We start from the raw sequence: 72089 nt of genomic DNA on the forward strand, positions 1-72089 counted from the left end.
GGCTTTTTAAAATTTCCAAATTTTGGTTTCAAGATGGCAAGGTTCAAAATCACACCACCAAAGTAAACTGTGGTTTAAGGACAAGAAGATTATTGTCCTTGAATTACCCAAAGACGCACCCTTAATCCAAACTTATCTGGTGTAACTTTAAAAGGATTCTGTACACTTTCGTTCTCGTTCCGACCAAGTTTAAATAACAATTAACATATGTCTAGCCCTTTCTGTGCAAATTAAATAAAGATGCAACCAAATGACTTTAATACAACCAAAAGATGCTACCATCTGCTTTGACTCTGCATGTTCTCCTATTCACCCCATCTGTATTACAAATAAAATAAATATCCAAACCAGTGTGTCTTAGTGGGTTTTATATCATTCATCTGAATACATACAGTAATGATGTGCTTTCAAATACATTATGTCACTGATGCTCTTGAATACATATTGATATTTGTGTCGATTGGGGCGTGTGATTTGCTGAATCACATGGGCATGGATTCTATTGATGTTACTTACAGATACACTATACAGAGCCATTAAACATACTGTTACACTTTATTTTAAGGTGTCTGCGTTAGTGTAATTATACATTTAAGTACTGAGTAATAATAATGAACTACATGTACTTACAAGTGTTAGGGTTTGGTTTAGGGTTAGTTGCATGTAATTATGCATAATTTATAGTAATTACTACAGTAACTACTACATGTAACGTGTGTAACAAGGACACTAAAATAAAGTGTTACCAAACATAAGCAAAATAAATATTTAGACAGAACATTTCATAGTAACTTTTAATATGCTAACACTTTATTTCTTTAGATTATCAGCATGTTAAGCAGTGTCTACACAGTGCCCTCTATGGGTAAAACCAGAACAAGTACCTGTTCTGCTCAAATAAATGAATTAATTTAATTCCTTTATATAAACACAAGCTCTTTTTGTTCTCTACAAGAAAAATGTCATTTTTCAGTGGAGCTCAACAAAAGATCTCACTGGAAGCATTCGGAAACATGATTTTGCCTCACAGGCTGCGGCTGTATTTGTCTGTTGGATCACTTTTTAGAATCTCAGTCCAAGTCCCCAAACAAGCCTATTAAAGTTTTACTAAAAGCTAATTCATTAAATGAAATCTGTTTTTTCTCCAGGATGACATTTATCAATGAATACCTACTGTTATTGTGCCAAAGCACGAGTGTTTACCATTTTAACAGATTTTGCAGCCCCAAAAAGTTCCACAGCGAGAAACATTTTACCCGATTACACTTATCACTTGAGGGTCAAGTTAGCGAGGATAAGGGCAGAACATAAAGAGAAGGAGACTTTAAGTGGCTGGCAACCATAGTAACAGAGTAAAGTGCCTGACTTGGAGCGCCGTGGGAGAGAAGGCCGTGACCCATCTCTGTGTCGGGGAACATGGGGAATGAGTATTTTTTTGTGTGTGTGTGTGTGTGTGTGTGAGAAAGAGGTCAGGGTGATTTCGAAGGGAAATGAAACTACGTCTAAATCTCCCATCTTTCTACTGGGGCGCCATCCTTGAGTCTTCCAGTTGTCTGAATTAGATTTTCTCAGCAGCTTGTACTCATGGGAACATGGAAGCCCTAGTATTACCCCCTGCCACTTCCTACTGCCCGCCACAAGGGAGTAAACATCAGCTCAAATTTTCATTCACCCATGTACTCCAGGATAGGGTTTTTTTTTTCTTCCTGCAGGTTTCGAAATATGTCAGGACTGCCAAGGACAGGTATCTGTGACCGCTGAAGACATGAGTGACTGGCACACCTGTGAAAACAAAACATATTTTCATGTTTACACACGTATTTATAAGATCGAACATAAAGTAGGCATCATTCACAATGCATGTGAACCTGTAATATTAGAAGACTGTAAATATTATCGTGGAACGGTTTGTGTAACCTCTGCATTACATTCATAAACCGGTTGGATTCTACATTAGCAGAATATGCCTTTAAAACAAGTTTTGAAACTAATTTTGAAACAAAAGTTCTTGAAACAATGTTCATTGTTAGTTAATGCATTAACTAACTTTAAAGTGACAGTTCAACCAAAAATGTAAAAAACAAGATATTTTGAAGAACGTTGGTAACCAAACAGTTTAACTTCCATAGAATGGCGGGGGAAGTCAGTGCTGCCCAACTGTTTGGTTACTGACATTCTTCAAAATATGTTATTTTTTGTTCAACGGAAGAAATAAATTCATACAGGTTTGGAACAACTTGAGGGTGAGTCATTGGATGACAGAAGTTGTTTTTTTTTTGGGGGGGGGGGGGGGGGGGTACGTGTTATGACTTAATTTCCATAATGCCTAAAGTTGCTACCTAAAGAAAGACTAGCTATGGTTAACATGCATCATCATGAAGAGTCACAGCCTTCCTTTTAGTGATTCAACCCTGAACAAAATGAATTGGAAGACGTATGATGAAATATAGGACATTCTGAGATTTTAATACAACTTAAATGCTTTCGTGTTAAGTCAAACCTATTTTTGCACTAGGCTATATGAAGATGAATATCCCACACAAGGGCATTATGCATATATTTCCCATTACCACCTTCAAAAAAGTGAGTCAAGCCCTTCTTGGAGCATCATAACGTACGTAACCAATGCCTGGCCAATCAGCACTCTCTCTCTGTGTGAGCCGACTCTCTCAAGATCTGGAGCAGAAGCACTGAAAGACAGAGCGAGCGCTAAATGACAAGACCTTCCCGTACTGCGCGATAACATTCACACCGATATGAAACAAGAAAAGCCAAAACAATTGCGGAAATAAGACGAGGAAAGACGGAAACGTGTGCTGCACTTGAACCAGGGATTGCCATTATTGGATCACTTTATACCGGCCGGCACATGTATGTCTTGCTGTTGATGATAATCATACGCACAGAAGCCGTTCTCTGGTCCTAGTCGCGCGTGCAGAGTGGAGGTTGCGCTTGGAAGTATAAAACTTTTTTGTTTGTTTTGTTTTGCATCTGACGTTTTGGATTTAGATTCATTAAAAGTCGACTTCCCGTGATACTGTGGATTTTAAAAGCGAAATACGCGGAGGACCAATATAGTGTGGATTTCCCCCAATTTCTTTTGTTATTCTCTTATTTTACTCTTATTATTTATATTATTATAATTTCTGAAGAGCGGGGACGTTCAATAAATTAAGTTTAGCGGATTCGACGCAGGTGCTTCGGTCCTGAAGGGCAGAATGGAATTGTTATTTTGACCCACGATATCACACGGTTCATTCATATTCCACAGCTTCGCTTTTAATATTTTTGAGAGCCAAAGACTGTTCAGTGACGCTCATCGCAACACACCACTGGAATTACAATCATGAACTTTGTTGTTTATTCGATACAATTATTTTTTGCAGCTCTCCTTCAACTGTCTGCTGTAAAGGTAAGGGCTATGCAATTTGGTGGGTTTGAAATGAGAGATAATATAGAGGAATTAAACCATTCCTTTTTTTTATTAATGTGTGGTCAGTTTACACGCGCGAGGACTGAATGCATCTGCCCAGTGCCATTACACCCTTTATACACTAGGTTACCCGAAGTTTCACGTGGAATGTCCTGCTTAAAAGTTAGTTTCTCCAAACGAATAGCTATCTGTCATGTCAGGAATAGCCTATTTATCAGCAATGTGGCAGCCCGTCTTCTTCTTGTCCTCAGAGGTACAGGGATTTAATCTCAGTTAAGGCAAATAATTTGCTTAATAAATGCAAATTTCACTTATGCGAGACATTAGATAGGCCTATATTACGTGCTGTAACGCGTCACACGGGAGGTTAAATGGTTATCATTTTCTGTTCTTGTTAAATCATTCTGATTTCTTATTGGTAATACTATGAATTCAGTCAAAACATTGGCTTTATGCATTTTATTAGTGATCGCGATACCTTAATTAATGTAACCAACTGCTCTCTTGTCGAGAATAAGGACCATATATTACCTGAGCTCCTTCGTTTCTTTGTCTCCCGCCTTATTAATTCATTTATTTGAATAGAGATTCAGCAGAGCACGTAGCCTATATTTGGTGTCGTGGAACATTTGTATGAGATCAATTACCGTTGTTAGTTTGTTTATTTGTTGGTTAGTTGTCTAAATGTTTGGTGCAGAGTATGAAAAATGTATGCTTAGATATGAAGCAGATGGTCTGTGAGGCAAACCGGAGAGATTCTCACGCAACACCGAGAGCTGTTGCGCCAGTCCACCACCTGCAGTCACGCGACCAACCAGCAACCGATCGCGAGCGAGCGAGACGAATCTGTAGGCGGGAAAATAGAACAGTCTGACTCTGAATTGTAGTAGGAGAATCACTGGCTCTCTGAAGCCTCTGAATGACAAGTTGACTCTCTTACTAAGATGGAAGAAGATGATATTAGCTTTAAAAAGATTCGAAAAGACTATACAAAATGTAAAACATTCTAAAAGTCGAAAGCATTCAAACTCCCTTACTAGATTTTGAAAGCGCTGGTGGTTCTCAAGGGTCCAGGACCCACTAGGGGGGCTCAGCAAATTTCCAATGGGACCTCAATGACTTAAAATTATTTGAAATAAGTCTACCTTAATCCAGCTTTATTAAAATTCTGAAAAGGGTCTGGTGTGGGTATGTTTGTGCATTACATTGGTGGTAAACCTGAAGGTACTATATGTGTTCTTTAAGGCTCGATAATGCATAAAATACCAATACCTTTGAAGGCACTGACCCACTGACAAGCTGTTTTAGCCTACCCCAAAAAGTTAGATTTTTACAGATTTGTTTCTGACATTGCACATAAACTGACATCATATTTCTTGCTGTTAATTTGTCCCCTCAGCAGAGATTAACGTTACTGTAAAACACACAGTAGGCTATATAAACGAATGGAATTGGAAATGAACTGCTGTTTATTATCTATTGAGACTGCAAGTTTGTGTTAATTAAAAGCTGAAAAACAAGCTGCTTTGCCATCATTGCAGCAGTTCCAGAGGAAATGTCTTAGTCTAAATGGCGGTGCCTTCGATTATTTTCTTGGCCAGTGGGAGGCCAAAAGGTTGAGAAACCACTGCAAACTCCTTACTAATATAATAAGCAACTAATTTGTCTAGATTCTGGCCATGTATAGCATAATTAAAGAGATTTTGGTTACCCAAAACTCAAGGAAATGTTCCCTTTTGAGAGTTTCCTTAGCATTATTATTGGTTTGTTTCAGTGACGTACAAAAATAAGTCACATTATAACTTGTTCTGTGTTATCTGTCACTAACTGTCACTTCTCTGTCCTGATAGGCTGCCCACATACCCAAAGGGGGAAAGGGGGAAGGGGGAAAGAGCGAAAATGATGGTAAGTCCCTTTATATGTGCAGTGTACATAAATGTTGACGTGAAGCATGTATGATATGAAAAATGTATTTGAAATCGGGCTAAGGGTGTAGCACCACCTGGAGGACGTATATGTAATGACAATTACAATGCAAAATTTAAACCACAAATGGTTTTATCCCAGTTCTGAGGCTTGAGAGGCAGATAATAGGCCTTTAGATACTGTACGTTTGTGGTTCTCCTCTGTTACGAAATACTCTTTCTCCTCCAACAATTTAATGTCACACTCTGACTGAACTTACATAAATATTTGCTTGGACACAGGATTACGACATATTTCCCACCCTCATTAGGTTGTGCTGAGGATCGTCAAAGTGAATAATTATTCTACCCGCAAGCAACCTTGTGTGGAGTCATTGACCATGGCTGTGTTTGTTTATTAACAAAAACGCTGCATGATTTACCCTTGAATTGTCCTCAAGGTCACAATTATTTGTTAGCAGTGGACCTGGTTGTTTGTATAGTGTCCCTGTTACGTTTCTGAGGGAATGTGTATTGTTATTTTTACATCATTCCCCATCTGCTTCCATTCACAATCACTTTCCCACAACTTAGATCTCCTATGACTTAGCTTAGCATTAAATTAACATATTAAAATATTAAATCAGTTTGTAAACAGAGACATTACCTCAGTCTAACTGACCACATGCAACTTTGCACTTGATGCAAACATCATAGCCATAAATGAAGAAGTGTCATGATAGGGGCATTAGGTGAAATGTGGCTTGTACAGTACCACCAACAAATTTCTAGCAATTATTAACTTAATCAGCGTCATAAATACAGTTGTGTTTGGTTTCTTGCATTCATGGGTGGCATGGAGCGCTCACGCAGGGTGGGCTTCTATTAGAGGTCAGGTGTCTGCAGTAAAGCCTGGCGCCACACTGCCTGAGGTCATAATTTTCCCTAGCAGTTTGCAGGTCATGAGACGCTGGGGTCAGAATGAATGATGGGAAGCCAGCTCAGAGAGGTGCACAGATTGGGCTGGAGTAGGGTGGACGTGCAAGTGGGGCACATGTGCTGGTGTGTGTGGGCCTCAACATGTGTGACATGTCTTTTTTTGCCCACTTGGGAAAGTAAAGTCCCCAATGAGCAGAACAGGCCTGTGTGAAGGTGTGGGGCAATGCGTCTGACTTTAATGGTTGTAGTGGTTTCGTATGTCGTTCCAAACCTGTATTCTGTTATTTTGAAGGTGGAACATAAAAGGGGAAGAATCTTCAGGCTTCTCTTTTCATATTTACCATGACTGTTGGCTATAAAAAGGACAGAAAAAAACACAAATAAAATGACTTATGTGCTATATTTCCCCCTGTGAAAAAGAAGTGCGCTTTAGCATGCTTTATAAAAAGGGGACTTTTTACGGATAAAATCTACTTAAAATCTACCTAAAATATACTCAAGTGCAAACTGAATGTAATGTTACAATTAAATTTATTGCATTATATTAGATGCAATTAGCTGAACTTTAGAGTGCTTTTTTTACCCACATAAATGGTACATATTTATATGTAATATCATAACTATTCATAACTATTGTCTTTGAAATATGGTAAAAGTGTACTGACAAGAATTTATGGTAAACGAAAATAAACTTGATGTCATTTTTACTTGTATGTCTTGTATTTAAATATATTTGTAATTACACATTTGTACTAATGAAGTGGCAATTTAGTACATTTAAAATAAATTAACTTTAATTGTAATAATGAATAACACACTAAAATTAGAACTATTATCCAGAAACTTTACTTGTGCTTTAGTATGTTAGTCAACACATCAAATTAAGTGGACTTATTCAAAGCATGACAAGACAAGATCATTAAAACATAATGAATTAATTTAAAAACGGTTAAAAGTGTACTTAATTAAAATTTTATTAAAGTACACTTAAGTATCCTTTTATTTCAATAATATTATTATACTTTTAAGATTTGAAGAACACCATATCCAGTACAATTAAGGGCACTTATTTTTCACAAGGGTCAAGTCTTCTGAAGTTGTAGAATAGGTTTGTGTGAGGAACAAACTCAGTCATGGTCGTTATGGACTTAAAATAACGTCATTAAATTGAAAAGAGCCTCAAGATTCTTCAAAAATCCTCTTTTTGTGTTTCACAGACAAAATAACAGCATACAGGTTTCAGAATGATATAAAGGTAAGTAAATAATGAGAGAAATTTCCTTTTTGTGTGAACTATCCCTTTAATTTGACAAAAAAAAAAAAGTGAATAGTGTGAGAATGGTATGATACTGACTGAACATTTTGACTTTGCTTGCTCTGTAGTGATTCCCTTCTTGGAAGTGTATAAGAAGAGCGCGTGCAAGACACGAGAGCTGCTGGTAGACATCATTCAGGAGTATCCCGACGAGATCGAGCACACATACATCCCGTCCTGTGTGGTTCTCATGCGCTGTGCCGGCTGCTGCAACGACGAAGCGCTCGAGTGTGTCCCTACAGAGACCCGCAACGTCACCATGGAGGTGAGACTGGTTCAATCCAGTGTGTGCAATCCTTCACCCTGCTTCCTATGAAATCATACTTGCCCAACATGGGACAGTGAGGCGGTGTTAACTGGCATGTCAGCTATGTTGTTTACCACTGCACACTGTGTTTACGCCCCGTTTATGTGGTTGAAGTTGCTCTTGGCCACGGTCAAGGCCTGGCCTTGCCATTTATTCAACAGTGTGTAAGAGTAAGGAAAATAAAAAAATTCCTGTTAACTTGAATATTTCAAGCTGTGATTCTACATCATGAGTTTTCTCATTGAAACATAATACATTACAATCACATTGTATGTAATGCACGAATGTTCACACACGAAGTGCTTAATGCGCTTTTTTTGTATATTCGTCTAGGTACTGCGAATCAGACAACGTGTGTCGGAGCATAAATTTCAAATGAGTTTTACAGAACACACCAAGTGTGATTGCAGGTATGTAAAGGAACAGTTCTTTCTAAAAGGGAAATTATTATCAAAGTTTACTGACTTATTGTTCGCTGTGCTGTTATTTTTTTTTCTGTGGGAACATGAAAATGACTAAAAGCTCCATAAAAGTTGACTGGATTACTATATTCTAAGTCCCTATGCCGGAGTTTTATAATTAAAGGTGCATATTGGGCATCAATTACATCAAAGTTCTCAAGTCTCCAAATGTCATTGGCATCAAACCTGTTGCTACATATAATGGGACTTTTTTATATTTATTTGGAAATAGATTATAATCAAAGATTCTTCTAAAATTTGTGTTCCACAGAAAGCATAACAGCACAGATCAAGGATGAGTAAATAGTGACTGAATATTCATTTTTAACAAACTATTCCTTTAAACCATAAAATGTGAATTAAACCTCTGTTGCATCTGTCTTTTTTTAGGCCAAAGGCAGAAGTCAAAGCAAAGAAAGAAAAGTAAGTTTGTTTATTATCATTATTATTATTTTTCTATGTCACAGTCATGGGTGATTTCAAGAGAAGAGATGTTTCTGAAACAGTTAAGATTCATGTGTTGACCGTGTGGATGGTTCTACATGTAGATGGTGCAGGGCATTTCTAAATACACAGATAAAAACTGCAACGACTGTGTTGATTGACTGGCGATGAGAAGCAGCCAGCTGGACACTGTGCTAGCGGCTAACACTTAGCAGCCAGGCTAATCTCAGCCATCTCTAGCTGTTCGCCTGGGTTGACCAATAAAATTGAGAGCATAAGATACTTTTAGCAATGTATTCCAGAAGGAACTAGTCGTTCAGAAAAATGTGACTAGTCAGTGGATCAGAGTTTATATTATGTGAATGACTTATATTAAGTGCAGCTTGAGCAGTCTTTGCTGTCTGTATGTGAGTGGAGAGACTGTCCTGGACAGCTGAGATGATGTGGGTGTGCATATATCCATCACTGCCAGATTCATGCTGCTTGCATTGTCATAAATGATGCATCCCATTTGCTTATTGTTCTATCAATAATTTTAGGGTGGTTGACAGGAACTTTGCCTTGTATGCTAACACTCTAAATTAACTCAGATGTCCACAGCGCCAGTGCAGTTCACTTTGTAAACACACAGCACTCAGAGTTTAATTTATTTTCACTTATATGTAATTCCTAATATAAAGTTCCAGGAATTCCAGCTCACAACGTTTCAAAGTCATCTTGCCACTGTTTTTAAACAAAAAGTGTTCATACGTGGCCACTTCTGCAGTGCCATCAATCCTCTGTAGCTCACCCAGAATATCCTTAAAACTTTACATGCAGACCAAAGGTTATCATTGTCAAAAAAAAAAAAATATATATATATATATATATATACTGTATATACTGTATATTAAAAACCAAGCTTATTTTATTTCAGCTAATTATCAATTAAGGCAATATTTCTTTTTCGTTTAGTTTAAAGTGAAACACTAAAATAACTCAAAATAAATAAACCAAAACTTAAAAGTATAAATAAATAAATAAACAAATAAAACAAAAAATTATAATGAAAACAGAAAATATAAAAAATAAAATCCTACATTTCAAATGTCAAAACATTAACAAAAACTATAATGGTATATCAATGATACTAATATATCATTGTCTACTTTAAACCATTAGCGTGCCCTCTGCTTTGTATTATAAAGAAATGAATGAATATATTTTGAAAAAATTACAAATAGTAATTTGTAAAAGTAATTAACAGACATAATTGTGAGCGTGTAATAATTGCCACATGAATGGTGGATTTAAAAGCCTGGTATTATCAAAGAATTTAGATATGCAAAGACTGTGCACTCATATTACTCATGTATAAGAGAAAGTGCAATGTGCAATATGGAATAAGTCCCGCCTTCTAAAAAAAAATAATAATAAATCGCTAATTGGTAAAGTCGTTTTGAGACGCGCGCTTATGACTGCCCATGCGTATTGGCTCGTCCAGTCAAGGCATAAGAAACAGCAATTATGGCACAGTTCATGACAGATTCTGTTGCTGATTTGAAATATGTTATTTAAATTTGAGTTCGGCATGCAGTATTTTGGATTCCCCATTCATTTAGATAGGCCTTGGTCTTGGATGCCCGACAGCTACCCGGAGGCGTTGCAAATATGGCCGCCGAGTGAGCGTAGTTTACTTGCAAGGGACTTTGGTATTTTTTCATAACAATGCTTAATTGCTTGCTACTTTCGTATATTGTGAACATTCAATATAATGACTTATATTCAGTGCGTAAAAATCCCTACAACCACAGCTCGTCGTGACTCCCACAGCACGCCTTGACACACCCTCAACCCTGTTCCCCACAACAAAACTAGTAAAGTGAATCTCTTGACTGTTCTCACACCCAAACAGTGAAATCAACTTCCACTGAATGGTACAACAGTCGAATCCCTCCTAATCCTCAGGACAAACTCGAGACTCGCTGATTTCAACAAGAAATTCGTCATGACACAACACCCTAAACCAAACCTGCTTTTCCTTTCTTTTGTGTTAGACATCTTTTTATAGCAAATATATCTCTATTTCTGGCAGATAATTATTTATAATTTAATGATTGCCATCTGCTGAACATGGCAGCCTGTCTCACAAAGAAAAAAAGTAATTGCATTAGCATACCCACGCTGAATCTGTGCCATCAGAAAGCTTTGCAGATCCTCATGGAAAAGCAGTGCCCACCATTCACAAATTTCCACAAAATCTCCTGCCCTTTGCATGTTTGTTTCTGAAATATTTTTTGGTAATATGTTTTCAGCTACAAATAAGAGTGCAAAAAAAAAAAAAAATTTTGGACTCACTGGAGACGATTCATGTGTGAAAATGATTCTTCTTGCTCCTCACAACCATTCTTTCACAATTGAAGTCTGATGAATCTTGACTTTGTCATCCTGGAATATGGCTACGATGTGTCTTCCTACATGGTGGTTTAAGAAATAAAAAGCTACACACTCCATCAGTTAGGGTTAGAAGAACTGTTGCCAAACATATAACATGCCAGAAACATAATAATCACTGCAATAATGATCCAATCATAGACTCTTAAGTATTTGCCTATTTAAATCCAAGTTTCAAAGCAGCTTCACAGTAATACACAGGAGAGGAACATAATTAATGATGCAAACTTCAAATATGAGACAAATTCATATTCTGCTGTAAAGCAGTGCTAAAAAGACAAAAGTGTCATTATTCAGCTCAAGTCAGTTCAACAACAGTGTCAAAAACTTGATTCAGCTACAAAACAGGAGAGAACAGTGTCGTTATTCATCTAAATTCAGTTCAAGTTTTGTTCTCATCTGATAATGTCAGTGCATTAAATCAGTAATATTGCTGAATATGAAGGGGCATTTCACAATGCCGGCTGCACTGCTTTCTCCTCCTTTCTGGCACCGAAAATAATAGCCGCTTGACTAATCGTACAGCTCTGGGTATCCCTGTAAAGCTATGATCAGCTGTTCCTCCATCATGTTGTTACAGAAAGGGTGAAGCTGATTGGTTGGTTCTTGTCACATGACGTGCAGTGCGGCATTCGGAAAAGTTGGGATTTTTTCATCACTCTGCGGCGTAGACGTGCCTGGATAAAACGAGCACGTCGCTCTCTATTGTAAGCGTGAAATAACGTAAAATAACGGACTTAAAAGACGTGATATGCGAACTAAGTGTTGTAAAATAAAGCCATGATTGGTTGATTGATTTTGGGAACAGGAATGTGACCACAATAGACAGTCCGTTATTCCCCTAGTAATATGCTTTAAAATGTGACTGGTGCAATCTAATTTTAGAGCAAGAACAATTCGTTTTGAGTGTGGAGCTTGTCATGTGTCCTCCAGGCCGCTCTGAGGGTTTTACAGCCCATAGTAAAAACCTAATTTGTTCCGTATATATCTCTAAAGACCTCTGACCTGAGACCTGATAACAGACTCTTTTATAGGATGGTTTCAGTTTTTCTTTTGGGGTGAGGTTTTGCTCTTTATGGCAGCTGTAAGATGGTGGCTGTGAAGACCACCCGCTACTCTCACACCACAGTTGCTCAAGGCTGACCCTGGCCTGCTTCCACATACTAATCATAGTAGCAAGTGTCTGTCGTTAACCCAATTTTATTTTTAGCCTTTTAAATAGTAGGTGATCCTGAGACAGAGGCTATTGTTGGTTACTGTGAGCTGTTTCACAAACCTCATTTAGTACTACTGTGTCTTAACCTGTGTGTTTGAGTATACATAGAGCCCGAAAGTATCTGAAGCCACAAAAGCCAGTCCATTGTGTTACATAACAGAAATATGAAATCAAATGGCAGTCATTTTAGGGAAAAATAGCAAAAGAAGGCTTTTTACCCAAGCAACACATTTACATGTATGCATTTAGCAGATGCTTTGATCCAAAGAAACTTACAAAATCAGAACAAAAGCAATTTGCCAATGAGCCAACAATATTCACAATATACAATGTCTTATTAAGTCAAGTTACCTTCACAATAGAAATTGTTTCAAAGCAGCTTCATAATAATGACCAGGAAAGTAGCAGAATTAATGTTGACTTAACTAAAAAAAAAAAAAAAAAAAAAAAAACTTAAAATTATTAAGTAAATAATGTGGAATTGTCAAGTTCACATAACTTATTTTTGTTCAATTAACCATTACGTTTATTCACTTAATTTTAAGGCAACAGGTTTACTCAATTTTTTTAAGTAATTGAACAGAACACTTTTTACAGTATGAGACAAATTAAAATTCTGCTTTAAAGCAGCTCTAGCAGGACACTAGTGTTGTTAATCAGCACAAATCAGTACAGTAACGATTCAGTTCAGTTCAAGAACGGTTCAAAAGTTCATTCATTATGAAACAGCTTTAGTTCAGCTATAAAGCAGAAGCCATTTTTGTTTAAAATATCAAGTGTCATTTAAAAATGGCTCAGAAAGTAAAGGTAGTGTTGATAAAAACTCTTGCAGCATTTGATTTTGCACTTAATTACACTTTCAGGTCAAGGAACGCGCCCCGTTTAATTGGATGTGCGGCGGCTTTGTGTATTTCTGCACCTTGCTAGGTTAATGTGAGCGTACAGAGATGGATCAGGTTAGCTGAGAAGGCTAAATGAAATCCGTTGAATGGGGCTAAATGCTGACGCTGTCTCTCAGCACGTAGGCAAGCGGGGGGCGGGGAGTCCAGCGACTTTGGGTTCTGATTCACAAGCTCAAGTTCAGCTCCTTGTACTTCGATCCTAACCTCTAAGCTCCTCAAACACACACACACACACACACACACACACACACACACACACACACACACACACACACACACACACACACACACACACACACACACACACACACGTGATACGGCTCAAACTATTCAGCTGCTTATATGGACTATAGCGTCTGTCGTTGATTCCTCATGAGGGCTGTCCTTGACACGCTGCTTCTCGCTTTAATTGGTAGTGATTAGGGTTGTCACAATAGCAACATTTCAGTAGTCAATACTAACACCAGTCCAGTTTCACAACTGATAGTATCAATTCTGAAACCACAGCAAAAATGAATAATGAATATATATACTACTTTATTTAAAATGTCAACATAAATATACAAATTAGGTTCAAAACAGTGGCATATAGCCTTTACACTACTGTTCAAAAGTTTGGGGACTGTAAGATTTTATGTTTTTGAAAGAAGACTTTTCTGTTCACCAAGGCTGTATTTATTTGATTACAAATACAGAAAAAAAGTAATATTGTGAAGTACTATTGCAATTTAAAAGAACTATCTATTGTAATATATTTTAAAATATAATTTACAATCAAAAGCAGAATTTTCTGCATCTTCAGTGTCACATGATCAATCAATTTAATGCATCCGTGCTGACTAAAATTATTAATTTCTTAAACCAAAAAAAAAACCTAAAACCAAAAAAAAAAACTAATTTTGAACTTTAGTGTGAGTAAACATAAAAAAAAAAATCAATTTAACAGAAATAAAATAAAAGTACCTGTACTTTTGACATCTCTAGTGCTGATAGATCTTTCTCAGCATGACTGTTCGAAACTTCATTTAGATGTCCTATTCTTGCGTTATTTTCCTTTTTTGCAGAAAACCCAGAGTGGGGAGGGTTAAAAGCCGAAAGAGAGCGAGAGAGGGAGATATGGGCGATCTCAACGCCTCGGCTCACCTGTGCTCAAGCAGTATTTTGCTCTCAGTCATTGGCTTTATTTCAGGGCAGTTTGTTTGCACTTTGTAATCTCACTCAGTCTGCATTTATTTGTACTCATATTCACACTGTTGGCCCAAGGCCCGCAAAGAGGAAAGCAGCCAAAGGTAAATAAACAGTGGTCGCATGGCTGTCTCTGTCATTATCATACTAATGTGCTGCCACAGCTGGGATGTGATCCCTCACCTGTATTCCAGCCCCCTTGATGTTTCTGACAACAGAAGCTTGAATCTCTTGGAGATGGGCTCTTGTCTGCACTACACTAAAACAAGTTAAAGAGTTAGTTCACCCAAATGCAAATTCTGTCATTAATTACTCACCGTCATGTTGTTCAAAATCCGCAAGACTTTTGTTGATGATGAATGAATATCTTTTTAATGAAATCTGAGAGCTTTCTGTCCCTCCATGGACAGTCTATGCAACTACCACAAATAGAGATCGTAAAACTAATTAATATGAATTTAATTGAAGAATGAACCTCATTGGTTCTTGCAGAAGCTCAAACGTGCTGCGTAACACGAGAATGAACCTCATTGGTTCTTGCTGAAGCTCAAACGTGCTGCGTAACACGAGAATGAACCTCATTGGTACTTGCTGAAGCTCAAACGTGCTGCGTAACACAAGAATGAACCTCATTGGTTCTTGCTGAAGCTCAAATGTGCCGCGTAACACAAGAATGAACCTCATTGGTTCTTGAAGAAGCTCAAACGTGCTGCGTAACACAAGAATGAACCTCATTGGTTCTTGCTGAAGCTCAAACGTGCTGCGTAACACAAGAATGAACCTCATTGGTTCTTGCTGAAGCTCAAATGTGCCGCGTAACACAAGAATGAACCTCATTGGTTCTTGCTGAAGCTCAAACGTGCTGCGTAACACGAGAATGAACCTCATTGGTTCTTGCTGAAGCTCAAACGTGCTGCGTAACACAAGAATGAACCTCATTGGTTCTTGCTGAAGCTCAAACGTGCTGCGTAACACGAGAATGAACCTCATTGGTTCTTGCTGAAGCTCAAACGTGCTGCGTAACACGAGAATGAACCTCATTGGTTCTTGCTGAAGCTCAAACGTGCTGCGTAACACAAGAATGAACCTCATTGGTTCTTGCTGAAGCTCAAACGTGCTGCGTAACACAAGAATGAACCTCATTGGTTCTTGCTGAAGCTCAAACGTGCCGCGTAACACAAGAATGAACCTCATTGGTTCTTGAAGAAGCTCAAACGTGCTGCGTAACACGAGAATGAACCTCATTGGTTCTTGAAGAAGCTCAAACGTGCTGCGTAACACAAGAATGAACCTCATTGGTTCTTGCTGAAGCTCAAACGTGCTGCGTAACACGAGAATGAACCTCATTGGTTCTTGCTGAAGCTCAAACGTGCTGCGTAACACAAGAATGAACCTCATTGGTTCTTGCTGAAGCTCAAACGTGCCGCGTAACACAAGAATGAACCTCATTGGTTCTTGAAGAAGCTCAAACGTGCTGCGTAACACAAGAATGAACCTCATTGGTTCTTGAAGAAGCTCAAACGTGCCGCGTAACACGAGAATGAACCTCATTGGTTCTTGCTGAAGCTCAAACGTGCTGTGTAACACGAGAATGAACCTCATTGGTTCTTGAAGAAGCTCAAACGTGCTGCGTAACACGAGAATGAACCTCATTGGTTCTTGAAAAAGCTCAAACGTGCTGCGACCCGAGTTTAATTCCCAGCTCGAAGTCCTTTGCAATTCCCCTTCCCCTCTCGCTCCACCTCACGCTTTCCAGTAAAAATCTCTACTGTCCCTATCCAAAAAAGGGCAAAAACATAACTTTAAGAGGAAATTTGAACTAAACCACTCAATTCATATTGATTAGTTTTACGATCTCTTTATCTCTTTTTTGGGTGAACTAAAACCTGTTTTGTTCAGTTTAAGCAAGTAACACTTCTCATAGAAAAAATATTAAAATAAATATTTTTGTTTACATAGTATTTTCACTTGACACCAGAGTGTTGATGTGCTTTACTGACTGCAGAAACTATTGTGGCTTTTATTGGGTTTTTTTAATAACAGAAAATATGATGCACAATATGAAAAGACATCACAATAAATATAAATGATTTTACAATTGTTTTTATTTGTAGTAAGTAAGCTAAATAAAACACTGACAAAAAGTTTAGTTTTATCTTAAGTGAAAAATATGCTGTCATATAGCTAATTTGACTTTTGTTTATGGTGAAATTAAGTTGCGAAAAGCCTGAAAATGATTATATTGGCCTACATTTTTGGCCTATGTTTGAAGAAAATATATTAATTAAGTATGGTATGGTCTTTATCATGAAATTTACTTTGTACGGATGTTTTTTGGAAAATAAATATTTTGATTAATATTACAACAAAATGTATGGTTTGAACCAAACCAAAATATAATTTTAGAAAAGTATATATTTTTTAAACTGTTATGCAATTAAATTTGATCAATTTTAGATACTGTGTTTGTGCATGAAACCATTTTAGAAATGATTCAACATCATACTGCTATAGTGTGGCACTTGACCAAGCCATTTTTGCAAACATTGCTTTTGCGTCATACTGCTTTCAGCTGTGTATGTGAAAGTGTGTGTGTGTGTGTGTGTGTGTGTGTGAATGCAGCTGTCTCTGTCAGTCCAATAACTGTTCCTAGCTGAATTCAATGTTGCCACTAATCACCATGTCTCATGTGTGATGGATGGATGAATGAATGGATGAATTCACACACAATCTCAGCTTTCCTTCTGCCATTAATGCTAACCATCTTAACTGAGCAAAAATCGAACAAACAAACAAAAAACAAAATTTTCAAAGTTCATGCAGTCTGATCCGGTGGAGGTTGTGTGTGATGGCGAGGTGCATGAGTGTGTGTGTGCGTCACTCCAGCGCTGTGTCCAGATCACTAGTGCTTAGATGTCTCTCTGTCTCTCCTTTCTGCTTCCCTTGCAGCCACTGTGAGCCTTGCTCAGAGAGAAGAAAGCGCTTGTATGTGCAGGACCCCCTCACCTGTAAATGCTCCTGCAAATTCACACAATTGCAATGCAAGTCCAGACAACTTGAGTTAAACGAAAGAACTTGCAGGTTTGTTTATGAACTGTCACGACGTGCAACATGCATCTTCTCATCCAGTCCCATCTGAAGCTCTTTCTCTTTGCATGCTTATAGCGCTTGTTGCATTTTCCCTCTTATATGTGCATGTTTAGGGTGACGTATCGTATGTGTGTGTGTGTGTGGTTTATTGCTGTGAGATTCAACCTTTGATGTCAGAATCTAGTGCATTACTGCCTCGCACTAATAACGACATCATGTTTTCTGGTGTCAACACTTGGCATTGAGCATAGAAATGATTAATGGACTGAATTCGCTGACATTAACAAGATATTCTGTCAACAAGCAATATGACTTTGTGTTTTTGAGTAAACAGGCAGGGATGGTGCATATGTGTGTGTGTTTGTAAAGTGCACTTCACACATCCTGCTCTCATTGATTCATTCTATCATGTCAGTTACTGCCATTTTTTGTTCATAATGAGTCAGAAGTTAATTTGGCAAGAGCACGTGCCATTAGCTCTTCAAGTTTCAGATGCAGATATGAGATCATGTTAAATTGTACAGTATATGTGAATATAAACGTGTCCATGCTGTTTGCTTCTCATCAACTGCCCCACTAATTTGAACTGTGTGATCTTCTGAGGCCTTTCCTGGCATTCTGTATATGTTGTACACATTTTATTGTTATATTTAGTGGAGATCACTGCATACTTTGATCCTGTGGTCGTTCCACCCAAACCAAATTTTATCCAAAAGTCTTCATTCAAAAGTCTAACCTCTGAACATTTTTACATAACGACATAATCCCATACTACCATACGTAGTCCTGGTATGCAACAGAGCACACTCTGCAAGAAATACAGTGTCACACAATACATTGATCAGACTGCCAGCGATGCAAAATAACTGTATTTAGCTTAAAGATGATAACATGATACACACTCTGAATAAAACAAGATAGACTTCAAATCTTAAAAGTATGCTTACTTGCAGATAATATAATATAAAGTAAATAAAAGGCCACTTAGGTGTACTTAAAGAGAGTACACTATCAAATTAAAAGTATTAAAGATGACTGTTTTGATAATCTTTTGTTGTGCTGTGATGTGTTGATTAAGTGTCCGAAAACACTACATTTCACACTTAAGTATTTTCTTATAGTGTAATATTTCGTAAGGCCATCTGTCATGCTCATGCAGTATTCATTCTATTGTGAACAAAGTATAGTAGGTGAACAAGCTTAGCTCTGACTAGTTGTGGGTTGGTCAAGTGACAGGCCTTGACATAATATTGGCATAGCTTCCCCTGTGCAGATCTCTAACCAATCCACTGTTCTCTTTCAGATGTGAAAAACCAAGATGATGAGCGGCACGCTGGGCAGAACATTGAATGAAGGAATTTTTTTTACAGCACAGCACTTTTTAAACCCGAGGATGCATTCCCTGGACGAACTGCAAACACTACCCTGAACGAAAGACAAAGAATGAAATGAGGGCAGGAGATATCATCCTAATGTATATTTTTAAGATATTAATATATGAATATATAGAATATATATTATATATATTAAATGACAACGTGTGTCGCTGCTATCACCTGAATTAGTACAAACAAGTAAACGAAGACGCTGCTTGGCGTGTGAATGGGATAAATTGCAGTGTCGCTGCACCTGGGCCTGTGATTGGACAGAACACAGTGAGGTAATGCTTCACTGGATCATCCGGCTGTGGATTCACATCTAAAGACTCGGATCGAATGTCCAAGACTTCACTGAGAGGTGCAAACGATAACCTCCACCCCTTTATATGAACAGTTACAGACTGTCAGTCAAAGGAGAGGAAGTGACATAGTAAAGACTCTTTCCAGACTGTTTGGAACAGTGGGTCCAGGCACGGGATACGAATGCGGAACTATCTATTTCTGTGATGTCACTCTTACTAGGGTGAAGTCTTAGTCAAAAAGACACCTGTACTGACTAACATCCGATAGGACTTGGTGTGATAATACTAAAGGGATATTACATGTATGTATATATGGAAATAATAAAAAAAGGATAAATGTGACAAAACTTTTACCAAGGAATGGAGTCATTCAGTTCACAGCAGTCGTAAAAGACAACTTAAATATTTAAGGTTCATAACATTTTCCAAAGAGAATATTGCACACAACTTTAGGAACTGTTCATTACCACACAATATCTGTATATACATATCTAATATCCCTTTATGTAGTTCACTTCATCTAATTTATAATGTTAGAATATTTTCAGTATTCTGTGTATTTAATTTGATCTATTTATATGCAGTGTTATTGTTGATATTGTTTTGCTTTGTTTCCTATCGACATTGTCATCAATCTGAAAAACTGTGGACGGCTTTTATAGAATGAAAGACAAATGAAAAGAGAGACAAACACTTCAACATTCCTGAAAGCGCCTTTTTTTTTGTTTATTTCAACATTTTTGTATCAGCGATCAGTTTGGTGGAGATACGAGACCTGCGGACGAGAACACTAAACATTCTCTTTGTGTGAAAGTGCCAGAAATGTGTTTTTTTTTTTCTTTTTTTCTTTGTTTGTTTTCCATGTACAGCCACATTTTCAGTATATTTTCACAGTAATATATTTATTGGTGCTGTTAAATATTAACATCCTTTTGTGTTTTTAGTATAACTATTAAACATATTTATTTTCAAATGATATTGTTTTTTATTAAAGCAAAAATGGATTTCTGTTTGATGAGTGTTTTTGTCAGTCCACAATTTGCAGTTGCATGCACTGACATTATGTCCAAATGTTGAAGACTAGTTGCTGTTAAGCAATAAAGAATGCCTACTATCAGATATTCCAAAAAAGCTATTATAAAACAACTTCTCTAAAAATTTGCTTCTCTTTTCCATTCAAAAATAGTGAATGGTTATTTATGCTGGACCAAAGGAAAAAAGCACAAAATCATATGTACACTATTCCAGGTCTTCTGAACCCATATAGCTTTCTATGAGAAAAAAGGTCAAAATTTAATTAATTATGTTTGCTCCATTTTTTTTATCAGGGTATTTGATCATAACAGCTTAAATACATATATAAATGGACATGAAATATTGATTTGCTTTGAAATGATTTTATTAACTTGCCTCACCTGACAACTGTAGCGAGTATTGTGTAAACATGGAGTACACAGGAGAATAAACCACACATTAAATCATGTATGAAAACAGACAACTAAACTGAACACAACAGGGAGTATAAATACCAGGCGAACATAATGACAGACAGGTGAAAACCATATGTAATCATAGAATATACAATCAGTAACCAAGGAAACCAAAACTAAACAGAGAGGGGAAACAGGAACTAACGAAAACAGGAAGTCCATATAGGAGTCCAAAACTGTGACAGTAGTCTCCCCCTACTGGAAGGCAAGTCCTCGTGCCATAACAGAATGTCCAACTGAGGAGGGAGGGGGCCTAAGAGGGGGACAAGAGGCTGGCGGAGAATATGACACAGGAGGAGATGATAACTGGAGGGACCAGGGCGTTGATGATGAGGGGAGGAGCCAGGGAGGAGACGAGAGGAGAAGGAGACAGGTTGGAACCCAGATTACTGCCAAGACGAAGTCCCACGGCAGAGTCGAGATGTAGCCGATGGAAGTGAAGACCCAGGCGAAGCCTAAGAGCCAATGAGACCACGAGACAACGGTGGACGAGTGTCTGAGGTGGAGACCGAGGCAGAGCTGGAGGAATAGCAGAGCCTGATGGAGCTAAAGGGGTGGAGGGACGAGCCAGGTGATCCTCTTGCCAAGGCGGAACTGAAGGCCAGTATCCTGCTCCGCCTTGGCAAGGGGATCCCCATGACTCCTGACCTGAGGCAGATCCATACAGCAGAGTGGAGTCAATAGAGGGGGAGCCGAGGGACTGAAGGGAAACACCGGAGGCGGGGCCAAAAGACTGTCTGTCTTTAGAAGAGAAAGTAGGATAGAGAGGCTGGGTGGGATCTTCAGAGTCACCAGAAACTTAGAGCTGGACGGGACAAACGGAGACACAGGAGACTTTGAGTTGTGCGGTGATCAGCAGAGATGAAGGAGACTTCAAGCTGGGTGGGACCACGAGAAAGGGAGACTCTTTCATCCCCTCATACTCCACGAGGGCACCCAGTGGCACAGATTATGTTGCCGGTTCACGCAGCTGGTCAGACTCTGCATTGGGCTCATGCACCTTGGTGATGAATGGCTCAGGTGGGGTCTCTGGCACTGGCATCGCGGCAGGCTCAGTCTCCATCATATCATCTGTAAGCGGTGTGAGAGGTCACTAGCTGGGCTCTGGGTATGGAGAGGGAGTGGTAATGTCTTCCCCCAAGGGGCAGGTAGTGTTGGGAGATCCACATCTCACCAGCACCCCCTCTGCAAAGATCCCTCGAGGACCATCCAAGGACAAGCGTGCCTTGGACCACTCGTTGAGGCTGGTCCAAGGTAATGTGTGAAGCACGCCAGATCGAGAAATTTCCTTGTGTGGTCCTCCAGGGAACGGTCCTCCTGCTCGAGGCAGGGAAGCGGGAGAAGTCAGTTCTTCTGTAACATGTAGTGTGGTAAACAACACACACAAAGAAGTAATACTTTAATTATACTGTAAATATAGGCGATCGTTAGGAGTACACAGGAGAATAAACCACACATTAAATCTTACACAAGAACAGACATGAACTGAACATAACAAGGAGTATAAATACCAGGTGAACATATCTGTCAGACAGATAAAAATCATGCATATCCATAGGAACAGGATACAATCAGTAGGAAACCAAAACTAAACAAAGCAGGCAAACAGGAACTAAAAGAAACAAAACAGAAAATTATATTCCATAACAGTGACAAAAAAATGGTCTGCAAAGTTTATGTGAGACTAAACAGAATTCAAAAACACTCTTGTGACCAACAAAAGTGTACGATTCTTATATGTTTTGATATGATAATCTTCACAAATAAGCACAACCTTTATGAATATTGAAGCCTAAATACAGTTGCCAGAAGAAAAAAGCTGAATGTAGGCTATAAATAAACTACACAACCGTCTGATGACTTCAACGCAAGCACCATTAATCTTCCAAAGATTCTTTCTTCTTTATTAAAAAAAGTCCCCAAAAGTTAGTTAGAATAGTTTGCAAGAGTGTGATTATAAACTGTAAGAGTGACTAGTAAGTAGATGAGTTTACTTGTTCAGTGTGATGACATTTTCCTTTTCCAAGAAAAATAAAAACTTTAAAAAAAATCACGAAGGTGTATTATGTCACATTCACGTTAGTTTGGACTCGTTATGTTTTGTCATAACCTGCTTACGTCACTCATTTGTTGTCACAGACACTAATCACGTTCAGCTGTGCACTCATCAGTCACCATCATTAACACCTGCATATATGTTCAGTTCTGTTTCAGTCCAGGTTCGGGTAGTCTATATATGTTCATGTGTGTTGCTATCCGTTTGCCTTCCTGTTGGATCTTAAGAGAATACACCTTTTGAATTGAATCGTATATGTCTTCCTCATCTGTCTGCCAGCAACCTCCCGTCACATATTACTGATGTATTTTATGTAAAATAATAAAATGTGAAAATATCTTGAGCTTGTATTCATCATAGAACTTATTTTAGGCAACATAACTTATTTCAGGTAAACCAAAACCCATTGACTTCAGGACCATGGAAACAGAAATTCAAAAATGCACTTAAACTTATTTTTTTTATTTTTTTTTATATATAAAATCTTTAATGCTCATTATTGTGACTATTTATGCATCAGTTATACTCATCTTGGACTGGGCTATTACATATTTATACAATAATAAGAATAATAATAGGAATTTGTCTTCAATAATGTAGACAAAAGGAAAATGAAATCTATAGAAACAGGGTTTCTGTATTGTCCTGTATTGAGCACCAAATTACTGGTTCAAACATTGTTTTGCAACAGCCCTAAAATGAAACTGAGAGTAAAGTTGCACTTCCTTATAAGATCATAAGAGTTACAGGAACAATTTACTTATGAATCACCCTTATTAAGGTTACTGATATAGATTACAGCACTTTTTACAGTACTTTTTACAGTACAATTACTTTTTGATCTGAAATCCTGACAGGGATTATAAGCAGTGTTTTATTTTCCTCTACCTTTGGTTATGTCAAATGAATGTGAGAACCTTCAGAAGGAGATATAAATAAACGTACACCTTCAGAAAGCTCTCAGATCTTCTTATGTTTGACTTGTAAATTAACAGTTTACTATAAAGTATTTTTTGTATTAATTTAATCTCCTTAGAGTTGTTCCAAACATCTCAGGCTTATGTACGTAACTCTGGTTCCCAGAGAAGGTAACGAGATGCTGCATCAATTGCTGACACAATGGGGACACGGAACCTGGTGTGTAACTTCATGCCAAAACCTTTGGCCGACGCAGTGGATGACGTCCCACTGAGCGCCCAAGCATATAAATAGGGCTCCTGCAAGATGTCATCAGATTCAAATTTTCTGAAGGAAGACGCACAGGCATGCCTGAAGCATGGTAATGTAACACAGCGTCTGGTTCCCTTCTCGGGGAACCGAGGTTGCATACGTAAACCTAAGACGTTCCATTTTCAAGGGAACTCGATGCTGCATCAGTTGCTGATGCTCTTAACTAGCTCAGTACTACAGGTGTAAGTAAAGAGTCTTAAGCTTCATGCTAAACAGTCTCTGAAATGGGGACTCTTATTTTAGACCAGTCTGAGCCACAACTTCAGGACAACTCAAGAGCAGAGCTAACAGGGGAGACTATAGACATAGCCTCAGATAAGTCCAAAGCACCACATCCATCAGCCAACCACGTTAAGATGAAATACAGAGTTGCTTGAAGCAACCTTACATATGATCCCAGGCCTGAACACAAGCCTAGGAGAGCAACATAGTGAAGGGAGCTTGCAAAGACAGAATTCCCAACTTTCAAACTAATGATTTCTTCTGGGGAGGCAACAGAAAATGAGTCGTCAATTGCGATACAAACCCTTCCAACTGTCAAGCCCTGCTCCCACCTTCGAGTAGTCTGTTAGGATGAGGGCCAATCCATACACAAGTAGCATAATCCTACTTCATTCCTCAAAATTGACAGAAAGGGAGGATGGCAAGGGAGAGAGTGGAGGTCCCACTCAATCTCAGCTACCAATAGAGCTGTGCGATTAATCATAATTGATATTTTGAACTCAATTCTGGCTTCCAACGATTATGAAAACAAGATAATCGAGGTAAAACGATTATTATGACGCTGCCGCATTCCGTCCAGCACACCTTCCTTTTGTTCACAGCGGTGCACTTTCGTTCCTCCCTAAAAGCCCACACTTAACATCCAAATCAGTGAGTGTTGTAACATGCAGTCTACTGTTGCTAAACTGCAGGACGTGCTTGATATTAAACAGTGTTATTAAAAGCATATTAAGTCGCGAAAGAGATACTGTTCCCTAGGCGGCCTCCTGTGTGTGCGCTCTCAGACGAGGTCGGAACGCGCATAAGCAAAGTTGTGGGCTTCAGATACACGCCTAAACGGTCAAAAAGCCTACTCACAATTATGAGTATATAAAAATGCCGTTTTAGTAAGTATCCTCGTAGTTTTAATAAGGATCAGTCTATATTTAATGTATACAGCAGTGTTATTTCAAATTTGATTACTTTATTCAACTTTATTTGTAGGCTATTACTTAGCTGAATACCACTATTAGTAGTCTTCCTGAAGAACTTAAAGGAGCTGTATGTAAGAAATCTATTTCAATTAATCATAAAATGGCCCTGATATGTCACTAGACATTAAGAAATCATGTTCATTTCAAATACTTATATCACTGACAACAGTAGTACGGCTAGGATATTGTCATTTAAAAAGTGGACTTGCAGCCCTCAACTGATGTTGATGTTGTCATTTTGTGTTTTGGCCTGACGCGCCTCCCTCCACCTATCGACCAATCACGAAGTCAGTAAGTGTTTCGGGATCCGGGTTGCCAGCTTTGCTCTAACCTACCCCAACTCTAGTCGGATAAAAATGTCTAACGTTACTAAATCAAAAAGACCTCATTATAATTCAGAAATTCGCCGTGACAAAGTCCGAAATAAAACCAGAATTTGTATTGGAGATGCTTTTGAAAGATGGAGACGGCTGAAAACGAAGAAGAATTTGAACATAGACGCCAACGTTGCTAATTTTCTCCTGGACAGGTAAGATTCTTCTATGCTTGGCTAACTTGTACTTGATGTCAATGGACATTTCATATATTCATGACAGTCGAACAAAGTTATGCATGTTCGTGCAAAGTAATGTAACGTTAGCTCACGTGGACGTATGCTAACATTAGCAATGCATTATAGGAGCCCGTTTCTCTGTCATTATGCTGAGACGCTGATGAAAACATTAGCACGCCCATTATGGCAATTTGAAACGTAATTGAGACAGAAGCCTAACTTTACCTCAGAAAAAATGATTCGTCATTCGTTCTTCACGTATATCGTGGACTAAGTTACACATGCTGCAAGTTGACCTGTATTTCACATCACATATTTTAGCGTTATGGACGTGTGCTGCAGGGTATTAAAAAAATACAGCTGGCCACTTTCACTTCATGAATAGCTGTATCTTTGATATTGGTTACACACATAGATATCATATATGATATCTATGGTTACACATAGTGACATAGGCTTGTGCTTGTACATTAATGACAGATTAACGTTACAAGTTAGACTAACAGCTACCGTTCTGTCTGTCACATACGAGCATAAGTTACATCTTTACGATTATACTGTCACATACGAGCATACATCTTTACGATTATACTGTCACATACGAGCATACATCTTTACGATTATATAGGCTACGAGCAGCATACATCTTTACGATTATATTTAACTAATGACAATTAGTACATTTTTTAAATACATAATTACTTATCAAAATATCTATAGCATAAACATAATTAACAGAAAAAAACTTTCTGTGTACATCTCGTCGTCACTTGCCATTGGAAACTCTCATTGAATCAGCCGTTTCTGCTGAATCCTGCAGCTTATCTGGCAACCTCAAGTCAGGGGGTAGGGGGAAGAGATACACCGTTCTACAGTATTTTAAAGTGATTGCAGTACCAGTTTTGGCCACAATCCTACATACGGTTACTTTAAAGCACTGTTTATTTCATTTGTATTATTTTTTCTGTTTTTTTTTTTTCTCGGTTTTGTTTGTAATTTAATTTCTTTGTTCTTATTGTATTGCTGACTGTTAACTTGTCTTCTGTAACTGTTTTGGGGACTTTTACTTGCATTAATTAACCTAGTATTAGTTTTTGCTGAAATATGGATAATTTAGAAATGTCACTGACATTTAAAAGGCAGACATTAAGCCTCAGAGCCACACCTACCATTTATGTAATCAGCTTGGACCACTGATTGTTCGAAGGCATTTACCAGCAGGAGTGAACCTTTCTGCTTTGGCAAGTTGTTTCAAACTCCTGAAACAAGCTCCAAAATAACTTATTTTATATATACTTTGAGTATATCAAGGCCTTTATTGTCTTTTTTATGTTCTTTTTGTAGTTTGGCATTCTAATTAATACAAATTGTATTGCATTGAAAAGAGCAGTTTGGGCATTCTGCATAAAGGCACGGTAGGTGATTTGTTCCAGAAGCATTTTTTGTTAAGTCTCTTCACACCCTGATAGCAATCACTAAGTTAAGTGGTCTAGATGTATTCATATGTATATATCTCGTCTGTGGAAGGCATAGGACCATAATATGTTTGTCCAAACATTGCATTCAGTTCGAATGTTTCCATGCATACGCTGACAGGCAGGACGTTAGACAGACGTCAGTCACCGAGCACTCCAACTGAAAGAGCAGCCATTAACCAAAACAACAAGCTTATGCTGCGTTCACGCCATAACTACCGTAATTAGGAAGAGATGGAAACCTGTGATGTTCTACTTGGAGAGGTCCGTGACTCGAATTTATGCATTGTCGAAATGAATCTGCAGCAGTCAGATGGTACAGGTCAGTGCTTTTTAAGTTCTTTATGTTCATTATCATTGTAATGTTATGTGCTTTGAGACATGAGGTAGTTTAACGCCGTCTCTCGTGATGCTTTTTGTTTGCTCCCTGCTGTACGCGTTCATGTGTTTTGAAGGATGCATGGCTTTGTAGAGCACTCTGAAGGGATGGTTGAATCTTATGCTTTCAGAGCTAGCTCGCTATTGCTAGCCTCTACGGAAATTACCAACCCTACCTTTAACATCTCATTCTGTGTTCCACTGGGGGAAAAAAAGGGGTCATAATGACATGATGGTAAGTACATTTTCATTTATTCCTCTGTGGTTTTGCAGTCAAACATGATTTAGAAACATTTCCTTTGCCCATTGACCTATGATCCAGAGGCATCGCTGCTGTTGTTACCTCTTTCTTTGAACATCTCTGCCCAGGTACATTAAGTGTGGCCACTGACTCAGCAAATAACACACTAAAACCCAGTGGAACCGCACTGTACTTTGTACAGACAGACAAAGGTTTGCTCTTTAGTAAGCACTGCATAGTTGCAACGTTTAGTTGTAACAGTCAGGTCTCTGGAGGCAGCGAGCTCCTGATGGGTAAGAGATTAAATGCTCCCTAAACGGCCCTTGTGTAAACCTGTCTGTTGTAACCATGAACCTTACACCCCATGCAATGTCTAAAACAGAAGCCAGCAATATTAAATCTGTTTTGTAACCAATTATTTTTCAACTAGATGTTGAATGTGTACCGAGTGAGTTAAAAGGTGTCGCTTTAAGAGTCCCTCCGAGCTTTTCCAGTTTGCACATTGTCACCAGAGCAACGTGCCTGCGATCAGGTATTCTGCTGTGGAAACTGGCCTCACAAGAATCCAGTGTACGTCATCCAGTCACCTGCTCTTCAACTGACTGCAAGTGTAGCTCAGCAGTCCTCTAGAGTCACCGTGAGTGTGTGTGTGTGAGAGAGAGAGAGAGAGAGAGAGAGAGAGAGAGAGAGAGAGAGAGAGAGAGAGAGAGAGAGAGAGAGAGAGAGAGAGAGAGAGAGAGAGAGAGAGAGAGAGAGAGAGAGAGAGAGAGAGAGAGAGAGAGAGAGAGAAACTGTTCTCTCATGTTGCTAGACAAGGACTGACCTATATTTAGCTACCCAGGAAATATAACAAGTCATCTGATCTAAAGCAGAACACAGACACAGAAAGGGAGAGGTGTATCTTTCTTTATATCTCGCTCATTCACAGTCTTTTTTTTTTCATTAGAGAGGAAAATGTACTTCAGCATAATTCGTCCATAATTAATTACATTAGCCATTTTACAAAACGGCTGCCATTTCTGTGTCCGTTACCGTTACCATCATATTTTTACAGTAAAATGACATATTGCATTGATAAAAAACTTTTTTTGCTTTAATATTTTTCTTAGATTTTTGCTTTAATGTTTTCTGTTTGCCAGTGATTTTAAAACATCAACCCTCTTACTATTAGTTTGAATACAGTTAAGTTAGTAGTTACAGTTAGTAGTTACAACTACTAAAGTAAAAAAAAAGTCTCATACTCACCAAGGCTGCATTTATTTGATCAAAATACAGTAAACTGTAATATTGTTAAATATTATTAAAATTTAAAATAACTGTTTTGTATTGTAATGTATTTTAAAATAAAATGTATTCATGTGATCAAAGCTGAATTTTATTTAATTAGTTTTTTTTTGAATCTTACTACATTAACTTTAAAAATTCCTTGATCAACCTGTTCAGGCAACAGTGTTCAAGTGAGTTTAAATTTCCTTGACAAAGATATGTAAGGTAAAAAACATACAAAAAAAGCATTACAAAAAAATTATAATTCACCGGCTGATTCAATGAATGAAGAACTAACACAGAGTGTTAATAATAATACAAAGCATTTTTCCCTCCTTCACCTTTTGTCAGACTTTGGAGTGGATTGAGTAACTGTAGCTTGTGATACTGTAAATGCTTGAGTAATTGTTGGAGCGTAAAGTCAGTGGTTAAGCAAACAATGCTGGTGTCAAATTTTCCTGTCTGGAGGGCAGTTCAAACCAGCACTGACTGGAGATGATGGACTGAATCCAGATCATATATCAGCGGCTGACAATACACTGAAACTTAACAGTGTTAAGTTAACACTCTTCCCTCTACATATCTGACAAGCCTTATGAGAACTTCTCCACATCTTTATAATAATAATAATACTGTTTTATTTATTCCTTCATTTATTTAATCATTTAATAAAGACATTTTTTAAAATAGTTTAAATTTATATTCAGACCCAGTGGCATTTCCTTCGGGGAGGCATGGGAGGCAGTGCCTACTCAAAAAATTTGATGAGAAAATAATCCATATTACAAAAATAAAACAACCCAATTTACGCAAATATTACAAAATGTATCATTAAAAAGTATGTAAGTCACTTGTTTTTCGAAATTAACACTGTTCACAGCGACACTCGCAGGTAAAGTTACAGCAGGAGTCCGCGTCTCTCTTGCCTCCCCTGAGCCCACTGACAGACCCCCTAAAGAGTGCAGTGAGTTTGGTGGGGGGTAATTGAATATGAATGGGGGAAAAGATAAGGACAAATATTTTCTGTTGGACGCCCTGTTATCGCCTCATGGTCTCTTCGGTGAAGCAGTCAACACCGTTGTAGACAGGTTTCAGGAGGCGAAAAAGCAAGCGGAGGCGTTCAAGCGGTATCTCCCTCACCGTCAACAGGCCTCTGGGGCTGCTGGGCGTGAGCAGCCCCAGCCGTTAAGCTCCTCATACAGAGCGCAACAGAAGGAGAGTGTCGCCTCGGTTTTTGGGGTGGGGCGCGGGACGACACTCTCAACCGAAGTCTTCTAAGCAGCAGACTGATCTGAGGAACGTTCTGCTGGCGAAGAAGTCTTCGAGGTCCTGACCTCGAAAAACCGAGGCGACACTCTCCTTCTGTTGCGCTCTGTATGAGGAGCTTAACGGCTGGGGCTGCTCACGCCCAGCAGCCCCAGAGGCCTGTTGACGGTGAGGGAGATACCGCTTGAACGCCTCCGCTTGCTTTTTCGCCTCCTGAAACCTGTCTACAACGGTGTTGACTGCTTCACCGAAGAGACCATGAGGCGATAACAGGGCGTCCAACAGAAAATATTTGTCCTTATCTTTTCCCCCATTCATATTCAATTACCCCCCACCAAACTCACTGCACTCTTTAGGGGGTCTGTCAGTGGGCTCAGGGGAGGCAAGAGAGACGCGGACTCCTGCTGTAACTTTACCTGCGAGTGTCGCTGTGAACAGTGTTAATTTCGAAAATCCACACGACTGCATATGAACAGAACGGGCCTCAGAAGAGTGGTCACTGGCCGCTAATGTCCAGAGTTATTCACCTTCACCGACAACTTTTTGTCCATATTTATGGCGGAGCAAGCAACAAAACAAACTACAGCGGAGCAACCTGCATTTGAGGACAGAAGGGCTCAAAAATGCGCACTTTGTGAGATGTTTTTAATCACTAGTGCAGAGGACTTTGTGGAAAATTTTATCTGCTCCAAATGTAACCAGATCAAAGAATTACAAGAGAAACTTATCGACGCGCATATGAAACTCCGGCGAATGACTGAGCTAAACGCCGTTTTAAATGAGGCTTCAAAAATACAAGATACTTTTAACTCTACTGTATTAATTGGATCCGCTGGCATGGGTGTACAAACCTCGGCACTTCTCGCATCAACTCTCCCGGTTCAAGAGGGTACATCGACAGAGGAACTTTTACCATCACTGATCCCCAACGCTGCTGCCCCGGTTGTGAGAAGCTCAACTGATTCCTGCTCAACACCATGCTCAAAGGAATATAAATGGAAACAGGTGGTTGGCGGAGGAAAACGGAGAATATGTGGAACGCGGCCATCTCGCGAACTGAAGCTGGCAAATCGGTTTGAGGCGTTGATTCATGATTCACCCCCTGTTCATGACCAGGTTTCTATTACTCTGCCTCCTACATCTCCTCCACTTTCACTGCCTTCGCCTGTCTCTACTGTGGTGATTGGTGATTCTATCATCCGGGGACTCTCACTCAATTCCCACGGAAGTAAAGCAGCAGTCCACTGTTTTCCCGGAGCTAAGGTACTGGACATAAACACAAAACTCTCTGATGTGCTTGGAAAACATGCAAATGTAAACACAGTGATAGTGCACATTGGTAGCAATGACACTTCATGTCGGGAAACTGAGACTTTAAAGGAACATTTTAAAACGCTGCTAATCTCTCTTACTGATACTGGTAAAAATATAGCTATCTCAGGACCACTGCCTGCCTATAAAAGGGGTATTGAAAAATTTAGTCGTCTGCTTTCCTTGAACTCATGGTTAAAAATTATGTGTGAAAAATTCAATGTCACTTTTATAGATAATTTTGACTTGTTTTGGGGCCGTCCAGCGCTTTTTAGGTGGGATGGCCTGCACCCAAATCACAGAGGCTCCCACATGCTTGCACATCATATTGAGCAACATATTTTAACATGACTACCTATCAAATGTACCTCTGTTGATTTTATAAAACCCATTATATCAGTTCGTCACACTACTGTTAAGAAAAACACAGTAGGAATAAATATGAACAATTTACTGAAAATTCCCACTTCCAACATATTATCACTTATGGAAACAAAACAAACAGAAATTAACATGGCTCTTTTTAATGTAAGGGCATTAACTAACAAATCATTTTGTATTAATGACCTCATTAGTGATTCTAATTTGGACTGTCTATTTCTTACTGAGACATGGCTTGGTACAGATGCACCGGCCACACTGATTGAGACCTGTCCTCCTGGCTTTACTTATTCATTTTCAACTAGAAATGGAAAAAGAGGCGGAGGGACTGCAGCAATCTACAGAGAAACCCTAAAGGGAAGGGACATAGACCTGGGTACATTTACTACCTTTGAATACAATGCTATTCTTTTAAAATTTCAACCATGTCTTCTTGCAGTGACACTATACAGATCTCCAAAATCACCTATATCTACTTTTATTAAGGATTTCTCTGATATGCTATCTGTTATTCATATGAATTATGACAACTGTGTTTTAACTGGGGATTTTAATATACATGTTGATAATCTGTCAGATATCAGATCAAATGAATTCTTGGAACTGCTAGAATGCATGTCGTTTAAACAGCATGTAAACATACCAACCCACAAACATGGTCACACATTGGATTTAGTCATATCATATGGTCTAAATATCAATATAACTTCTGTTGTTGATTTGGCATTATCCGATCATTTTTGTGTTTTCTTTAATAGTACTCAACTTTCTGTGCCTTACACAACTGAACGTTTTGTTAAAAAACGTTTTATTACCTCGGAAGTAGCAAAAAATTTCACAATGCTTTATACGACTTATGAAAGGAATACTTTACCATCGTCCTGTGATGTCTTAGTTGATGAGTTTAATAATAAATTGAGAACAGCTCTTGATGCAGTTGCTCCATTGAAAACAAAACGGGACACAAATAAAAGAGTTATTCCTTGGAAGACTGATCTGACCATGAAAATGAAAAGAAACTGTAGAAGTGCTGAACGAAGATGGCGAAAAACAAAATTAGAAATACACCTTAATATACTCACTGAAAATCTTAAAAACTATAACAAAGAAGTTCAAAAATCACGGCAAGCTTATTTTTCAAATCTTATAAATGAAAACATTAGTAACCCACGATTCCTATTTAGTACTATAGATTCACTAATAAATCACAAAACTGATTACAATTCTGCGTTACCAAGTTCCAAATGTGAAGAGTTTGCTGGCTATTTCAGAGATAAAGTTATAAATATTAGATTAGGAATCTGCTCTGTAAACAAAAACAAGATTACAATGCTCTCTCCGTTATCTAGCGCACATAACACTATCCAAATGGAAAGGTTTACTTTGGTTGATGTTGAGACCCTAAGAAAGGTAGTAACAGAATTGAAACCATCCACTTGTTCTCTTGATCCAATTCCTACCTCTCTTTTCAAATGTATCTTTAACTCAATATCTAATGACATTCTTGAGATAGTAAATCACTCCCTACAGCTTGGCATTTTCCCCTCTGATCTTAAATTGGCCCTAGTGAAACCTGTACATAAAAAGGGGAACTCAGATATGTTAACTCCTAGTAATTATAGACCCATTTCAAATCTCACATTTTTAAGTAAAATATTAGAGAAAATTGTTTTTAATCAGTTAAATACATTTTTAAATACTCATTCAATATTAGAGATGTTTCAGTCAGGTTTTAGAAAACATCACAGCACAGAGACCGCTCTTATAAAAGTAGTAAATGACATAAGAATAAACTTAGATAGAAATTGGCCTTCAGTTCTGGTGCTGCTTGACTTGAGCGCTGCGTTTGATACTGTAGATCACCAGATTCTCTTAAATAGATTAAGTGAGTACGTAGGCCTATCTGAAACCGTTTTTAATTGGTTTTCATCATATCTTAGCGGAAGAACATCTGTAGTATCTATTAATAATACCTTGTCTGAACATTATGAGGTAATGTGTGGTGTTCCTCAGGGATCAATTTTAGGACCACTACTTTTTAATCTATATATGTTACCTCTCGGTCGTATCATCAGGAGATATGGTATATCTTTTCACAGTTATGCTGATGATACACAGTTATATGTAGCCGTATCTCCTGATGACACTGGTCAAGTTGATTTACTTGCAAATTGCATTCAAGAAATAAATGACTGGATGTCGCAAAATTTTCTACAACTAAATAAAGACAAAACAGAAGTTTTGATAATTGGATCAAAAGCTCAGAGAGATAAATTGACCCCTAAACTAAACATTCTGGGATTAAACCCAAGTAAAGTGGCAAAAAATTTAGGGGTAGTCTTTGATTCTGATTTTAATTTTAAAGCGCATGTGAGTAATATTACAAAAACTGCATTTTATCATTTAAAGAACATTGCTAAAATAAGACCATTTCTCTCTTTGATCAATACAGAAAAATTAATGCATACATTCATAACTAGCAGACTTGACTATTGTAATGCCCTCCTTTCTGGTCTACCAAAGACTACAATAAATAAATTACAATTAATACAAAACTCAGCTGCTCGAGTAATGACAAAGACTAAGAAGAGAGAACACATCACACCTATACTAAAATCATTACATTGGTTACCTGTTAGTTTTCGTATTGATTTTAAAAACCTTTTATTAGTTTATAAAGCACTGCATGGACTTGCTCCAGACTATCTTTCAAAAATGCTTATAATATATGAACCTATAAGGACTCTTAGATCATCAGATTCTTTACTTTTAACAGCACCACTCAGTAAAACTAAAAGATTTGGTGATGCTGCCTTTAGTCGTTACGCTCCTTGCCTCTGGAATAATCTTCCAGAAGAAGTAAGATGTGCTAGAAATATAAATAGTTTTAAGTCAAAATTAAAAACATATCTTTTTAGCCTGGCCTTCCTATAAAACTTATAATTTTCTTCTTCTTCTTCTCTTCATTTTAATACATTTTCATACATTTTTTTTATTCTTGTATTTTACTTGTACTTGTATTTTTTTGGTGTGTCTGTAAAGCACTTTGAACTGCATTGACTTGTCTGGAAAAGTGCTATATAAATAAAAATTGCTTGCTTGCTTGCTTGCTTGCTTGCTGACGCTCATGGCGTGCTGCTGGCTGGTCTTCACCGCTTACATTTGTCAGATTTTATAACTTAGACATGGATACCCCTGGGTCTAGAGTTCTCATGTCGTGACTGTTTTCACGACCGGTTCTTGGCCGTATGGCATTCGGGAATTCTCGTTCCCAAAGTGTCATTGACGCATTGCGAGTTCCATCGAAAGGGAATGCCTCAGGTTACGAATGAGTAGGGAACGAGACGATGTGTCACTTTGCCATACTTCCTACATCCCTGTGATCGACTTGCTTCTGCCTTTTTCGAAGCTATCACGGTTCTAGCCGGATGTGCTTTTATCCTTTCCTGGTCATGACGTCACCCGCCCGTGACGTTCATTCTCGCCATTGGACTAGTTGACACATGTGCTTCAGACGCAATCACGCAGGGGCGTTCCCAAAGCGTCATTGATGCATCGTCTTGTTCCCTACTGAGGGAACTAGGGTTACAGTTGTAGCCTGAGACGTTTCTATGCATTCTATTTCTATTCTGTACATGATTTTCTTTATTTTGATTGATTGGGCAGCACATGAGAGGAATCAAACTGATTGATCTGGCTGACACACACACACACACACACACACACACACACACACACACACACACAAAGAGAGAGTGTGTTTTGTGGATAAGGGAATCAACATGAATTAACTAATGTGGGGGTTGTGCAGTTAATAGGATCGTGTTGTAGACCCGTCTGTTTCTCTGCTGATAAGACAGATGTATGGAACGCTTTTCAAGACAACTCTCCCCTTTCCAGTATCATTTGTTATTTTCTAATCTGTCAATTATATTTGCAGGATTGGGCAAAACATTACACATCATATATTTACATAAATTCATAAGAATAGACAGAATTTGACCCTAATGGTTATAAAATGTGGACTATCAATAAACATCAGAAAATTCCATAATCCATTGCATAATTTCATAAAATGATTCATGATTCATATAGGCTATATTTACTCTACCTATACTCTACTCTACCTATAGGCTATATTTGGTTTTGGTAAGGTTATTCATGTTTATTGTAATATTTAATGCATTTTGTAAAAAAAACAAAAAAAAAAAACTGTGAAATATGATTACAATTTAAAATAACTGTTTCCTATCTGAATATATTATAAAATGTAATCATTACTCCAGTCTTTAGTGTCACATGATCCTTCAGAAATCATCTCTGAAGGATCATGTGACACTAAAAACTGGAGTAATGATATGTAAAGACTCAGTATGATGATTTGCTGCTCAAGAAATATTTCTGATTATTATCAGTGTTGAAAACGTCTCAGGTTACGACTGTAACCTATGTTCCCTGAGAACAGGGAACGAGACACTGCATCAGAGCGCTAGGGGAACACCTCACCGTGACTGATGACTGAAACACTGCATAATCATGACAATCATACTGGCCGGCGTCAGCCATGACGTCATACTCTAGCGCGACCAGGAAGTATAAAAGGGGCGTCTAGAGAACATGTCATCCACTTCTTCGTCTGAAGGGACTGTGCAAGCAGGCCGGAGGCATGGCGACGAGACGCAGTGTTTCGTTCCCTGTTCTCAGGGAACATAGGTTACAGTCGTAACCTGAGACATTCCCTTTCGAAAGGGAACTCGCACTGCGTTAGAACGCTAGGGGAACGATCTACCCACGCTGCCATGCTGAGGGGATGCCAATCCCCCATACCAGGGAGGCTATCATGCTTAATGCTGAAGCCAACAACCTGTTTAGGCTTTTCATTACTCAACCACAGTCTTTAGCCAGAGACGATAGCTCCTTCGCAGTGCTATGGGAAGTGGAGGCCTCAGCAGGATGACTCTAAGAGCAGAGGAGGCCTGCCACACTTACACCAATGTGGTCTCTAGAGCTTATTCTCATAGTGTGAAAAGTTCATAGTGCAGAGCTCAGACAAAGAAGGGCCTAAGAACAGCTCTCCGTTATTGAGAGAGCCCTTTTTCTGTACTACTACCTGCAAAGCTGTTTGCATGGAGGCCTCAGCAGGATGACTCTCAAAGGAGAGGAGGCTTGACACATGCTAGAGTTCAGCTACAGTGCTCAGGGAGCGAGGGGGCCTAACTGCTAACTCGCCTGGAGGCCTCAGCAAGATGACTCAAAAGGAAGAGGGGCCTGCCAGACTCACACCAGAGATCTATTGGACACCGAAGTTCACCAACACAGAGCGACGGGTCTAAGAGCTACTCATGATATGAGGAAGAATCCTTTCCATGCTCTACCAAGCTGTATATATGGAAGCCTCAGCAGGATGACTCTCGAAGGAGAGGAGGCCTGACACATGTAGTTAGGACAGCTAGCTCGACTACCACTAGAGCTCAGGGAAAACCCCTGAAAACCCCTCCTCAGAGAGGGAGGGACCACTTCTCAAGCTCTACCTGGAAGGCTGTTTGTGTGGAGGCCTCAGCAGGATGACTCTCCTAAGGGAGAGGAGGCCTACCATACCTTTTAAGAACCAGCTAAGCTCTAGCTATGCACAACACAGAGCTGAAGAAGCGAAGGGCCTAAACACAACTCTCTGAATTAAGAGAGAGGCCTCTTCTCGATGCAGAGACCAGATCTATCTGCTCGGAACTCTGGAGGATGGAGGCCTCAGCATGACAACTCTCAAAATGAGAGGAAGCCTACGACATCCTTATGCTTTTATGCTTTTTCCAAAATATGACCGCTGGAGACGTACTCAGCATAACGACCCTAGACTAAGGGGAGTATTGGCTTTTTTTTTTTTTGGTCTGCATTTGGGGCAGCCTGGCCGTATAAAGGAGGCTAACACTGGAAGCCTGTCACCTTAATACACCTGCCTACTGGGGGTATAGAGGCCCAAACCTTGTGAGGGCCTGCTAGAAACTCAACCAGAGGTGAAGTACTCTGCATAATGACCCTGGGGAACCAGGGAAGTACTAAGCTTACTCGGCGGCTATCAATGAGATGGAGCACTCTATAAAAATACCCTGCTAACTAGGGGAATACTACGTCATCCTAAGAGAGGTGATTTGACCACTGTCTCGAATTTAGAGACGTATACCGCCTCCACAGGGCTATGGGGAGCAGGGGCCTTAGCAGAGAGACTCTAAGAAGAGGAGGCCTGCCATACTCACACCCAAGTGGTCTTAAACTAGTTTTTCTATTTGTGAGAAAACAACTATGTTAGATAAATCCAGCTCCGAGCCCAAGAGGCGAAGGACCAAAAAACTCTCTGCCATTTAAGAGAGTGACCTCTTATCTACCTCTACCTGCAGCAGGGCCAGGCTGCCTGCATGGGGCTCTACGACCAGAGGCCTCAGTATGAAGACTCTCAAATGAGAGGAGACCTGAAAAAATCACTAAGGGAATTATAATTTATACAATACTCCAATATATAATACTCCAATATTAGCCGACTTCATATCTGGGCTACCAGAGACTCAGTGATCAAATAGCAACAGAGTCCCTGTAGCAATATCACCACATCGTAAGGGAAACAAATCCTTTCCAGGAGGGGAACGGAGGCCAAATAACCCAGTATATAAAACATATATTTTATTCTTTTTTTGGTAACAGCCTGTCTACAGTGGGCGAAGGGGGAAAGAGAAAGAGGAGGTTGTGCACAGGGAAGGAGGCGATTACCTGTCTCTACTTGTACCAGGATGCTCACGTCTGGCCTGAGTTACTTCCATGATACCCTGCTTCTTCCTCCTGGACTCGTGCCACCTCGTTGACCTACTCCTGCCAGGAGGAGGGGCACGAGCGGCAACTGATGGGGTGTGGCCAGAGAGAATGCGCTCATCAAGCCTTCCACGAGCGGCTTCCCCTCTGACGTGCTGCCATGGCAATTCAAGCCTGGCGGTGGCAAGCTCCATCACCTCCACCAACTCCGCATACATGGGGCAGGGGGGCTGGGCAGGTTCAGCCATTTCGGCATCTTCACCGGCTTCAGCCCCCTCCTGCTCATCTGGGCTCGAAGCCAATAGTGCACTGGCTGTTGGACCAGAGGATGCATCAGAGAGCACAGATTCACTCCTCTCTCAAACTCGTCAGTGAGCTCCCTCTGAGATCCCCACAATCTGAGTACGATGTCAAGGACTGTAATTTGCTCTGGCCCCCTTCCTGTTCGCAGGAGTGATGAGATAGTTAGTAGATTATGTTCGCTTAACGGTTGGCTGTCTCGGTGGTGTCCGCTTAATAATATAGAATTCATAGACAATTGGAAAAGTTTTTGGGGCAAACCTGACCTGTTGAAAAGAGATGGTATTCATCCCTCCTGGGATGGTGCTGCTCTTCTCTCTAGTAATATGGCTCATAGTCTTAGAGCTCAAACATGACAATCTGGGGCTCAGGTCAGGAAGCAGACAGACTGGCTTAACCGACTGTCTGCTAGCGGCCTCGCGTCACCAAGGTCAGATAAATCCCATCACATAGAGCCTCTTTCACCTAGCTATCATCATATAGAGACTGTGTCTGTTCCCCGAATTTGGAAATCCAAAAAACGTTTAAACCCAACTAAGGTTAAAAATTTAATTGATGTTCAACAAATAAAAAACAGCTATAATACAGATGAGCAAATGCTAAAGCTTGGGGTGCTGAATATTCGATCGCTTACTTCAAAAGCACTCGTTGTTAACGATATGATTTCAGATAATAACCTAGATGTGCTGTGTTTGACAGAAACCTGGCTAAAACCAAACGATTACATTACTTTAAATGAATCAACCCCGCAAGATTACTGTTATAAACATGAGCCTCGTCTGAAACGCAAAGGGGGTGGTGTTGCTGTAATCTATAGTAATAGTTTCAAAACCACTAAGAAATCAAGTTTTAAATATAATTCTTTTGAAGCATTGGTGCTTAATGTAAAAATATATAGTGTAAACGATAAATCACGTTTGAGATTTGTGCTGGCTACTGTATACAGGCCACCAGGGCACCATACAAACTTTATCAAAGAATTTGCGGACTTTCTATCAGAATTAATATTGACTGCAGATAAAGTACTAATTGTTGGTGATTTTAATATACACATCGATAATGAAAAAGATGCATTGGGATTGGCATTTAAAGACATTGTAAATTCAATTGGAGTTAGACAACACGTGTCAGGACCTACTCATCGTCGTAATCATACTCTAGATCTAATATTATCACACGGAATAGATGTGGATGCCGTTGAAATTCTGCAGCAGAGCGATGACATCTCAGATCATTATCTAGTCTCGTGTAATTTGCATTTAGCCAAGGCTGCAAAGCCAACTCCGTGTTTCAAATATGTGAGACCTATCACTTCTGCTACTAAAGATTGCTTTATTAATAATCTTCCTAATCAGTTTCATCATCTCAGCATCTCAGATAGCTTAGAAGAACTAGATATTACAACAGAAATGTTTAACTCTCTCTTTTCCAGCACTTTAGACACAGTTGCTCCGTTGCGCTTAAAGAAGATTAAAGAAAATAGTCCAACGCCGTGGTACAACGAGCACACTCGGGCCCTTAAGAGAGCAGCCAGAAAAATGGAGCGCAACTGGAAGAAAACAAAACTAGAGGTTCTCTTACGAGAGGTTCTCTCGTATTGCGTAAGTAGCTTACGCATCGGGAAAGTCTTCTTTCTTCGAGATCTGAAGCCAAAAAATTATCCTTAATTTTGTATTCATTGTCAACGCAGTGCAGCAGCCGACAGACCTAGGCAGGCTAAATAAGCGTGCTCATTGGCTGCTCGGCTGCAACTGCTTAAGCCTATCGGCTTCGCGCCCTCCACACCCTTCTAACCGTCAGAATGGGCGTGGCCAGCGTGTATATATTCAGCGCTCACAGGCTAAAATTCTGATTTTCTTGTCTTCAGCGACGCTCTTCGCATCGCTGGATCTTGAGAGCCGCCGCCGTTGAAACCAGCGACCAGCAAGCTTAGGACAGCGCCTGAGGAAGCCGGCCATCTTCGCCGCCTTCAGCCATCCGTGCCTGCTACGCTATCCGGCGACATATCCTTTACATTATTACTGTTTCTGTGTGTACTCTAAAAGAGCACGAGGCGTTTTTGTAAAAACGCCTCGTTTTTGCGCCTCGTGCCGCGCCCCGCTCAGCAACGGAGACCGCCACCTCTCTGCGCTCTCCGCCTGGGCCGCGGGCACGCCGCCACCGCACTCTCCGAGTGCGAAGAGCTTTCAATGTCGACCCTGCGGGCTCGACTTGAAGCTTTCGACCAAGCTGTCGCTCCGCCTGTCCCTGCCGGGCCGCGCAATAAGAAGCGCCGCTCGCAGCGACCACCGGAGACTGTTGTGACTGAGGAGCTCGCCGGAACCTCTCCCTCGAGCTCTCTCTCGCCCTCTCCCTCCCGGCCGCTCTACCGCCGGCTCTGCCCGCGCCGCCGCCGCGTCAGGAGATGAGGTGAATGTGATAGATACCCGTACTCTCCCTCTGTTCGAGCCGTGCAATACGCCGCTCACAAGGGATGGCAGAAGCGGACGGTCTCGGAGCGAGTTTCCTCTCCCTCTGTTCGAGCCGTGCAATACGCCGCTCACGAGGGATGGCAGGAGCGGACGGTCTCGGAGCGAGTTTCCTCTCCCTCTGTTCGAGCCGCGCAAACTGAGCCGCTCACGAGGGATGGCAGAAGCGGACGGTCTCGGAGCGAGTTTCCTCTCCCTCTGTTCGAGCCGTGCAATACGCCGCTCACGAGGGATGGCAGGAGCGGACGGTCTGAGCTCTCTTTACGTTACAAGAAAGCTACTCCGTCCTCGCGCGTCACTGGTGAAAGGGGAACAGAGTGTTTTCGTCCCGCCGTGGCCTGGACTATAACCTCCATTCTCACACATTTCTCAGTCCCCTCTTAAGTTCAGGCGACTGGAATTGTTACTATTGCAGTATACGAGCCTGTTATAAATACACGCTCGCCTGCAAGCAAACGCCGTCACAAGACATGATACTAATGTATTCTCCCCTGTGGCTCAGTGGCGGAATCCTAGACTGTCAAGCTAGAGACCGGGGTTCGGTCCCCGCTCTCGCGGCAGTTAAAGTTTATGCTGTTCGCTTCTCCGAGCTCGCGGCCAGTTTTTCTTACATACAGAAAACAAGCCCGCTCTCTCCCTCGTTGGGCCGCGCAGATTGCGCCGTTCAAGGGATGGCAAAGCGGACGGTCACGAGCAGCGTTCAGCGTACGCGCCTCACTCACCGGCGAAAAGAGAAGAGAGTGTGTTAGTCTCGCTACGGCTGGACAACCGCCAATTCTCACACATTTCTCAGTCCCCTCTTAAGTTCAGGCGACTGGAAATATTACTATTGCAGTAAACGAGCCTGTTTTAAACACACGCTCGCCTGCAAACAAACGCCGACGCGACACATGAGGTCGCTTTTTATATGCTCGCGCTAACTGAAAGCCTATGTGATTCCCCTGTGGCTCAGTGGCAGAATCATACGCTTTCATGCGAGAGACCCGCGTTCGATCCCAGCTCTCGGGGAAAATAAAATTTATGCTGCTTGCTTCTCCGAGCTCGCGGCCAGTCTTTCTTACTTACAGAAAGCGAACCCGCCCCTCGCACCACACCTTCTCAGGGTGCTCGAGTATTTTTTGAGCGTCTAAACACGAGAGAAGAAAAGACGGTTAAATCCCGCAGCCCTGCGGCTGGACCACCGTCGAAGCTTAACGCTCTGTCAGTCCCCGTTGCCACGGCTACTGCAGCTGTTTACCCCGCAGTCAACGAGCCGGTATCTACCCGCTCGCCTGCGCGCATCCGCCGTTCTCACGGCAACCCAGAAAAATGTCAAAAGAGCATAATGTCTGGTTGCACGGCTGACGCCGTATGTGTTTCTAGTACAGTGAATGTGCCCACGTTCTGTGCTCACCCCTGTACACAAGCACTATACATCCCGTGTCTCTCACAGAGCCCACTCTCATGAAGCAGGCAAAAGCCGCTTTAGTGTTAAAAGTAGGTCACGTGTCCACTTCTCCGTGCCCACACCTACTCACTGCCCGCTCTGTCACACGGCCTCGCACGACCGGTCATGTTTTAAATGTGAGTCCTGTGCCCGCCCTCGAGCGCTCACACATACATTTTCGCGCCTCACACTATATGTTCCCCGTGCAAAGCCACCGGGACACTGTGTGTAAAACGGCCAGCTATCGCTACGTGCGATCCGCCGTATCTAACCACCAAGAGCGCGCGCGCCGCGCCCGCCCCTGAATGTAACTCCTGTGCCCGCCCTCGAGCGCTCACACATACTAACGAACATTTTCGCCCCGACGCCGCCATCGCGCGTCGCGCCTCACACTTTATGTTCCCCGTCTAAAGCCACCGGGACACTGTGTGTAAAACGGCCAGCTATCGCTGCGTGCGATCTGCCGTATCTAAGCACCAAGAGCGCGCGCGCCGCGCCCGCCCCTCCGTTTCGAGCTCTCGAGCCCGCGATGCGCGGCGATCGGAGCCCGGAGGCCATTCTGCCCCTGGCTGCACACGCAAAAGCGTGGGAAACTATTCCAGGCGCATCAGAACGGGTGCTAAGCACAGTAAAACAGGGCTATACTCTGCAGTTCGCTCGCCGCCCTCCGCGCTTTCAAGCGCGTATCGAGACCAGAGTGAATAGGGAAGTAGCACATCTACTTCGAGCAGAAATAGCTACACTTCTGTGCAAAAGGGCTATGGAACCGGTTTCCCCTTCCATGAGCGAGTCGGGCTTTTACAGCCGTTATTTCCTCGTTCCCAAGAAGGACGGAGCACTCAGACCAATTTTGGATCTGAGACGTTTGAACGAGGCTCTTATGAGAAGACCGTTCAAAATGCTCACAACCAGAGAAATTCTCGCGCAAATTCGCCCGAGGGACTGGTTTATATCTCTCGATCTAAAAGACGCGTGCTTTTCAGATCCTGATAATACCCCGTCACAGGCCATTCTTGAGATTCGCCTTCGACGGTCAGGTATATCAGTACACGGCCCACCTGTCGACACAGCGCGCGCGCTGCATTCGACGCCTGGCCGCGTCCCTCCGGCCGGGCAGCACCGTACCTCTCAAAACATTTCAGAGGCTACTGGGTTGTATGGCCTCAGCCGCAGCAGTGCTTCGGCTGGGTCTTTTACGAATGCGCCCGCTACAACGCTGGCTGAATGCCCGAGTGCCTCACAGAGCATGGGCTTCCGGCGGTATTCGCATCAGAGTGACTCAGAGCTGCGTTTCAGCTCTGAAGCCCTGGTTAGCGGCCGACTGGTACCAGCGGGGAGTGACAATGGGAGCTATCTCACACCGCAAAATTATCTCGACGGACGCTTCCACCTCAGGCTGGGGCGCTCTGTTCGAGGGCAAACCGGCTTTTGGCCTATGGTCAGACCGGGAAAAATGCCTCCACATAAACTGTTTGGAGATGATAGCGGTCGAGAACGCGCTCAGGCGCTTCCTCCCATTCATACGGGATCACCATGTGCTAGTCCGCTCGGACAACATGTCCGTGGTATCCTATGTGAACCGACAGGGCGGTGTCAGATCCAGGAATCTGTGCAGGCTGACAGAACGCCTTCTCGTGTGGGCTTACCGCTCGCTGCGCTCGCTGAAAGACGCGCACGTACCGGGCCACCTGAATGTCGGTCCAGACAGACTGTCCAGGGACAACATTCCCCCGGGAGAATGGTCTCTGCACCTCCAGACAGTCCAGTTTCTCTGGCGCCTATTCGGCAGAGCGGAAATCGACCTCTTTGCGTCGAAAGACAATGCTCAATGCCTGAAGTTTTAATTTGAAGAGCGAGGACGCGCTGTCCCAGACATGGCCCAGCCTCCCGCTGTATGCTTTTCCTCCGATCTCCCTGTTGCCACAGGTCATTTCGAGGATCAGAGAAACGCACCACTCAGTGCTGCTTATAGCCCCGCGATGGGAAAACCAAACTTGGTACCCAGAGCTAGTGAAGCTGTCGCACTCACCCCCGTGGCCGATCCCGGTGGGAAAGGATCTCCTCTCCCAAGCCGCTGGATCGATCTGGCATCCCCATCCAGAGCGCTGGTCGCTGCATGCATGGGTGATCAACGGATACCCGTTGACCTGTCAGAAGGGGTCGTGAACACGATCACACAGTCGAGAGCCCCCTCCACGAGACGGCTCTATGCGTCTAAATGGTCGGTGTTTTCTAAATGGTGCGCTACTCAAAACCTGGATCCGCGCGCATGCGGGGTCCCGCGGGTGCTCTCCTTCTTACAAGAGCTGTTGGAAAAGGGCAGATCCCCTTCCACGCTCAAAGTATATGTAGCCGCTATTACAGCGTTCGCTGAGACGACGCACGGCCGGGCAATGGGAAGGAATGAGCTCATTATCCGCTTCCTCAGAGGAGCTAGACGGATGAATCCCCCGCGGCCCCCCTCGGTTCCCTCGTGGGATCTGTCCTTGGTCCTGGCGGCCCTAAAGGCTTTTCCCTTTGAACCGCTTGAATCCGCGGATCTAAAGTATCTGTCGCTTAAAACCGTTTTTCTGATAGCTCTGTCTTCAGTCAAACGAGTGGGTGATTTGCACGCGCTATCTGTTAGCCCTGCATGTCTCGAGTTCGGGCCGAATGACTCGAAAGTCATTCTCAGACCGAGGCACGGTTACATCCCCAAAGCGATTGGAACCCTGTTTAGGGCACAAGTTATTTCCCTCTCGGCTCTGCCAGCATCCGATAGTGGGGACAGTGATAACCTCCTATGCCCTGTCCGGGCGCTGAGAGTTTACATCACGCGCTCCGCCGCTTTCAGGCGTTCAAAGCAGCTCTTTGTTTCCTTCGGCAGACGCACCAAAGGTCTTGTCGCCTCGAAGCAGAGCTTGTCCAGGTGGATAGTGGACGCGATAGCAGCAGCTTATGCCTCCAAACACCTGCAGTGCCCTCTGGGCATCAGAGCCCATTCCACTAGAGGCATGGCCTCGTCGTGGGCCTGGTCCAGCGGAATTTCTATCCACGACATTTGTATGGCGGCGAGCTGGGCCTCCCCGTCAACATTCGTGAGGTTTTATAACCTGGAAGTTCCTGCCCTACAGGCAAAAATATTGTCAGTATAAGTGACATGTATGCTCTGCCCAGCTCCCGTGTGCAGACTACGTTCATATGCTGGCGCTATTCTGGTAACTACTCAGGGTGAAGTGTTTGACTCAGACCGGCTGATCCGTTCTGTTTCCTATTTCCCGTTACGCGCTGTTATCGGTGCTGGCCCGCGCTGCTGGCCGCCCGCATTATTCTCTGCCGCGCGGGAATTTTTCTCTTCATGTGAGACCGACTATGTCGTTTTCTCCTACCCTTATGAGTGCTTATGTACTGTATGGGCTCGCTCCGCCGGCCCTACTGTTTGTACTGTTATGTTTATAGACCGGCCGCGCCGCTCTATTTCATATGCTGCATGAAGTGCATGTACTGCGCTGGCCCGTCTCTCCGACCGGCCACATTTCCCAGCAGAGTGTTTTCCCCGGTTCCCCTGGGATTCATGGGCTGGATGCTCGGCACACACGGCGTTGACAAAGGGTTCCCGATGCGTAAGCTACTTACGCAATACGAGAGAACCTCTCGTAAGAGAACGTACTCGGTTACTAATGTAACCTCGTTTCTCTCTAGAAGAGGGAACGAGTATTGCGTAACCTGCCGTGTCGCGCCACGAGCTTTTGCGCTTCAGACTGCGAAAACCAGAATTTTAGCCTGTGAGCGCTGAATATATACACGCTGGCCACGCCCATTCTGACGGTTAGAAGGGTGTGGAGGGCGCGAAGCGCCCTCATTGGTTGCCGCGTTCAGAGTGCTCACCGATAGGCTTAAGCAGTTGCAGCCGAGCAGCCAATGAGCACGCTTATTTAGCCTGCCTAGGTCTGTCGGCTGCTGCACTGCGTTGACAATGAATACAAAATTAAGGATAATTTTTTGGCTTCAGATCTCGAAGAAAGAAGACTTTCCCGATGCGTAAGCTACTTACGCAATACTCGTTCCCTCTTCTAGAGAGAACCGAGGTTACATTAGTAACCGAGTACGTATTTCGCATTTCATGGAAAGAGAGCTCAATTACTTACAGAGAGGCTTTAAAAGCTGCTAGATCTGCTTATTTTTCAACCCTATTAGAAGAAAATAAACATAATCCTAGGTATTTATTTGAAACGGTGGCTAAACTAACGAAAAATAAAGCTTCAAGCACCGAAGTTTCCAAGCAACACAGCAGTAATGACTTTATGAACTTCTTCACTTATAAGATTGATAATATCAGGGACAAAATTATAACTATGCAACCGTCTACTACAGTATCGCATCAGGCAGTGCATTGTAGTCTCCCTGAGGAAAAATTTGATTCATTCGTTGCTATAGGAGAGGAAGAATTTACTAAACTCATTAAATCATCTAAATCTACAACATGTATGTTAGACCCTATACCGACTAAGCTACTGAAAGAAATACTTCCAGAGGTCATAGATCCTCTTCTTAATATCATTAATTCGTCTTTGTCTCTAGGATACGTACCAAAAAACTTTAAGCTGGCTTTGATTAAACCGCTTGTTAAAAAAAACGCAACTTGATCCTTCAGAATTAGTCAATTACAGGCCGATCTCGAATCTACCCTTTCTGTCAAAGATATTAGAAAAGGCAGTATCCTCACAACTGTGTTCCTTTCTTGAAAGAAATGATATCTGCGAGGATTTCCAGTCCGGATTTAGACCGTACCATAGTACCGAAACAGCTCTCGTTAGAGTCACAAATGATTTGCTCTTATCATCCGATCGTGGTTGTATCTCTCTATTAGTGTTACTCGATCTTAGTGCTGCATTTGACACCATCGACCACAACGTTCTTTTAAATAGATTAGAACATTATGTTGGCATTACGGGAAATGCACTAGCATTGTCACGGTTCATGAATTCACTGTCTCTCTCTCGTCTAACGTGCTGTTGTGTGTGTGTGTGTGTCTGTGGGCGTGGTCACTGATCATCAGTGATCAGTAGCGCCAGCTGGTTTCAATTGTATGTCTCTATATAAGTTCAGTAACTGGTGTCTCATGTTGTCAGATCGTTGTGGTTTTCCTGGTGTGTTTCCCGTGCTTGTTCCTGTGTTCCCCGTGCCGTTTGGATCTTCCTGTCGTCGTCGTGTCTTCCTGGATTTCTGCACTCTTCACGGATTCATCTAGCACTTCACGAGGGATTACCACTGGATCACTGCACCAGCACCTGTTGCCCACCGAGGTCCCTGCGTCACCACACCATCAGCGTTTGTGTCCGCCCACCTGTCCCGCTGAGTTAGCGATCATCTGTGTGCTGTGTTTCTGACCATCTGTGTGTTTTCAATAAAGAGCGTTGTTGCATATACATCCTGTCTGTCATCCGTTACAAGCATGGTTTAAATCATACTTATCTGACCGTTATCAGTTTGTAGCAGTAAATGATGAGATGTCTCATTGATCACAAGTTCAGTATGGCGTACCACAAGGCTCAGTACTAGGACCGCTGCTGTTCACTCTGTACATGCTACCCTTAGGAGATATCATTAGGAAACATGGCATTAGCTTTCACTGTTATGCCGATGATACTCAGCTTATCATCAGCATTATCAACGAAACTTATCAATTCACAAAATTAACGGAATGCATAGCGGATATAAAAAATTGGATGACTTGTAATTTCCTACTTCTAAATTCTGAAAAAACAGAGTTTCTAATTATTGGACAAAAAACTTCCTCACGTAATAACCTAGAATACTGTCTAACACTTGATGGCTGCTCTGTTAAGTCTTCGTCGTCGGTTAGGAACCTGGGTGTGCTCTTTGATACCAATCTTTCATTTGAAAGTCACGTGTCTAGTATCTGTAAAACTGCATTTTTCCATCTTAAAAATATATCTAAATTACGTCATATGCTCTCATTGACAAATGCGGAACAATTAGTTCATGCGTTCATGACCTCAAGGCTAGATTATTGTAATGCTCTACTAGGTGGTTGCCCTGCACGCTTAATAAACAAACTACAGCTGGTTCAAAACGCAGCAGCTCGAGTTCTTACCAGAACCAGGAAGTATGACCATATTAGCCCAGTTCTGTCAAAACTGCATTGGCTCCCTATTAAACATCGCATAAATTTTTAAATATTGCTGATTACTTACAAAGCACTGAATGGTTTAGCTCCGCAGTACTTGAGCGAGCTCTTAACGCATTATAGTCCGTCACGTCTATTACGATCTCGAAATTCCGGCCAGTTGATTATACCTAGAATATCAAAATCTACTGCTGGCGGTAGATCCTTTTCCTATTTAGCACCAAAACACTGGAACAGTCTTCCTACCATTGTCCGGGAAGCAGACACACTCTGTCAGTTCAAAGCCAGATTAAAGACACATCTCTTTGACCTAGCTTTCACATAATACATTATAGACTTCTATAATTTAATGTTATGCTGCATAGATTAGGTCAGCCGGAACCGGGAACACTTCCCAAAAATCCTGATGTACTCGTTACATCATGAGAAGAATGGCATCTACGCTAATTTTAGTGTCTGTGTTTATCCCAAGGTTTTTCCTGCAGCCTGCCGGATCCAGGCCGTATCCAGATCTGACGAAGGACCTTCACCTGGACCGATGACAACGCAGTGCTGAAGTGCCAACTAGTCTCTCCCTATGGAGGATCCCACTACCACTCTACAGATAAGGTGTTGTCGGGAAAATTCGTCTCGCGGTCTACCCCAAAGCAACAAATAAAATAAAATTCCTTATCAAAATTTATAAGGAAAGACAAGTATTTTGTTTAGGCTTGGCTTGTAGGGAATTCCAAACCTGCGTATATTCTAACGCACATAACTATAGAGCCCATTCTAAATGCGCATGTGAACGCCATCAGCGTTTCTCACAGGTTCGCGTTTAAAGTCTGTGTAGAGAGAATGGTGTCGTCTTAGCGGCCCCTAATTTAATAACAAATGATCATTGCGACGGAACCAAATCAATTAAAACTAACTTTAGATGGAAATAACTTAACTCTGCTGTAAAGCCGAAACAATCTCTGTTACCTTAAATTATACGCTTATCTCTGTAAAGCTGCTTTGAGACAATCTACATTGTTAAAAGCGCTATATAAATGAAGATGACTTGACTTGACTTGACTGAGTCTCCTCTCGGCCTCAGCACGAGTTGGACCCGAACCGCGGGGCAGAGATGACTGTCCCTCCTCCCTCGAGAAGAGAGACAGACGAGAATGGAGCGTTCTCATTGAGAAACGCTCACAGTTTGCGCACTCCGTCCCCTCAAGGACGTGCGTGCTCTTCACCCAGACAAAGCACACATAGGTCGTGAGTGTCACGAGGTGTGAGAAACCTCTCACACGGGTCGGCACACTTCCTAAAGCGCTTGTTTCCAGCCATAATCGCTTACAGTGTCAGTGAAACAGTCCCTGAAGACGAAAAGAGGATGACATGTTCTCTAGGCGCCCCTTTTATACTTCCTGGTCGCGCTAGAGTATGACGTCATGGCTGACGCCAGCCAATACGATTGTTGTGATTATACAGTGTTTCAGTCATCAGTCACGCTGAGGTGTTCCCCTAGCGCTCTGACGCAGTGCGAGTTCCCTTGTTGGAGTTGTTGCTGATTAATAGTTTTGTGGAAACTGTGATGATTTTAAATAAAACCTTTTGTAACATAATATGTAATTTTTATCAATTTAATGTGATGTTTCTAAATAAAACTTTTAATTGACAAATTATATTAAATACAAATTTCTTAATTTGCCTAAATGTAAACATAACTGATATCATGACATAATCTAATATCATCTAATATTGGTAGAAATAACATTTTGTACAATGCAATGTTTTTTTTTTTATGATAACATATTTGCACATAAGTATCATATAACATGGTACTTTTTAATACTTTCATGTATTCTCTAATGAATTATCTCATTCTCAGTTCTCTCAATGGAGCCCAACCCTGGGGCCTCATTCATAAAACGTGTGTAAGCACAGATTTGATCTTAGTAAATGCTAAAATCCACGCCAACGTTCATATTTATAAAAACGGTCTTTGACATGGAAAAGTGTTTAGTGGCAGGTATTTGGAAATCCAAACAATTCTTGCCGCTCGCTGTTCTCATGTAAAGGATTCAGATGTTGACTTGTGCTTTTTTATATGTTAATGACATTAATTAGGTGGCATTTACAAGGCGGAGATCTGAAACGATTCAGCTGGGCACAATTTCAAGATCATTTGCAATTTATAAATTTCACATCTGGGCGTACGTTCATTCAACACATTTTAGAGATGATCGTAAGATCAAATGTAAGATGGTTTCTATGCAACATTTTATCAGAATCGTCCTGCCAAATGTCCTTTTCACCGAAGAGTTAAACAAATACACAACACCATACGAGAAACATACACCGTTCACAAGTTTCTATCCAGGATCTTTATCTTCTCTTCATGTCTACCTCATCTCCATCTTTCTCTCTGTGAAGTTGAAAGTGGTTTCCATGCTGAGTTGGAGACTGTAGAGTTATGAACCTCTCAGCCACTTCATCTCTTACCCACCATGCCTCTGAGACTGAGAAAAAGGTCTAGTAGCACAAGCAATAAAAGTGTAGTGCCACAGTGGAGTGACTTCATTTCGCAGTAAAGCTCTCAGTGATATATAACACAGAGGACGAGATCCCAGCGTGATTGTGGGGCACCATGGACCTTATCACCCCTGTGTGCCCCTCTGTAATTTAATGGAGAGCAGCTGTTACTCTGTACAGAATCTCTATGTAAACTGCGGCAGTGTTTAGCCCCATAAATTTGCTAAAATCCACTGGGATCCTAATTTTACTACAGGAAGGTATTTTTTAGTGCACTTCACATGAGGGCTCTACACTCAGCCAGCTCTTCAGAGGGCTCTCGACATGACTGACCTTTGCCACTAGAGGTTAGGAGCGCATTCCCATGCCCAGAAGTTAAGAGTGTGAATACTTAATTATCGGGTTGCTAAGATAACCAAGTGCCAACATTACGCCCATCTGTCAGGTATATTGTACAGTCCTTATTAGACCTCAATGCATGTCAGTCGCTTTTGCTCACTGTGGGATTTCAGACAAATGTATACTTCTTTTTAATTCATCTTTAATTGGAGCATATGGACAGTGTGCAAAGTGAAGCTGTGGCTACGTCTAAATTAATCCAGATACATTTGAAAATGCCGTTTTCTTTTTAAAATGTTCTCTGTCCACACTAGCGTTTTCCAAAAGTTTCTCATCCACACAAACATCAGAAAATGCTGTTTCACCTTACTGAGCATGCCGAAACCTTCAGAAAAGCTCACTTAAATTATACAGACAGAACAAACAATAATAAAGTTGTCACGCAATTTTTCTGGCAGGATAATTTAGCAAAATATCTCCCCATTCAATGATGTGTCCAGGTCGCTCTCACTCACCATTATATGTTTGGTCTAAAACGCATGTTTCACTGCCGGACAGCAAATGGGAGTGAATTTTTTTTTCCTGTAATCTTTGCAGGACTGAAAATATGTTTGCACACCTTTGCAAACATATTTTAGCAACGGTGTGAAAGTGAACAGCACATAACGGGCGCAATACCGGTATAAACATGAATATCTATTGGTCCAATATGCGTCACATGATGCATCGTTTTCAAATGTATCCTCTTTGGAGAGCGTTTTCAAAAAGTTTCGTTTTTGTTATTAAAAACTCCGTCTCAGTGAAAAAAAAAAAAAAAGACTTTAGCAACTTTTAAAAAGATACTTAATTAAACCTTAATGTAATGTTTTCGGACATTTAATTGCATATTAATTGGAATTAAAAGAAACTTATTATAAAATAATTTATATGCAGCTCGTTTAACTTAAAGAGATTTTTTTTTTTTTTTGTCTTTGAAATATTTAAAGTGTACTGTCAAATGTACTGATAAGTATTTATGGTAAACTAAAATATTCTTTATGTAATTTCTATTGAAACTTGTATGTCATGTATTTAGATATATTTGTCATTGCACATTTATGATAATAATGAAGCTGCAATTTAGTACATTTAAAATATATTAAATCTAAACGTAATATTGAATAAATTAAAGCACAAAAATATTAAGTGAGCATAATGATTTAAAATGTCCTTTAAAGTAAAACTTGCCATTTGACATTATGAGTGCACATTTTAAAAATGTACTTGTGTGTTGGAAACATGAAAGTGTACTCTATTTAAGTAATAGCCTTTTATTTCATTAATAATGCATTATCTGCAAGTACAGTTTTTTTATTAAATATACTTTTAAGATTAAGTATATTTAAGATTAAGCAATTAAGTACACTTCTTTATACTTCATTGAATTAGAGTAAATAAAACTACTAAATATTTAAACATAGTTTGCATTGAACCACTGGTTTGGTTTCTTTTTTACTGTTCCAATTGCCTAAGTTCATGTCCTTGTTTGTTACTATGGTTTCTAGTTTGATACCTACCTTTCTCTTGTATTGTTAATTATCATTCAATGTGTATATAAACCCTTAGTTTTTCCCAGTTCTGTGTTCTTCGTCGTCAGTGTTTAATGTGCAGTTGCTCCCTGATATCTTGTTCAATCTTAGTCTTGTTAATTTATGGATTACACTATACAGCATATTTGTGACGTTTATCTATGTGGTTATCACAATTAGAGAACGTAACTGTTTTACAGCTTAAATGAAGATTTTCATTTTAACTGAATTAGATAAACAGATAAATATGAAATTTGGCTGAAGATTTTTAGCTCCCATCTCGCTTTGCATGAAACTGGGTGAGAAGAGAAAAAACTGTAACTATTTTGAATGTGTTTCTGGGAAAGTGACATAGCGTCAGTAACATACAGTAACTGTTAAGTTGGATTTAGCAAGAGGTTATTTTGAGGGTTACTGTTATGGTGATGAGTGGAGACTGTGGTTGGGACAGAAACAAGCAGTTATTAGACAAAATTGTTCTGTAAGTTGTTTCAATGAGCAAGCATATTCCTTATACACTATGTTTGCTATTGTGTTATTAAAATATGACCTGAACTTGTTATTAAAAGAACAAAATCTGTACAAAGCATTTGCAACTGCATAAGAGAATTAATTTGAAATGATCAAGATTCACCAATCATAACATGTACACTTATTAAATGTACACTTATAAAATGTTTACAGCAGAACTGGTCAGACTGCATCACTATGTGCTCTTAGCTCTGATAAGTTTGACAATTAACTAGTAAGAAGCACAGGAAACCATACACTGTAAAAAAAATTTTTTGAAGTTGAAAAAAAAGAAAAGATTATTGTAGTATATAGTATAAGAAAATATAACAATTTCTACTTAAAACTGTCATGCTTAATTCAATGTGTTACTTATTATTTATTTGCAATTATCTGTAAAATGTATTAGTAAATCCTACTCCAAGTTTTCTTCAGTGTCGTCTAAAACTTACCTAAAAAATAATTCACAAAGTATAAAAACATTTTTTTAAAGTCACATAATATACAATACTTGTGTGATCTGTTTGTGTGTGTGTGTTTTAGTAAATATACACATAAACTACACATAGGGGCTTACAGTGTGTTCAGTGCAGACTTTACACTAATAATAGTAGGCTAATAATAATAATAATAATAATAAATATAAAAATAAAAATAAAATAAAGAACCAAAAGAATCCCAAGAATCTGGTCATTGCATGACTAAGGCATATTACATATGATAATCATTTTAAAGAATGTGAGTTTTGTATGTCTGCGTGCTTGTGTGTGTTTAGCTGTGGACAGACCTAATGCCAGAAAAATTGAAAAAAAGATGACAGTTGGGCAAGTCTAGACCTGCCAAACGCATTCCAGAGCAAAGCATCAGGAAACAACATTTCAGGAACACAGGGGATTTCCACTGCAACAACTCAATTGCTTGGAAATAATAGAAATGAGTTCAGGTGAACATATCAAACACACAGCAATCAAATCATTCAGTTGACCTCTCTTATAATGTGGAGATTGAAGTCTACTTTTATTGCATATTCTAAGAATGGCCCTGTTGAGGCTTCCTGGAAGATATTATGGAGTAACTGACAGCAAATGCTCCACCTTTACTAGAACACACATTCCAGAGCCCATTCATGCAATAAAACAGTGCCAAAGATAACACCTACAAACCAGACCAATCATTTTACTAAGACAACGCTGATCACATGGACTATGTAAGCAATGCTCAGAGGCTGGCAGTAGGCCTGTCCGAACACACCTCTCTTACACATACGCTGATAGAATGTAAACAAACTAGAGGTCCTGATTTTACTGGTTGTCTTTTTGTAAAGTGCCGCCTCTACCTGCTCAGGTGATTTCTGACTTCCTGTTGCACAGAATGGTATGAGCCACATGGCTGAGAATGAGTTACACCCTTTACAAATATCTAAAGAAGTCAATGACCTGAGAGGTACTTCATAACAAACCCTGGTGCCACTGTCACTTCAGGGTTTGTGTCATGTGAAAGTTCAATGGTTCAACAACATGGCCACATATGCCAAATAACAGACGATGATCTAATGGTTATGATGAATAGTTATGACATCAACATTGGCAGTTTACAGCAGTCTGTTCCTATCCTGCATCTTAATAAATATATTATTAATTAATAAATATATGAATACATATATATTCATATATTATTACAGAGCCCATTCCCCACTCTTCTTCCCATAAATTTGAACCTCTCTCTTCTCATAAAATATATAGCAAGGTTCAGACAGAGAGATGAAGAAGGCACGGAGATGAGGATACAGTTTAAATGCAGAGCTGATATACTTGAGCGACACCGCTGGCACTGGAGACCTAGGCAGAGTCGCAGTGATGAGCGTCTGAGGTGGAGCCGGTGTGACAGAGGACAGAGGCAGAGCCGGAGGGAAGGAGGAACATGCTGTAGCCGTAGCGGTGGAGAGACTGAGCACAGCAGAAGGCTCGCAAGTCTGTGGTGTAGGCAGAGTGACGACTGAACAAAGTGCAGCCGGTGGGACGAGGGAACCCGGTGGAGCCGCAAGGTCGATGGTTTCGGGTGGAGCAGAGGGTGGGAGTTGCCAAGGCGGAGCTGACAGCATAACAGGCCGAGGTGGACCGAAGGGATCAGAGGCCGGAGGCGGAGGCGGTTGCACGACCTGCTGCTTCACGTCACAGCAAGGCATTCCCGAGGAAGACAAAGGGCTGCAGGCTTCCAGAGGCAGGGAAGGAGGACTGGCTAAGCTTTGTGGTGAAGGTGACAGAAGTAAACTTGACGTGATCAATAACAGTAATTCCAATTCCCAACAGGTCGATGATACAGTCCATACAAGTTTCATTGCTGTCTTGAAACAGCGATGATTCAGAACAGGTAGATCTTTCACAGTCCATACAAGATTCAGTCCTGTCTTGAAACAGGGATGATTCAGAGCAGACAGATGAAACCAGGTGGGATAGGGTGGGAGACAGTACCTCTGCATTCAAATCCTTCAGCCAGTCCCCTGTGTCCAAATCCACCAGTATTCCTTCTGTTGCTGCTGTCACTGGCTCACACGCACTTTGAGGTACAGACTCCTGGGTGCTGATCGGCGCTGTCTCTTCCTCATTGGGCTCTGGCTCATGCATCGTGGCGGTCGCTCTCTCTCTGCGGGGAGCTCACGTGAAGTCTCCGCAGTCAAGTGGTGGTGGTGGGCTCTGGGTCTGGATGTGTCCTGGATCACGGTCAGACACTCTCCAGACACCTGATAATGGCTTTCCTCCAGTCAAGTCTTGATGTGTGTGGGAGGTCTACAGGGTGGTGTAGCTGGCCTCGATCCAGAACAGTGATTTGAGGTCTCTAGAATTGTTCCGTGTAAACATAAAAATCCACGCGGCAATCGCCGCAAACTTTGCTGCATAATCCATATTAGAGGTTTGGTATTCTGTTAGAAAGGTTCAGACAAGTAATGTTACATATGACACTGTAGCTTCAAAGCTCGTATTGAGTACGCAGTGCAATTTCTCATGAAGCTCCGTGCCAGAGCACATACTGAGAACATGTGATCAATGAAAAACTAAGCCTCACTTTCTTTCCAGTCACATGAATGCTTCACTTTGCGTGTTGGACTGTTTAAAAACCGACCGCTTCTCTAGGGGGTTATAGAAGTACATTATCATATATTCGGCCATATAAACAGTATAAAAACCATTAAATAATTAGAGCGCCATTAACTTGCATCAAATAACTGACACAGAGCGGTCACCCTGGCGAAGATCGGTGAGTATCCTGCCCGCCTCTCTCCCCTCTTCCAGTGCCTGGAACAAGGTGCAGCATGGATCCTGGTTCTCCCACAACGCCGTTCCCCATAGCGCTGCTCTTCCAGTCAGCAGCGTCAGAACAAATGCCACTTTCGACCGTTCGTTGTTGAAGGTCCTCGGTTGCAACGAGAAATGCATGGAACATCGGGTTAAGAAGGCTCTGCAGTAGCTGGGCTCTCCTGAATATGCCTCAGGAACAGGTAGGCGAGGTTCTGACTGAAAGAGAGGCTCGGGTGGTGTGGGTGGAACTGGCGGTGTGGGTGGCGCAGTGGGAGCTCTCAGATGTTGGAGTTGCTGGGTGAGCTCAGACACCTGCGCCACTAGAGCCTGCATCGCCCGACCCGTGTTCGCGAGACTCTGCTCCTGAGCTTCCATTCTTGTAATGCTGCTAGCGATGAATTCATCCAGAGTGATCGTTGATCCACTCTCTGCATCCATCTTTGGGCAGATCGTTCTGTAACGACTCAAAAAGGAGGATGCAATAATACAAGTAAAAAGGTTTAACAGATAGGTCAGATCTTGAACAAACACACAAGCACGGTGTGGCGCAGGCATAGGGACCTCGATGGGCAACACAGATGATGGTGGTGGTGAGGCTGGAAAGTGTCCGTGGATTGCCAGGTGGGAGAATAATCCAGACGGGAAACATAGAACACGAAGAACAATCCAGCGGGAACAACCGACTCACAAAACACCAGACAGAAACAGGAACGGGAATCAACATGGGAAAACTCCAAAACGATCTTACAAAGACAAGACAAAACTGCGAACTTAAGTAGGCACGTTGATCAGCTGCAGCTGGCGCTGGTTATGAGATGCAGCTGTCGCCGCAGATCAGCGGTAGCTGAACAACAATCACACGAGATGAGAAAGAGACAGCGAATTCATGAACCGTGACACTAAATGGTTCACGACCGTTTCAGGAAGCACGGAAGGGAGAGGGGGAGGACGAGATGAGGAGGAGGGAGCGTCAAGCTAGCCTCCATTTTGTTTGACAATACTTTGAATGTCAACAAGAAGTGACGTCACCCAACATCGCTTAGAGCACCTTTAAATTGTTTTGTAATATACAGTATGATCAAATAAAATCTAACCCTTTGTCCAAACATGCATATTTTCCTATATCATAATCACAAAAAACAAGGAACTCCCGCATACTATCAGTACTTGCAAATGAGTATAAAAATTTTATTATCAAATTTTATTCCCTGATGAAGGTTGTGAGACCGAAACGTTGCTAATAAAATTTTGATACTCATTTGGAAGTACTGATAGTGTGCGGGAGTTCCTTGGTTTTTGTAGATTTTTTGACCTACTTATTTGGTCTTTTTCTTATGTACCTATCACCTGCAGGTGTGCGATGGTGTTTGCTAACCTATATCGTAATCAAAAATCATTCGTATTACTATTCAAAATATTCATGAAACAGTAGGTGAACAACACCCAAGTTGACCGACCGCCAACACCCACCGCTGAGTGGTTTTCAAGTGCAAGTGTTATAGGGTGGTTATACGTGTGGTTTAAGTTACTTGTTTATCATTCCTGTTTGTTGCTAATACATCATAGGTCAAAGAACATATGGGTCAAAGGACAATTCCAGCATGTCAGATGTCTTAAGTCTATGAATATATTAAACATATAAACATTTAGCATTAACTATTCACTGTTAAGGAGCTGCAGTCACTGGTGAAATTTTTGCAAAATTCTGCAGGCAAAAAAAGGTGCATTTATCCATAATCAATGGTCTAGCAATGTCACTTTCACACTAAACTGTTTTCTATTGGTTGGTGCAGTCTGACCAACTTGAGCCCGTTGCAAAATCTGTGAAGGGGAAATATTTTGCCCTCTCGTGAAATTCCCAATCGAATGTAATCCCTATTAAATGACTAGATTTTGACTGCCTGTTTTGTTAAATGACTTCTATAATTAATTAAAAGATGCATGATGTCCTTTCTTCTTCATAGCAGCATGTTTTAGGGTGTAGCTGCTGACTCATGGAGCAAAGGAGGGGGTAAACTCTTGTGTCGTCTCTACCCGCCTGCACTTGTACTTTCAGACTTTCAGACAGCCATGTCCAACTTCGGCGCCAGTCTTTTTGGAGCTACTCATTTTCTCTCTGTGAACCATTTCAGCTGGATCAGCACATGCTCGGCATCTCTGTCATAAAGTTTTGTGTGTCCCATGGATAAATCCCCCCAAAAAATCCAAAAGTTGCTCAAATTAACCATTAGATTAACTGTGTGAAATATATTTAAAAACCTGCTGCACGGCTGTATTTTCTAAGTTTAGGGTCAGTTCTGGAAGGATTGTGAGGGACATCTACAACACCCATTGATTTCTGTAAATATGTGGGGAATATTTACAAACATAGTGTTAATTATGACATTTATCAAATTATCAATTAGTAACACAATAAAATAATCAATAATTTTGGTAGTTGGGCACTTAGGCCTCGTTCAGACTGTCAGTCCAAATCTCATTATTTTTTATCCGATTGGAATCTGATCTAAAATGATTGATGTCCACACTGTGGATCGCAACTGTTCAGATCTGATTTGTGTGTCCATGCAGCTCTTCCGTTTTCCGGAATATCTGCATTGGTTTCTATGGCAATGACGGAGGGGTTTGCAATATAAACGTTGTCTTATTTAAATTTTACTATGCCGTCGCGCTGGACTATGTGTCTTTGATTCAGCGGCTGAAGGAGGCTGGGATCATGTACAGCTTTTTTTCCTCACTGTCGTCTCCACCGGTTTCAAAACATGTCTCCGTTATATTGTCATTTTCTGCTCGTCCGGCACTTTGCAACAACACAGCATTGTTTCGGCAGCGACTTTCAACATGTTTCCTATAACATGGATGTAGTTTGAAACGGATTTCATGGGATTTTTTTGCCGTTCACACTAGCTGAAATCTGATCAGATTTCAATCAGATATGCACAAAAATCGGGTTTTGAACTGACAGTCTGAACGTAGCCTTAATATGTGAAGTCAACAATGCTATCTTCATTTCTGAAGTCTTAATCACTTCTGAATGTGAGAAAGTCACATAAACCATGCGAAATCCGATCAGATCGTTCAGACTGAGACGGATTTCCAGAAATGCTATTTAAATAGGATTTCAAACCACATATGAATATAGCTTGAAATGGATTAGTAAAGATTTCATGTGATTTTTAACTGTTCACACTATCAAAATCTGATCGGATTCCAATCGGATTTGCATAAAATTCGGATTTGGACTGACAGTCTGAATGAGGCCATAGGCTACGTTCACACTGTCAGTCCAAATTTGATTATTTGTTTATCCGATTGGAATCTTATCTAAAATTATTGACATCCACATTGTGTATCAAAACTGTTCAAATCCGATTTGTGTGTCCATGCAGCTCTTTCGTTTTTTGGAATATCTGCATTGGTTTCTATGGCAATGACATTGGTAGGCATACACCAAAAACAACAACCACAACATAGAGGCGTTTGCAATAAAGATGCTGTCTTATTTACAACATGACAATGTGGACTACTGCGTCTTATGAGGCATCGGCAGAGGAGGCTGGTATGAATGGCTTTATTCTGTGCCGTCATCTCCGCCGGTTTCAAAAAATGTCTCCTTTATATTGTCATTTTCTGCTCGTCCGGCACTTTGCAACAAAACAGCATTGTTTCTGCAGCGACTTTTAGCATGTTTCCTATAGCATGGATGTAGTTTGAAACGGATTTCATGGAATTTTTTTGCCGTTCACACTAGCAGAAATCTGATCAGATTTCAATCAGATATGCACAAAAATCGGATTTGGACTGACGGTCTGAACGTAGCCTTAATATGTGAAGTCAACTATACTATCTTTATTTCTGAAGTCTTATTCACTTCAGAACGTAGGCTAAGCTTAGTTAACTTCGATAAAGCATTAATTGTTGGAGACTTTAATATCCATGTAGATAATCAAAATGATGCGTTAGGGGCTGCGTTTACAGATTTATTAAACTCCTTTGGGGTCAAGCAAAACATTACCGGACCGACTCATCGATTTAATCATACACTCGATTTAATTATATCACATGGAACCGATCCAACCGATATAGATATCATTCCACAAAGTGACGATGTCACTGACCATTACATGGTAACTTGCATATTACGTACTCCTGTAATATATCATGCTGCGCCGCGTTATCGATTAGTCAGAACAATCCTTCCATCCACCATAGATAATTTTTCAAACAGCTTATCGGATCTGTCTCAGCTGCTCAGTGAACCCAAACAAACAGATGAACTTGAGGAATTAACTAGCACTATGAGCACCATTCTCTCTGGATCATTGGATATTGTTGCGCCCATTAGATTAAAAAAGGTCAGAGAGAAAAGTAAAGCACCATGGTACAACAATACTACGCGTGTTCTAAAGAGAGAAACCCGTAATTTAGAGCGTAAATGGAAACAAACCAACTTAGAGGTCTTTAGAATCGCATGGAAAGACAGTATGTCACGTTATAAAAAGGCCCTTAAAGCGGCCAGGGCTGAGCATCTACGCAAACTAATAGAAAACAACCATAACAATCCTAAGTTCTTATTTAACACCGTGGCGAGACTAACAAATAAACAGATGTCTCCTGAACAAAATATTCCATTACAGTTTAGTAGTAATGATTTCATGAAGTTCTTCACTGAGAAAATAGAAAACATCAGAACCACAATTGTAAACGTTCAATCCTCAATCGCGCCTTATAATTCAGCCTCAATTATCACCCCGCAAGAACAATTACAGTGCTTTACAACTATAGAACAAAAAGAGTTAAATAAACTTTTTACTTCATCTAAAACAACAACATGTTTACTAGATCCTATACCAACTAAGCTATTGAAAGAAGTGTTACCTGTAGTGGAAGAGCCTCTCCTCAATATTATTAACTCGTCTTTATCTTTAGGTTATGTTCCAAAAACATTTAAACTGGCAGTTATAAAACCTCTCATTAAGAAACCACAATTAGATCAGAATAATCTAGTAAATTATAGACCCATTTCAAATCTACCTTTTATGTCTAAAATACTAGAAAAAGTTGTGTCCGCTCAACTGGGCTCTTTCTTACAAGAAAATGACACCTATGAAAAGTTTCAGTCTGGGTTCAGGCCGCATCATAGCACTGAAACTGCGCTCGTTAAAATCACAAATGATTTACTTTTAGCTTCTGACCAAGGCTGTATCTCAATATTAGTTTTACTTGATCTTAGTGCTGCGTTCGATACTATAGATCATACAATACTCTTAGATCGACTACAAAATTATACTGGTGTTCAAGGACAAGCATTAAGCTGGTTTAGATCGTATTTATCTGAACGCTACCATTTTGTTTATTTAAATGGAGAAAAATCTATCATAACTCCAGTAAACTATGGAGTGCCGCAGGGATCTGTGTTAGGCCCTCTATTATTCTCAATATATATGCTGCCACTTGGAAATATTATAAGGAAACATGGAATTAGTTTCCATTGTTATGCTGATGACACTCAAATTTATATTTCATCACGGCCAGATGAAAACGCTAAATTATCCAAATTGACAGAGTGTGTTAAAGATATAAAAGATTGGATGACGCATAATTTTCTTTTATTAAATCCAGACAAGACAGAGGTACTACTTATCGGTTCAAAAAACCACCCACAAAACCTCTCACAATACAACTTTAACATAGTAGGATGTCCTGTTACTTCATCCTCTACAGTAAAAGACCTGGGTGTTATATTAGACTGCAACCTGTCTTTTGAAAATCATATTTCATATGTTACAAGAACAGCCTTTTTCCACCTTAGAAACATTGCTAAGCTACGTAATATGCTATCTGTTTCTGATGCAGAAAAGTTAGTTCATGCATTCATGACCTCGAGACTAGATTACTGTAATGCGTTATTAGCCGGTTGTCCTGCATCCTCAATAAACAAGCTACAGTTAGTCCAAAATGCCGCCGCTAGAGTTCTAACTAGATCAAGAAAATATGATCATATAACACCGATTTTATCATCCCTACATTGGTTACCTATAAAGTCCCGTATTAATTACAAGGTATTGCTACTGACTTATAAAGCCCTAAACGGCTTAGCTCCAGTCTATTTAACGGATCTTCTATCGCCCTATAATCCATCGCGCTCTTTAAGGTCACTAAATTCGAGGCTTTTGGTCATACCTAGGATATCTAGGTCCACCAAAGGAGGGAGAGCATTTTCACATTTAGCACCAAAACTCTGGAATAGTCTTCCGGATACTGTTCGTTGCTCAGACTCGCTCTCCCAGTTTAAAACTAGATTAAAGACGCATCTCTTCAGCCAGGCATTCATATAATACTTTTAATCCTACAGTTAAATCCGACCTCTAGTTCATAAACGCCAGAGGAGAACTGGCCCCCGACTGAGCCCGGGTTCTCCCAAGGTTTTTTTTTCTCCATTAGGTCACCTGATGGAGTTTTTCGGTTCCTTGCCACTGTTGCCTTTGGCTTGCTCAGTTGGGGATATTTGGGGATATTTAATTTAATTAATCAATCAACGATACTATTGATCAGCATTACCAAACGTAGACGTTCCACTAGAAACAAACATTGATGTATTGTTCTAATTTATTACTGTGAAGCTGCTTTGATACAATCTGTGTTGTGAAAAGCGCTATATAAATAAACTTGACTTGACTTGACTTGACTTGACTAAGCACCAAACAAAGAAAAAAACGTGTGTACGCCTGTCTTCCAGATGTGAAATCTATAAATTGCAAATAATCTTGAAATTGTGCGCAGCTGAATGGTTTCAGATTGCCGCCCTGTAAACACTGCCTAATAAATATCATTAACATATAAAAGAGCACAAGTCAGCGTTCAAATCCTTTACTTAAGAACAGTGAAGAATTGATTAGATTTCCAAATACCTGCAGTATTCCGACTCTCTGCCTATAAATATGACGCACTGTGCTTACTCATTTTATAAATGGGACCCCTGATGACTTTGAACAAACATTCTGTCAGTTTTATTGGAAGAATGTTTGTTCATAACTTTGAGAGAATCTTGCCAGAACGTTTTCCAAAGTTCTCTCAAAAAAAATATTATGGCCCCAATTAAATTAAAAATACAAAACTGGTATGCACATCCCAAACACCCAGATTGGGCTCAGGTGCAGGACATCAAAATAACGTGAAGTCTGCACACTGCATGCTACTCAAGATAAATTTATTAAAAGCACAACGTTTCGACCATCAGGTCTTCATCAGGTCAATTAAATTAAGCACAATGAAATTTTGCTCATTTAAATTTAGTTGTTGATTTTAATAAAAAAACAAAAAACAAACCAAAAAAAAAAAACATTGGTTCCCCTTCGAGGGAACTCGCACTGCGTCGTCGTCGTGACGACACTATGGGAACGCCCCCAGCGTAACGCATCTGAAGCATGAATGAAATCTGTCCAATCCTGATTGGTGCTACGTCATGACGTAGTAGATGACGGCATACCCGGAAGATACAAAGGGACGCCGGCTCATACACACGTTAGCTTTTTGCTCTTCAGCTGAAGCGCTCTGTGTTTGTAAGTCTTATTTATTGTTGTCTGTCCTTATCTGAGTACAAGCATCAAAATGAGCGAGCAGTTTAAGAAATGTGTGCATCCGTGCCCGCGCTATATTACGGGCTCGGACACACACCAGCTGTGTGTGCATTGTCTCGGTGTGCAGCACGCGAGGGCGGCTCTCGAGGGAGCCGCTTGTAGCGAGTGTGACAAGCTGCCGCTGAGAACGTTGCGCTCACGGCTCGCCGTGTTTGACCAGCACGGCCAGGCTCGCGAGCCTCGCGGTTCTGGGCCCGCTGTTGCCGAGGCAGAGCGGCGTCGCAGAACGTGGGGCTCACAAATGGATCTATCAGCGGGACATGGGACTGCTACGGCATCTTCCCAGTCCTCGTCTGAAGATTCAGACGTTCTCCCGCCCCGTGTGGAAGCCCGCGAGGCGGCTTCTTCCCGCGAGGCGGAGGAACAGATGTTGCAATTGTCTGGCTCTGAGGAGTCAGATGATTTAAACATCGAGGTGGCTGATGCGGCGTTAGAAGCACAAACGCCAGCACACGCACCCGCTCAAGAGGAGCTTGTAGAGGTGTTGACGCGCGCTGTGGCCAAACTTAATATCGATTGGCCACAGGAAGAACCTCAAATCCAGCCGCCCAGTAAGCTGGATGAGAGGTTTTTCAAGCGTAGATCTCAACCTCCACGCCGGGGTCTGCCTTTTTTCCCTGACTTGCACAACGAGTTGTGTAAGTCGTGGGACAAACCATTTTCAGCCAGGGTCTCTAATCCCCAAGTTCTTGATTTTGCAAATGTTTTGGGGGCGGCTGAATCTGGTTATGGGAGATTGCCTCGGGTTGAGGAGGCTCTCGCCAGTTATCTCTCCCCTGAGGCCGCATCGTCCCTTAAGGCTCCGGTACTGCCCACTAAGCCGTGTCGTGACACTTCAGCGCTGGTGGGCAGGGCATATATGGCGGCTGGGCGGGCTGGTGGCTGTTTACACACGATGGCAGTGTTGCAAGCCTATCAGGCCGACCTCCTTAAGGAGCTGGATGAAGGCCAAGGGCCATCTCCAGAGGATATTTTGGAGCTCAGGAAGGCCACTGATTTGTCTCTCCGCATCACCAAGGAGACGGCCCGTGCCATCGGCCGCTCCATGGCTGGTTTGGTGTGCGTCGAGAGACACTTATGGTTAAATTTATCAGGGATGAAGGAGAGAGAAAAGCATTTCCTCTTGGATTCCCCGATCTCGCCTTCTGGCCTTTTCGGCGGTGCGGTTGATTCTGTTGTTGGAAGGTTTCAAGAAGTGAAAAAGCAGTCAGCTGCCTTCCAGCAATACCTCCCCCGTCGCTCCAGCTCCTCTAAGAAGGCTGCATCTAAGGAAAGGCAGCCTCAGCCGTCTGCCAGCTCCTCGTACCGTCAGGTGCAAAAAGAGAGTGTCGCCTCCCACGCCCCTCCCGAGGGAGCCTGGCGAAGGAGGCGACGCTCTCGAGGTAAGCCCTCCCAGCCTAAGGTCGATCTGAGGACCGTCCTTCAGGCGAAGAAGGCTTCCTCTAAGCGGTCCTAGGCGTGGCCGGATCGCTGAGAGCTGTCCCCCCCGGGATGGAGCGATTGAGGTCGCCTCCGTCCCGGAGCTCTCGGGGAATCAGTGCTGTGCTCCCGCCGTCCAGTACGTTTCGGGCCACACTGATTTCCCGCGTACGCACGCCGCTCCAGCCACCTCTAAAAAGACCTGTGGCTGGGCAGCGAACGCGTTCGCCCACCGAAAATCATTCTCGACTGCTCCCTGCCGGTCAGCCGCTTCAGGGGGTCGGGAACGAGGCTCGGTTGATACCCGAGGCCAGCCTCGAGAGGCTGGTTCCCTTAGTAGATTATCTCGGCGCATGGTCATGCCTTCCGAATATATCTGCGTGGGCCCTGCGTACTGTAGAGCTGGGTTACAGACTGCAGTTCAGCTCCCCTCCCCCGAAGTTCAACGGGGTGGTCTGGACTGTGGTAGGCCCAGTGCAGGTTCGGGTTATGGAACAAGAAGTTCAATCCCTGTTGGTAAAGGAGGCCATAGAACGTGTTCCTCTGCCACACAGGGAGTCCGGGTTCTACAGCCGGTACTTCATAGTTCCCAAGAAGGATGGGGGGTTGCGTCCAATAATAGATCTCAGGCACTTGAATCGTTCTCTGAGGAGATTCAGGTTCAAGATGCTCACAATTCCAGCCATCGTGAGTCAGATCCAGTTCGAGGACTGGTTCGTCACGATAGATCTAAAGGACGCATACTTCCATATTTCCATCCTTCCATGTCACAGGAAGTTCCTGAGGTTCGCTTTCGGGGGCGAAGCGTACCAATATCGGGTTCTTCCCTTTGGCCTAGCTCTTTCCCCTCGCACCTTCACCAAGTGCATGGATGCAGCACTGGCTCCGCTGAGACTCCAGGGCATTCGTGTACTCAATTACATCGACGACTGGCTAATATTAGCCAAGTCGTACGATATGGCAGTTCGGCATCGAGATGTCGTTCTGGCCCATATCAGGTGCTTGGGGCTGAGACTCAACACAAAGAAAAGCGTGTTGACGCCCTCCCAGAGGACTACGTTCCTGGGAGTGGTATGGGACTCCACGACGATGCGGGCACAAATGTCTCCTGCTCGGGTGGGTTCCATACAGGCGATGGTCTCCAGAGTGAAGCTAGGCCACAACCTCACTGTAAAGCAGTTTCAGATACTGCTGGGGCACATGGCAGCAGCGTCCAACGTCATACCTTTTGGCCTGCTACACATGAGACCCCTACAGTGGTGGTTGAGAGCCAAGGGGTTTTCCCCGAGGGGAAATCCGTTCCGTATGATCAGAGTAACGCGCAGATGCCTTCGTTCTCTCGTCATATGGAGGAAACCTTGGTTCCTGTCCCAGGGACCAGTGCTGGGAGCATCATGTTGCCGGAAAACCGTTTCAACAGATGCCTCCCTCACTGGTTGGGGCGTGGTCATGGACGGCCGCTTTGCGAGAGGTCTGTGGGAGACCCGGCACTCTTCCTAGCACATCAACTGCCTGGAAATGCTGGCGGTCTACAAAGCTCTGAGGAGCTTTTTCCCAGACCTCCGCGGCCACCATGTCCTGATACGCTCGGACAACACTTCTGTAGTCGCGTATCTGAATCATCAGGGGGGTCTGAGGTCGCGCCCTCTATGCAGACTGGCACACCAGATCCTCCTGTGGTCCCAGGGGAAACTGTCATCTCTCAGAGCGATGTACGTCCCCGGGGACCAAAATCAGGGAGCAGACATCCTGTTGAGGCAGGGGCTGAGGCCCGGGGAGTGGCGTCTCCACCCAGAGGTGGTGGAAGCCATGTGCATGAGATTCGGCCCAGTGGAAGTGGATCTTTTCGCGTCTCAAGAGACGTCCCACTGTCCACTGTGGTTCTCTCTCAGGCATCCAGCTCCGCTGGGGCTGGATGCCATGATGCAGACGTGGCCGAGGCTGCGTCTGTATGCATTTCCCCCGATCGCTCTGCTCCCGGGAGTCCTGGAACGGGTCCGCCGGGAGGGGATCAGTCTACTTTTAGTAGCACCCCGCTGGCCGACCCGGGTATGGTTCTCGGACATTGTAACACTGCTGGACGGCCTCCCGTGGCAGGTCCCTCTGAGGAGGGATCTGCTGTCGCAGGCAGGGGGTACAATATTTCACCCCCGGCCAGAGCTTTGGAACCTCTGGGTCTGGCCCCTGAGGGGGCTCGGTACCTAGAGGCTGGCCTGTCAGCAGATGTTGTCGAGACCTTACTCAGCTCCAGGGCTCCTTCTACCAGGAGACTGTACAGCCTGAAGTGGAATGTGTTTTCCACTTGGTGTAGAGAGCGTGAGGTGGACCCAGTTAACTGCCCAGTGGCTTCAGTGCTGGAGTTCCTCCAAGATCGCTTCTCCGCCGGTCTAACCCCGTCCACACTTAAGGTGTATGTGGCTGCCATTGCGGCTTTCCACTCGCCTGTAGGTGATGGGCCTTTGGGGAAGCACCATCTGGTTGTACGTTTCCTCCGTGGGGTTCGGAGGATGAGGCCTGCGGCTCGCTCCAGAGTTCCAACCTGGGACCTGGCGGTGGTACTTGAAGGGTTGGCTGAGGCCCCCTTCGAGCCACTGGAGTCGGCTGAGGCAAAGAACCTGACCCTTAAGGTGGCCTTTCTCCTGGCTATCACCTCTCTGAGGAGAGTGGGGGATCTCCAGGCCTTGGCTATAATGCCAACTTGCCTGGAGTTTGCCCCCGGCGGAGTTAAGGCCATCTTACATCCTAGACTGGGCTATGTGCCCAAGGTGCCATCTAATGTGGCACGGTCAGTGGTTCTTCAGGCCTTCCATCCTCCACCTCACGCGATGGCGGAAGAGGGGAGACTTCACCTGCTCTGCCCAGTCAGAGCCCTGAGAGTGTACCTTGAGAGGTCCTCTCAGTGGAGGAAGTCAGACCAGTTGTTGGTGTGCTTTGGTTCACCCAAGAAAGGGCTGCCTGCATCCAAACAGACAATCAGTAATTGGATTGTCCAGGCTATAGCCACGGCTTATCAGGTGCGCAATCTGCCTTCACCTATGGCCGTGAGGGCTCATTCTACCAGGAGCATGGCCTCCTCGGTAGCTCTCCTTTCTGGAGCTTCGCTTCAGGATATTTGCGAAGCGGCTGGGTGGGCCACTCCGCACACCTTCATACGATTTTATAGTCTGCAACTCCCTGTGACGCCTGGCGCCAGAGTGCTCGCGTCCTAAGTGTGCCTGGTCTCCAGCTTCACACTAAGGTGGCGTGCTTACGGTGTGGCATAGTGGGCATTGCGTTCCCATAGTGTCGTCACGACGACGACGCAGTGCGAGTTCCCTCGAAGGGGAACGTCTCGGGTTACGACTGTAACCCTTGTTCCCCGAGAAGGGAACGAGACACTGCGTCTCGCCGCCACACCTATCACGTTCAGAGCGCTTGCTTCATCGCAAAGTAGCTAACGTGTGTATGAGCCGGCGTCCCTTTGTATCTTCCGGGTATGCCGTCATCTACTACGTCATGACGTAGCACCAATCAGGATTGGACAGATTTCATTCATGCTTCAGATGCGTTACGCTGGGGGCGTTCCCATAGTGTCGTCACGACGACGACGCAGTGTCTCGTTCCCTTCTCGGGGAACAAGGGTTACAGTCGTAACCCGAGACGTTTTATGGGAATTACATGCATTTTGAAACAAGCTATGTTAATTAATTAAAGTCTTTTAGAATTAAATAAGTTGGTTCTCTGCGCATGCGCGTAATTGCACAGACTCTTTCTTTGCCGCTTTCTCACTTTTTCCAGACAGCTTCATGCAGTGTCAGTGAGTTGAAGAATTTTATCATTCCATCGATTTGCACAGTAAGTAATATTTCATATTATGTATCACTGTTTATTACAATAAACCGTTTGTTGACTGTACAAAGAATATAAATTGCTCAGGTTCAGAACACGTCTTCCACAGACAATTTTCACAGACACCAACCGTCACATAGGCCTACGTCGCACACGCACATAATTTTACACATAGTCCCAATTTTATTTTTGAGATATTTTTAAGTAAAATTGTTGCTTTATAAACTTCAAATATGGTGTTTGTTTGTAAAGATAGCTCCTTTAAAAATTGCTTCAACGTTTTCTGAGCTCTAGGCCGCCGCGGCTTGTAATGTGTCTTTGGTGGTTACACATGAGATATAAATAGTTTTGGACGGGTATTATTTTATCTTAATTTGTTTTTGTGGAGGGCAGTGCTAGCAAAATAAATAAATAAATAAAATAAACGATGCTACTGAAGCGCCTGCAGCCGGGCGTCTTTAGCTGAGCACCTGACGTCTTTCAGTGGCTGAAAAACACTTTGGTGAACACACGGCCTAAAACACATCAATTTAGCGTGTGTATACATAGAAAAACAATGGAATGGAAAACGTGTTCTGTGTGAAAGGCCTCTAATCGTTACAGTTTGCATGTTACCAAAAAAATTAAACTTCAGTTGCAATTATGGGTTTAAAGCAATGAGGAAGAGATTGTGTTTCCTTGTACTTTGTCAGTCAAACCATTGTGTTTGTGTGTTTTTGCGCAGTATAATATATAGAGAGTTTTTCCTATTGGTAAAGTTCACAATATAGCATTGGATTTCTGAATCTTTTTAGTGAAGTTAACAATGGGGATCCTGTAATTATGTACCTGAAATTATGATCCTGTGATTAATGCAAATATCTTTACTACTGAAACATCAGTTATTTTTGCTAGCTTTAATGGCGTGGTATGTATATATCTTGAACTAACAATAATAATCATTGTGTGCTTGCTTTCATTTGAGGTGCTCTCCACACACAGTTTCCAGGTTCACATTTTCAGCCCAGTCCCAGAGTTCTGTTCCAACAATTTTCACTGTAAGTAATATTTCATTATGTGGCATCATTCAATACAGTAAACAATTTGTTGACTGGTTATGGATGTTTTTTTGTTAGTTTTATTGTAGTATATAGGTTGACATTGTACATGAAGTTGCTGGAGTTTTATTCCAACAATTTTCACAGTAAGTAATGTTTCATTATGGGGCATCATTCAGTACAGTAAACAATCTGTTGACTGATTAAATAAATTGTTAGATTAAATAAACATTCATAGTGCTCTGAAAAAAGGGAATTTTGTAAATTACTACCATGTTACCTGAATGACCCACAACTGTTTTTTTGCGACCATTATATATCTTATCAGTTAAACTGCCCACAGTTTCTTCAGAAAAATCCTGCAGCTCTTGCTTTTCCAGAATATTCCATGTATATTTGAACGCTTTCATGGAGTGAGTCTGATTCTGAGATCAATCTTTCACACTGACATACTCATAAACAGCTCTTACAAAGGTTTAAACGTTCTACAATGCTCAAGAAGGCAACACGATGATCTCTGCGCCCAAGCAGCAGTGCTTCGCCTGTGCTTCCCCCTAATATAGTCCTTAATATATAAGTCAATATCTGCCTAGGAAATAGCCTAGTGTTAATCTGCATCGCTATTTGTACTCGTTGTGAATAAGCAGGCCACAAGAAGTAATTAGGTGTTTTTTT

At 41.8% G+C, this 72089-nt stretch overlaps 1 protein-coding gene across 5 annotated transcripts; it reads left to right on the forward strand.

Annotated features, from left to right (window-relative positions):
* Positions 1-2690: 2690 nt before the first annotated feature.
* Positions 2691-20314, forward strand: vegfaa (vascular endothelial growth factor Aa; the record flags this gene model as incomplete). 5 transcript variants are annotated; one of them, XR_014031785.1, is made up of 7 exons in its annotated part: positions 2691-3412; positions 5284-5338; positions 7660-7856; positions 8232-8308; positions 8750-8782; positions 14419-14643; positions 17489-17617. XR_014031785.1 is itself a non-coding variant. In XM_081388489.1 (7 exons), the coding sequence occupies exons 1-7, from the start codon at positions 3347-3349 to the stop codon at positions 18949-18951; spliced, it is 579 nt and encodes a 192-aa protein (XP_081244615.1). In that variant the 5' UTR covers positions 2691-3346. The 5 variants fall into 5 exon arrangements, 4 of the variants coding, with proteins under 4 accessions (XP_081244615.1, XP_081244618.1, XP_081244617.1 ...); XM_081388489.1 differs by lacking the exon at positions 14419-14643 and adding an exon at positions 18933-20314 and having other exon boundaries at positions 17489-17620; XM_081388492.1 differs by having other exon boundaries at positions 14419-14510; positions 17489-17604.
* Between the last annotated feature and the right edge of the window lie 51775 nt (positions 20315-72089).

The sequence above is a fragment of the Scardinius erythrophthalmus genome, assembly GCF_964197995.2.
Source record: "Scardinius erythrophthalmus genome assembly, chromosome: 16".
Lineage (NCBI taxonomy): Eukaryota > Metazoa > Chordata > Actinopteri > Cypriniformes > Leuciscidae > Scardinius > Scardinius erythrophthalmus.